The sequence below is a fragment of the Oncorhynchus nerka genome, linkage group LG4 (genome assembly GCF_034236695.1).
Source record: "Oncorhynchus nerka isolate Pitt River linkage group LG4, Oner_Uvic_2.0, whole genome shotgun sequence".
Lineage (NCBI taxonomy): Eukaryota > Metazoa > Chordata > Actinopteri > Salmoniformes > Salmonidae > Oncorhynchus > Oncorhynchus nerka.
Window position 1 is genome coordinate 37,445,328 of NC_088399.1, and position 72,089 is coordinate 37,517,416.

The following is a 72,089-nucleotide window of genomic DNA, read 5'->3' on the forward strand; positions in this document are numbered from 1 at the left end:
ACCAGTCCAAATAAATAAATACTGTGCTTTTGAAGATTTCTCTCTGGTCATGAAACTACAATACAGACTAGATGTCTAAACAAAGTCAATTCTGAATGTCATTAGATTTTTAGATTTATTCTCATCAATGACAACATTCTAGAACTGTTATCACTCAAGTCTGGTATCTGGGGTAATCTGGTTATTGATTATATAATTGATCTCTTGTAGAATGTTGACAGCTGTATAGAACGTTTGTATTGCTAAGATGCTCAAACTTAACTTAATAGCTACACTTACCGACACAGAATAAATGTTATCCCTCACGATGGCCCTGCTCAAACTGGTAAGTTGCCACTAAACTATAGCTGTACTTATCCAGAATCCAAGACTTATAGTGGTCTTCTCCCCTTTTAAAGCTCTTATGCTCCTCCTTAAAAAAAAAAAAATCTGGAAGGTCTGAAATAGACACCAAAGTCGACATACTTTACAAACAATTACCTAGGCTAAGTAATCCCAAATAATTTTTTGATCTGCTGCTCTGCTAACTAGCTAGCTATAGTGTAGTTAGTGACTATCTAAGACAGAGAAAGGAGATGGAAGATGTTCAACACTTTATTCACTTCATTTCAATGCAGCACATGGATTCATTATGTATTCGGCACAGCTCTCTGATCGCACTGGTGAACGGTAGCTGACAGTGCTGGCTAGAGATGACATGCAGGAGCATCCTGCAGAAATGTGTGGTCTTGCAGAGGTCTTCTCTGTTGCTAATTAGCATTTAACATATATTTTTTTGTAAATTGGGGCTAATATATTAATAAAACTCACCTTGTCTGAGAGAGAATAACACGGTTATCATGACATCACACCAAGGTAAGCCTACACCAAACACTATGTGAAAAATGAATGGTGGAAAGATGATTGGAACCATTTCTGTGTTTGACCGCTAGGTTTTATATGTAATGTAAATGTAATGTAATGTATTATGACATGTCCACTGTGGAGCTCTTATAGAGCTGTTCTGATCTCTGAACCTCTTCTAAACATATTTAGTGTCACCAGTGAATTGCGCGATGATGATGTGATATGTTTATTTATATACACTCAAATTTAGGCAAATTGTAAATTATTTTATTCAAACTTTTTAGTTTTGGTTTGGGTAGCAATATGCATCACATGCGGAAGCACATGCCTCCCAGGCAGTAGTTTGGTTAGACCCGATTCAGTGATTAAGATCCCACATAACTATGATTGCATTTAGATCTCATGATATACAGTGGGGCAAAAAAGTATTTAGCCAGCCACCAATTGTGCAAGTTCTCCCACTTAAAAAGATGAGAGAGGCCTGTAATTTTCATCATGGGTACACTTCAACTATGACAGACAAAATGAGAAAAAAAATCCAGAAAATCACATTGTAGGATTTTTTATGAATTTATTTGCAAATTATGGTGGAAAATAAATATTTGGTCACCTACAAACAAGCAAGATTTCTGGTTCTCACAGACCTGTAACTTCTTCTTTAAGAGGCTCCTCTGTCCTCCACTCGTTACCTGTATTAATGGCACCTGTTTGAACTTGTTATCAGTATAAAAGGACCGGTCCACAACCTCAAACAGTCACACTCCAAACTCCACTATGGCCAAGACCAAAGAGCTGTCAAAGGACACCAGAAACAATATTGTAGACCTGCACCAGGCTGGGAAGACTGAATCTGCAAATATAGGTAAGCAGCTTGGTTTGAAGAAATCAACTGTGGGAGCAATTATTAGGAAATGGTACGTATGTCACTCATATTTGGCAATGTTTTTATCATTGGGATAAGTCTTGCAATACTTGTCATAAAAGTTTACTAATACTTTCTTTCTTGTGTTATAGAAACTCTTTAGAAAACAAACTTCTCCTCAGGGAAAACAAAGTTCAGCTCATCTCATCTTTTCATGAATAGTGCCTTCGGAAAGTATTCAGACCCTTTGACTTTTTCCACATTTTGTTACATTACAGTCTTTTTCTAAAATGGGTTAAATGAAATCCTCAACAATCTACACACAATACCCCCTAATGACAAAGCAAAAACAGATTTTTAGAACATTTTAATACTGGTCTGAATACTTATGTAAATGTGATATTTCAGTTTTTTATTTTAATAAATTAGCAACAATTTTTAAAAAAAACTGTTTTTGATTTGTCATTATGGGGTATTGTGTGTAGATTGATGGTTGTTGTCAGTTTTTCAGGTGAAGGTATAGAATAGCAAGGATTTAATCTCTGATTTATCTCAACAATCACATGAAATCACGTGATAAGAACAAGCTTCAATAAGACAGCATAATATTTGAAACGGACTTTGAATTGTGTCTTGAGTCTTTGAACTTTGAATTATCGATTGAGTTTGCTGAGTACATATTTGTAACGGCACTTTAATTTAGCATTTACACTGAACAAAAATATAAACGCAACCTGTAAAGTGTTGGTCCCGTGTTTCATGAGCTTCAATGAGTCGGACGGGAGGGATATAATACAAACTCCCGACCAGGCCCAGATCCCCGTTAGGTGATGAGCTGAAATAAAAAATCCCCAAAATGTTCTATAGACACAGAAAGCTTATTTCTCCCAAATGTTGTGCACACATTTTTTTTTACATCCCTATTAGGGATATTTGTCATTTGACAAGATAATCCATCCACTTTATAGGTGCAGCATATCAAGAAGCTAATTAAACAGCATGATGATTGGGCTCCCGATTGGCGCAGGGGTTATAAGGCACTGTATCTCAGTGCTAGAGGTGTTACTACAGACACAGCCTGGATTCGAACCAGGGTATCCCAACCGGCCGTGACTGGGAGTCCCATAGGGCGGTGCACAATTGGGTTTGGTCGGGGTAGGCCATCATTGTAAATAAGAATTAGTTCTTAACTGAATAAATAAATAATAATATTACACATGTGTGCCTTGTACTGGGGACAATAAAATGCCACTTTAAAATATGCAGTTTTGTCACACAACACAATACCACAGATGTCTAAAAATGCTTCCAGTCCATAACATAGAGAGTAGAGTAGTTGTTCTACATGAATCCATTGAGTTTGCTGTCAAAGTATTAGAAAGGGCCCTTTAATTGCGTATCCAATATAGGATAAATGCCATTATCGCATATGCAATGTAAATAGGTTTGGAGGGGTGCATTTCCAAAATGTTAAAGTAAAAATGCTTCTAGTGCATAACATAGATAGTGGAGTACTTGGAACCCTGACTTGTTCACCGGACCTGCAGTTTCGACCCTCTCTCTCGCTCTCACCCTCTGTTTTTCAGCTGTCTCAGCTTCTGAATGCTCGGCTATGAAAAGCCAACTTACATTTGCATCCCCTTTAACCACTGTGATTATTATTTGACTCTGCAGGTCATCTATGAATGTTTGAACATCTTGAAGAACGATCTGGCCTTAATGACCATGTACTCTTATAATTTCCTCCTGGCACAGTCAGAAGAGGACTGGCCACCCCTCAGAGCCTGGTTCCTCTCTAGGTTTCTTCTTAGGTTCCTTATTTTCTAGGGAGTTTTTCCTAGCCACTGTGCTTCTACATCTGCATTTCTTGCTCTTTGGAGTTTTAGGCTGGGTATGTTTATAAGCACTTAGTGACAACTGCTGATGTAAAAAGGGCTTTATAAAATAAATGTGATTAATTGAGTAGTTGCTGACTAAGTATTTGAAAATGTCCTTTAATTAAGTCTCCAATATGAGATACATCACATGGGTAATAATGGAGTTTGTGTATTTTCAAAATAGTACATATTTGAAAAAGTATGCTAAACGTTCATAGAGTTTTCAATATGTGATACATACGAGATGAAACTAACCCAGTAATTACTTATATTGGTAATATATTTGAATATTGAACTCTTCAATTAAAAGCATAACCATTCAAATAGTATACAGTATCATATTTGACAATAGTTTATAATCACTATAACAATCTAATCATGGCTTTATTAATCAGAATATGATTTGTATCAGATCTGTGCCTTTATAAAGTGCTTAGATATTTATTTGTTGCTAGACTGTTTTTCTGACCTATTTCATGATTTCCAAATGCTGTCATAGTTATGTGCAATCTCAATCACTAAATAGGGACTATCCGAACTACCTCCTGGGAGGCATGTGCTTCCTACCGTTTGGGAGGCATGCAGACCCGGCGTCAGAACGATTCAGTTGGATGGGCCTTTGATTTCCATAGGCGGGCTCATTTTTCCACGCGACCTCCTATGTGTGCACGTGTTTTTGAAATGGGTATAATAGTACTGTCACGCCCTGACCTTAGTTATCTCTGTTTTCGTTATTATTTTGGTTAGGTCAGGGTGTGACGAGGGTGGGTATGCTTGTTTTGTATGTCTAGGGTTTTTAGGGGTTTTGTAAGTCTAGGTAATTGTATGTCTATGGTGGCCTGAATTGGTTCCCAATCAGAGGCAGCTGTTTATCGTTGTCTCTGATTGGGGATCCTATTTAGGTTGCCATTTTTCCTTTTGGTTTTATGGGTTCTTGTCTATGTGTAGTTGCCTGTCAGCACTCCTTTAGATAGTGTCACGGGTCGTTTGGTTTTGTTTGTCCTGTGTTCATTCGTTAAATAAATAGAATGTACGCTTACCACACTTACCTCCTCCATACAATGACTGTGACAAGTACAAGACAATAGGCAGCTCATGAGTTTCAAGTTTGGGGATTTGATTTATCCTACCATTTCTACCATGCATGCCAGGTATGATTATTTTTATATGCACATTTTTGTGGAACAGTTTCATTTCAATAATAGGGCCTAACATTTTTGTTTCTCAAAATCATTGTCACGTGGTTAATCTTACAGATCTGAAGTAAAATCTAAAGTAGAAATGCAACTATGGTGAGAGCACTAGACCCTGCCATATGGATGCATTAATCCTCTGTGATCCATTGGCGGCTAAAGAAATTAAATTTACATTTACATTTAAGTCATTTAGCAGACGCTCTTATCCAGAGCGACTTACAAATTGGTGCTTTCACCTTATGACATCCAGTGGAACAGCCACTTTACAATAGTGCATCTAGGTCTTTTAAGGGGGGTGAGAAGGATTACTTGATCCTATCCTAGGTATTCCTTAAAGAGGTGGGGTTTCAGGTGTCTCCGGAAGGTGGTGATTGACTCCGCTGTCTTGGCGTCGTGAGGGAGTTTGTTCCACCATTGGGGGGCCAGAGCAGCGAACAGTTTTGACTGGGCTGAGCGGGAACTGTACTTCCTCAGTGGTAGGGAGGCGAGCAGGCCAGAGGTGGATGAACGCAGTGCCCTTGTTTGGGTGTAGGGCCTGATCAGAGCCTGGAGGTACTGAGGTGCCGTTCCCTCACAGCTCCGTAGGCAAGCACCATGGTCTTGTAGCGGATGCGAGCTTCAACTGGAAGCCAGTGGAGAGAGCGGAGGAGCGGGGTGACGTGAGAGAACTTGGGAAGGTTGAACACCAGACGGGCTGCGGCGTTCTGGATGAGTTGTAGGGGTTTAATGGCACAGGCAGGGAGCCCAGCCAACAGCGAGTTGCAGTAATCCAGACGGGAGATGACAAGTGCCTGGATTAGGACCTGCGCCGCTTCCTGTGTGAGGCAGGGTCGTACTCTGTGGATGTTGTAGAGCATGAACCTACAGGAACGGGCCACCGCCTTGATGTTAGTTGAGAACGACAGGGTGTTGTCCAGGATCACGCCAAGGTTCTTAGCGCTCTGGGAGGAGGACACAATGGAGTTGTCAACCATGATGGCGAGATCATGGAACGGGCAGTCCTTCCCCGGGAGGAAGAGCAGCTCCGTCTTGCCGAGGTTCAGCTTGAGGTGGTGATCCGTCATCCACACTGATATGTCTGCCAGACATGCAGAGATGCGATTCGCCACCTGGTCATCAGAGGGGGGAAAGGAGAAGATTAATTGTGTGTCGTCTGCATAGCAATGATAGGAGAGACCATGTGAGGTTATGACAGAGCCAAGTGACTTGGTGTATAGCGAGAATAGGAGAGGGCCTAGAACAGAGCCCTGGGGGACACCAGTGGTGAGAGCGCGTGGTGAGGAGACAGATTCTCGCCACGCCACCTGGTAGGAGCGACCTGTCAGGTAGGACGCAATCCAAGCATGGGCCGCGCCGGAGATGCCCAACTCGGAGAGGGTGGAGAGGAGGATCTGATGGTTCACAGTATCGAAGGCAGCCGATAGGTCTAGAAGGATGAGAGCAGAGGAGAGAGAGTTAGCTTTAGCAGTGCGGAGTGTCTCCGTGATACAGAGAAGAGCAGTCTCAGTTGAATGACTAGTCTTGAAACCTGACTGATTTGGATCAAGAAGGTCATTCTGAGAGAGATAGCGGGAGAGCTGGCCAAGGACGGCACGTTCAAGAGTTTTGGAGAGAAAAGAAAGAAGGGATACTGGTCTGTAGTTGTTGACATCGGAGGGATCGAGTGTAGGTTTTTTCAGAAGGGGTGCAACTCTCGCTCTCTTGAAGACGGGAGGGACGTAGCCAGCGGTCAGGGATGAGTTGATGAGCGAGGTGAGGTAAGGGAGAAGGTCACCGGAGATGGTCTGGAGAAGAGAGGAGGGGATAGGGTCAAGCGGGCAGGTTGTTGGGCGGCCGGCCGTCACAAGACGCGAGATGTCATCTGGAGAGAGAGGGGAGAAAGAGGTCAGAGCACAGGGTAGGGCAGTGTGAGCAGAACCAGCGGTGTCGTTTGACTTAGCAAACGAGGATCGGATGTCGTCGACCTTCTTTCAAAATGGTTGACGAAGTCATCTGCAGAGAGGGGGAGGGGAGGAGGATTCAAGAGGGAGGAGAAGGTGGCAAAGAGCTTCCTAGGGTTAGAGGCAGATGCTTGGAATTTAGAGTGGTAGAAAGTGGCTTTAGCAGCAGAGACAGAGGAGGAAAATGTAGAGAGGAGGGAGTGAAAGGATGCCAGGTCCGCAGGGAGGCGAGTTTTCCTCCATTTCCGCTCGGCTGCCCGGAGCCCTGTTCTGTGAGCTCGCAATGAGTCGTCGAGCCAAGGAGCGGGAGGGGAGGACCGAGCCGGCCTGGAGGATAGGGGACATAGAGAGTCAAAGGATGCAGAAAGGGAGGAGAGGAGGGTTGAGGAGGCAGAATCAGGAGATAGGTTGGAGAAGGTTTGAGCAGAGGGAAGAGATGATAGGATGGAAGAGGAGAGAGTAGCGGGGAGAGAGAGCGAAGGTTGGGACGGCGCGATACCATCCGAGTAGGGGCAGTGTGGGAAGTGTTGGATGAGAGCGAGAGGGAAAAGGATACAAGGTAGTGGTCGGAGACTTGGAGGGGAGTTGCAATGAGGTTAGTGGAAGAACAGCATCTAGTAAAGATGAGGTCGAGCGTATTGCCTGCCTTGTGAGTAGGGGGAAGGTGAGAGGGTGAGGTCAAAAGAGGAGAGGAGTGGAAAGAAGGAGGCAGAGAGGAATGAGTCAAAGGTAGACGTGGGGAGGTTAAAGTCGCCCAGAACTGTGAGAGTTGAGCCGTCCTCAGGAAAGGAGCTTATCAAGGCATCAAGCTCATTGATGAACTCTCCGAGGGAACCTGGAGGGCGATAAATGATAAGGATGTTAAGCTTGAAAGGGCTGGTAACTGTGACAGCATGGAATTCAAAGGAGGCGATAGACAGATGGGTAAGGGGAGAAAGAGAGAATGACCACTTGGGAGAGATGAGGATCCCGGTGCCACCACCCCGCTGACCAGAAGCTCTCGGGGTGTGCGAGAGCACATGGGCGGACGAAGAGAGAGCAGTAGGAGTAGCGGTGTTGTCTGTGGTGATCCATGTTTCCGTCAGTGCCAAGAAGTCGAGGGACTGGAGGGAGGCATAGGCTGAGATGAACTCTGCCTTGTTGGCCGCAGATCGGCAGTTCCAGAGGCTACCGGAGACCTGGAACTCCACGTGGGTCGTGCGCGCTGGGACCACCAGATTAGGGTGGCCGCGGCCATGCGGTGTGGAGCGTTTGTATGGTCTGTGCAGAGAGGAGAGAACAGGGATAGACAGACACATAGTTGACAGGCTAGAGAAGAGGCTACGCTAATGCAGAGGAGATTGGAATGACAAGTGGACTACACGTCTCGAATGTTCAGAAAGTTGCTTACGTAGCAAGAATCTAATTGACTAAAATGATTAAAATGATACAGTACTGCTGAGGTAGGCTAGCTGCGTTGTTGACACTACCCTAATCAAGTCGTTCCGTTGAGTGTGAAGTTTCTACAATGCTGCTATTCGGGGCTAGCTGGCTAGCTAGCAGTGTTGGTTACGTTACGTTGCGTTAGGAGAACGACAATAGCTGGCTAGCTAACCTAGAAAATCGCTCTAGACTACACAATTATCTTTGAAACAAAGACGGCTATGTAGCTAGCTATGTAGCTAGCTACGATCAAACAAATCACACCGTTGGGACTGTAATGAAATGAAATGAAAATGTGATACTACCTGTGGAGCGAAGCGGAATGCGACCGGAATGCGAAAGTTCTATTCAGTAGACGTTGGCTGGCTGTTGGCTAGCTAGGAGTGTCTCCTACGTTAAGGACGACAAAATAGCTGGCTAGCTAACCTCGGTAAATTAAGATAATCACTCTAAGACTACACACTCTAAACTACACAATTATCTTGGATACGAAGACAGTAAAGACAACTATGTAGCTAGCTAATACTACACTAATCAAGTCGTTCAGTTGAGTGTGATAGTTACTACAGTGCTACGGTAGACGGTGAACGTATGCTAGCTGGCTAGCTGCTAGGCAGATAGGAGGACGACGAAATACGATAATTACGCAATTATCTTTGATACAACGACGGCTATGTAGCTAGCTAAGAAGAAATTGCTAAGCTTAGACAAATCAGACCGTTGTACTATAATGAAATGTAATGAAATGTAATGAAAAAGTTATACAACCTGCAGACCGAAGGAGACCGAAGCGCGGATGCGACCGGCTCGCTCCAACCCGGAAGCAAATTTGAAATGAGAAATGAAGCATAGAACTCAGAGAGCCTATAGGCCAATGCAGCAGTAGGCTCATAACTTCCATCAACTAACTAAAATACATAGGTCTAAAGCTGACAAATAAAAACAGTAGAAAATATCCTGATGAAAGAACCAAAATTTTCAATGATATGCATCTCTCTTCTCTGCCTCCCTTTCTATCTGTCTTGACTTGAGCTATTGCTAGTGAAGTTCAACATTGCATCAAATCATCACAGGGTCTAGCCAGAAGTTGTTGCTAATGAACTTGCAACATTGTATCGACTAGCCTATTCCAGGCTCTCAAAGTTTCCTGCACCAGTGAGCTCGGGACAGAAAGCTATTTTTGTTTCCAATGAGTGGTGAATGTGGTGAGTTAAGACTATCAGAAATGAGACATTGCCAAATGGGCATCTTCCGTCATATACATTCTGGAGAGAGATGCACCATATCTTTGCCCCTCTTCATTTGTATATAATGAAGAGATGCTCATGTCTCCGCCCTAACAATGGGAGTCGTTGTCCCAAAGGTGGGAAGGCAGGCGACCCGCCTAAGTCTGCATATTAGTCCTATAAAAATGCATTGGGCTTATACTGGACAGATTTTAGCGAGAGCCTCTTTGTCTCTTCCTCTCTGCTGAAACTATATCACCGGAGAAAGCATCCCAGCGACCGAAACAGCGCCCCTCTATATGTAGCCCATGTATCTGATGCTGTCTGGTCAGAAATGGTATGACATGCCATGATTTTTTGGTCCAGACTATCAGATACAAGGTTTACACATACTGAGACAGATGGGCACTGTTTCGCTTGTTCGGATGATTGAACTGAGATTGAGTCTTTCTGTCTGCTCACGTCTCGGTCAAATTATCAACATTTTATTTGGATGGGCAAGGAGGTATGGTAGGGCGGGCCAGGCACCCTAAAGCCCGCTCTTAACTCCCACACTGGAGGCATGTGCCAGGGATGATGCATGATACTACCAAACTGAAACCAAAAAAGTTTGAATTAAGTCAATACAGTATAAACATCACATCATCATCCCACAATTCACTGCTGTCAATTATAAATTACTCCTGTCAAGCTTATTCCCCATGATACCATAATGTGCAGTGCATGCGCACACTAATTCTACAGTGCGGATGGCTTGATCGATCATTTTCGTTTGTAGGATTGGTTGACCGCTGTTGGCTATTGAGTGTAAAAAAAATATATTTGCTTGCAAACATTTGAGTCTGCTTTATTGCTCTGTGTATAGACTATTGAATTGGTTACAGAGCAGTAGGCCTATAAAGTGAACTCATAGGTTTAAGAGGCTTGATGACTAGTAGCCTAGAGTTAGTTGCAGGATTGTTTGACTGACACAATGTTGGAAGGAAGGATTGTGAGATTAGGCCTTCATCAAGAGATATAGGCCCAGCCTACATGATGTCTTATGTGCCTATTTCTATTGCCATGCTCAGTTAAGACATATCCTGAGAGCACCAATTATCCTGGGTGGTTGATTGTAAAGGTGACCAAGTCCCAAGGGGAAGTGTACGCTATCACAGTATACTACTGCTTAATGCAGGGTTCTACTTTTCTAATTGAAGCATAGGGTAATTGTGGATGTGTAACCTTATTTTTAAAATTAAGATTCCATGCTTAAACCAGAATTATTGATTGGTTAATAATGGTATGGTCCTATTGATTGAGTGTTCCAGCTATGCTATTAACCCCAGGTCATTCCCTTTCTGATGAGACAGGGGTAACGTTGCCACACTCAGGGTATGTTTCAGGCATGATTGAAGCCTGTTTTGATTTATTGACTGGTGAACTTGTTTTTTAGTTTATCTTGAGTGTACTTTCATAGTCCTGTTTGTTATTTTTGTTTTAAGTGTGTATTTGTTGCCTATAATTCTTCACTAATAAAAGCCTTCACATTGGGCATTTCACTGGATCCATCCATTTGTATGCCTCCACTGAAACCTCCACCGCCTAGAGCGCCTCTGTCACAGAGTCAATGTTTTTATTGACAATATCTTGATCATCTGGGGATATTTTCTGGTCCCAGAAGAGGGCAGTGCAAGCATATTGAATGGTTTGATTTGGTTTATCAAGGGGCATTTTGGGGCAGTAGCGCCTTCTGTGCAAGCCAATAATGTACTATTGGGTTTTGGTATCTTCTGTATTATTTTAAGCTTCTTTTTAAATATACAAATTCATAAACAATATTAACAACATTATGCTGCCATTGTTTGATCACTAATACATGTAGCCCTTGCCTAATGTGCACTTTTCAAGACAACATTTATTTAATCAAATGTAATGTCCATAGAAAGCTACTAATAGGCTAGAAAGAAGGGAGGTATGGTTTTATAGGGAGGCAACATCTGATGGAACAGTTCAACAATGCCTCCCATAAAACCATGTCTTCCCTCCAGCAAAACCTGGGATCTCCTACATTGGATTTATGGTCACAAATCTGTATCTAAACTAATAGCTGTGGTCAAGGAAATCATATTGATAACTTATTTACCACTCAAAGCAGTTTAAGAGATGCTTGGTTTGTATAATGTAATAACACCATCAGCTAACATTTAGAAAATATTTCTGTGTTGCACATTTCAATTTGTGGGCACAAGAATCGGCTATTATTCATTGATTGGATATGGATATGTTTTAAAAAGAAAGTTTGCCCTGCCTACTATTATGATTATGGTCTTTCCGGCATCCTTGGGATAGCACCATACCCTAACCATAACTTTAACCATTTTACATTTCTACTTCAATGGGAGTCGGAACTAGGAAACTCGTACATTTCGACTTGCTAACTGCTTGTAATTATACACGTGTGGCGTTCAATCAGTTATCAAGTCTGGAATTTCCGAGTTTCGACTAGCTCGTGAACCCGGCATTACTGAGGGGATTCTTTTCATCTAGCCCGGGAGTGTTTTGCAACGGCCTCCCGGGCGTGAACCAGGTGCCCCGTTCAAATCCCATGGCGAAATTGACTCAAACAAAAGTGGCGTAGTTTAAGAACCTGGAGTAGCCTAATTAGTAGGATTCTGTGTTTTCACACGCATGTGATTGCTTTTTAGAAAAACGCGTTATCTGCCTTCCTAACGAAAATTAAGTTGAAAATTCAAAGATGTATTTTATGGAAAAGAGATGTTTCAGGACGATGCGGCACTTAAAGAAAAACACATTTTTCCTACTGATGAGTCAACAGGGTTGCACCTGAGGGAATGGTATCTAAAACAATTGCAAAATCTTTAGGTGTTGCAAGGATCTTATCTCCGCCTTTTTGACGGAGATATGCAGATTAGGCTACGGTTAGATTTGAGATCGGTGCTCCTCCTTCACCGCTTTGCCTGTACACGTCACGGGCCATTGAACGGGGCCACGAAGGATTGGGTTTTGATGTTGTATATGGAATAATGGGGACATATTGTATAAAAATACTTCTTCGTTTTTAGAATATTGGTTCCGAAATAATATCCTATTGGTGAGCCAACTTGTAAATGCAGAGGGTATTTTACTTCATTATAAGGCATTCTTATCACTTTACAAGATCCTTGCAACACCTAAAGATTTTGCAATTGTTTTAGATACCATTCCCTCAGGTGCAACCCTGTTGACTCATCAGTAGGAAAAATGTGTTTTTCTTTAAGTCCATTCAACAACAATGGAGCTATAAGAGCCTTGTTTCAACAGGGTGTTGTATCCATCTATACCATATGTTATTCCTTAGTGGAATGGTTTTATTGATAATATGTTGGGAAAAGGTGTGGATGTTGCCACACACATACCTACTTTTTTAAACAACTGAAGGAGGTTTCCTTTAAAATGATTCATAAATATTATCCTGCCAACCACTAAAAACACATACATTGAAATTGTACCTTTTGTAATGACCACACAGAAACAGTTGCATATTTTTTAGCATTGTATTCATGTAAGGAATCTGTGGCATGACATCAGTAGATTTATAATTTAATACATTTATGAAGATTTTACACTATTATGGAGAGATGTACTGATTGTTTCAATTTATTTATATCATAAGTAGGTGGCAGAGTAGCCTAGTGGTTAGAGCGTTAGACTAGTAACCGGAAGGTTGCAAGTTCACACCCCTGAGCTGACAAGCTACAAATATGTCGGTCTGCTCCTGAACAGGCAGTTAACCCACTGTTCATAGGCAGTCAATGAAAATAAGAATTTGTAATTTACTGACTTGCCTAGTTAAATAAAAAGGTAAAATAAATAGTAAAGAATCTTATGTAATTCATTTCATTATTCTTTTGGCCAAATTTCATATTCACTTATGTACATTTAGAAACAAAACACCACATTTTGTTATCTTGCAAAAATAACTTGAACTATATTTTAAGACTATTAAATACTCTGCCAACAAAAATCTGTTAGAATTATAAATGTGTGTATGTCCCTTAGGGTCCTTGTGTATTGGGATATTGTACCCCCTAGCAGATGTCCTTTGCATATTCTTTATACATACGTGTGTTCCCCATGTACTTTTTGTATTGATTTTTTTGTTAATAAAAAAATAAAAGGATTGGGAACTATTTCAAAATGGGAAGATTGTTAAATGACACTGTGTTTTAGCATAATCGAATCCGGCCATTGTTAGAAAGTTGCCATTATATACAGCGCATGCGCTCACTACCTGACTCATGCCCGTCACGCGAAAACCGCAGTACAGATAAATTCATCCCTCCACCTATGAGAAAAACAATGCCAAGTTTCTCGTGGATTGAGGACATGAGTGCGGTGCACTGAAATATGATTGAAGCAGAATGGAAGTATTTAAATGAGCCTAGCTGTAGCATTATTTAGGTAAATAGACTAGTTAGTGTCAGATTCTGAATGGCTCGCTAATAAGGGATTACTTTGCGTGCGAGTCAGCGGAGGTTGATTAAAGAGGGATGGGCTGTGATGTGTTCAAGATGGCGGCGCCCTGTGGAGTGTAGAGACTCTAACAGGTAAACAGGTCCATTTTATTGATATATAGAAATATATACTGGTGAATTTCAAACGGGAAAAAAATCGTTCGTGTAAGGTGTGTGCATTATTAGGAATGTCTGATGCTCTTTCATGACTGTCAAATATCTATTTTTTTTTCTCTAGGTAGTTGTCGGTAATGACTTGTTTTTCTGAATGACAGCTACCGTTAGCTATTTGACGTATTATATTTCTACAGACACTGACAATGGTTTGAGTCATCGCTACTTTCATGAACATGCATATGTTGAAATCGTTTTCAGCTTACCAATAATAATTCCTGTAAAACAATCGGCTAAAACAACAAAAACCCTGGCCATTGTTCCCCTGAGTTGTTTACGACAGTCAGTGGTCATTCCAGATAGCTGGCGACACAGCCAGCTAGCTAGCATTTGACTGTCATAGTGAGCTTAGTTACAGTGAATGATGTTACTAACCATTTTGTATTCAGCTGCAACTTCTTGAAATGTTGCAGCTGCTTCTGCGTCACCTCCTGAGCAAATATTGAGGCGTAACGTAGCTACATCTCAGCTATCTAGGCTAAAGCTAACCCATTCATAGACGCTAGCTAACTACCTTCAGCGCCCATTGAAGATAACTTCTCCGGCCAGAAGATACTTTAAGAGCCCGATGTTCGTTCTGAACGTCAAAACGCATTGAATTGGTACAGTTTTGGAAACATAAGGAACCTATTTTTCATCATCAGCTATACTTTTTTTTTTTTATCTCGTAACTGTGCTAATTGGCTATCTGCGTCTTCGAACACCTGTGTGTTAACGAGGACGGATGCCGACTTGTCCCTGAAAAATACTGTGATTAAACGGTGTACGGCACGGCACAGTGGTTTGCTGAGGGGGGGATTGCTCATATTAGAGGCTGGAATGGAATTGTATCAACCAAATGGAAACCATGTTAATGTATTGGATACCGTTCCATTATTCCGGCCATTACTATGAGCCCGTATTCCCCAATTAAGGTGTCGCCAACCTTGGCTGTACAGTAAGTGTATATTTTGTATTTGTGAAATTATTTTTATGTGATATGGAAGTAGAGTGCTTCGTTTTTAGGACAGTACCGCAATTGACAGTCGATTCACGTTTAGATGGAGTATTAGCCTGTTTTGGCTGTCAGCCAGTTCACCTCTAAACAGAACATGTAAGGTCCTTGGACTATAAAGAGTAATGTTAGGGTCCTTTAGTCCATTATTAGGCTAAAGCTACTGCAATCCTAATTTTACTAAGCATCTTCTGTTACCATACCAAAATTCTGACTTCGATACCAGGTTTAGCACTAGGATACTTGATACCACAGCAAAAAAAAGAAGGCATATTAGCCGAAGTCACACAATATTAGTTCAATATCATTACATTCTAAAAAAAATTGTCAACATTTCAGAGGCATGTATGCGTTAATGAATCAATTCAACAACCAATTTGACTTTAGTAAAAACAATCTAACTACAGAACACCCAATGGTAATAATTTATTTGAATGGTAAATCTTTCAAGTATTGTGTTCATGTATTGAGTTATTGAGCTTGTTTTGGCTTATTTCATGGGGCTACAGATGACAATCTGTTTCCCTTCCTTTTGGGTCTTTTATTGTACTGATCAACAACCTTTGCATAGATTTATATAAAATTGTATGCTGTCTCTTTAACCAGTAACGACGTCATTCACGAGGTAAGAGGGGGTGGCCCATCTGAGACCTATTCTCTTTTCACTCTCTCTCACACACACATACACACAGTCTTGTACAGCTAAACTTGTGGGGACACACAATTCCGTCATTTAAAATCCTATTTTCCCTAACCATAAACCTAAGCCGTACTCTTACTCTAGCTCCTAACCCTAAAACTAACCCTAGCTCCTAACCCCAAAACATAACCCTAATTCTAACCTTAACCCTTTAGAAATAGCATTTGACCTTGTGGGGACAAACAAAATGTCCCCAGTTGATACAATTTTAGTTTGTTTACTTTTCTTGTTAGGACTTCTGGTCCCCACAAGAATAGTTAAACACGTCCACACACGCAGCAATCATATTGCATACTCCTCTCTTCTCGCCTCCTTAAAACCCATTGGAGGAGGTCAGAGGAGAGGGACCTCTGACTTTCTCAAACAATGGGTTTTGAGGAGGGGAGAGGAGTTGAATGCAATTGAGATTCTCTGTCAATTCGCTGAGACAATAGATCATCTTTGGAAGAGACGTGAGCGAGCAACTGCAAATTAATATGGTTTTGGTGGCATTTTGCGTTATGGTATCACAAAGTACTAGGATAGTGAATAGATTTTTTTTTAGCTTCAGCTGTGAGCTAGCAAGGAAAGTTACCAGTAGCTTCCAGCTTTGTAGGTTGGATTCTTGCATTGTAAAGTGACATTCTAGTACCAAACAGTTTTTTATGTTCTAGTATTGAAAAAGTACTGAAATGTCAGCATACTGTGCAATACTAACTACAGTAGATGACCATACGATAGCTAATTAATTCATTGCATTCAACTGTAAATAAAAAGGCTTAGCTAGCTACCATAACATAATCATTATTTATTTTCTTTGTGTATTTGAGATTGACAGTGCCTTCAGAAAGTATTCATAACCCTTGACTTATTCCACATTTTGTTACAGCCTCAATTTCAAAATGGATAAATACATTTTTTTTCACCCATCTACTCACAAAATACCCTATAATGAAAAAATGAAAACATTTTTATAGAAATTCTAGTGAATTTATTGAAAGAAATCTAATTTACATAAGTATTAACACCACTGAGTCAATACTTTGTAGAAGCACCTTTGGTGCCTGGATTGTGCAATATTTTCCCATTATTCTTGAGAAAATTCTTCTAACTTTGTCAAATCGATTGTTGATCATTGCTAGACGACCATTTTCAGGTCTTGCCATAGATTTAAGTAGATTTAAGTCAAAACTGTAACTCGACCACTCAGGAACATTCACTGCCTTTTTGGTAAGCAACTCCGGTGTCGATTTGACCTTGTTTTAAGTTATTGTTCTGCTGTAAGGGGAATTCATCCCCCAGTGTCTGGTGCAAAGCAGGCTGAACCATTGTTTTTGCTTGTGCTTAGCACCATTACGTGTCCATTTTTTTATCCTGAAAAACTCCTCTGTCCTTAATGATTACAAGCATACCCATAACATGATGCAGCTACTGCTGTGCTTGAAAATATGGAGAGTGGTACGGTAATGTGTGTCATTGGATTTGCCCCAAACATAATACTTTGCATTCAGGACAAAAAGGGAATTGCTTTGCCAGATTTTTTTTACAGTATTAATTTAGTGCCTTGTTGCAAACAGGATGCATGTTTTGGAATAATTTTATTCTATGTAGGCTTTCTTTTCACTGTCAATTAGGTTAGTATTGTGGAGTAACTACAATGTTGATTCATCCTCAGTTTTCTCCAATCAAATTTGTTATTTGTCACATGCGCCAAATACAATGCCAGCTGATGAACAGTGACTCACAGTGCTGGATTTTATGTTTATTTTTTTCCCATTTGTTTATCAGTTGACATCACTGACATCACTGTACTCATGCCTTATGCCACCACAGCCGACCTTTGACACAGACACACACCGTCTCACGACGGTCTAAACCCAGCTCACGTTCCCTATTAGTGGGTGAACCATCCAACGCTTGGTGAATTCTGCTTCACAATGATAGGAAGAGCCGACATCGAAGGATCAAAAACAGACCTTACAGTGAAATGCTTACAAGCCCTTAATCAACAACACTTTTTTTTGTAAAACTGCATTAAGTTAAAAAAAATAACAGTAGCAAAAAAATTAAAGAGCAGCAGTAAATAACAATAGCGAGGCTATATACCAGGGGTACCGGTACAGTGTCAATGTGCGGGGGCACTGGTTAGTTGAGGGGGGATGAGGCAATGCAAATAGTCTGGGTAGCCATTTGATTAGATGTTCAAGAGTCTTATTGCTTGGGGGTAGAAACTGTCTAGAAGCCGCTTGGACCTAGACTTGGTGCTCCGGTACCGTTTGCCATGCGGTAGACGGAGAGAACAGTCTATGACTAGGGTGGCTGGAGTCTTTGACAATTTTTAGGGCCTTCCTCTGAAACTGCCTGGTTTTGAGGTGCTGGATGGCAGGAAGCGTGGCCCCAGTGATGTACAGGGCCGTATGCACTACCCTCTGTAGTGCATTGCGGTCGGAGGCCGAGCAGTTGCCATACCAGGCAGTGATGCAACCAGTTGCTCTTGATGGTGCAACTGTAGAACCTTTTGAGGATCTGAGGACACATGCCAAATCTTTTCAGTCTCCTAAGGGGGAATATGTTTTGTTGTGCCATCTTCACGACTGTCTTGGTGTGCTTGGATCATGTTCGTTTGTTGATGTGGACACCAAGGAACTTGAAGCTCTCAACCTGCTCCACTATAGCCCTGTTGATGAGAATGGGGGTGTGCTAGGACCTCCTTTCCCTGTAGTCCACAATCCACAATCATGTCCTTTGTCTTGATCACGTTGATGGTGGGGTTGTTGTCCTGGCGCCACACAGCCAAGTCTCTGACCTCATCCCTATCGACTGTCTCATCGGTGATCAGGGTTGTCATCTGCAAATTTAATGATGGTGTTGGAGTCGTGCTGACCATTCAGTCATGAGTGAACAGGGAGTACAGGATGGGATTGATCACGCACCCCTGCGGGGCCCCCGTTTGAGGATCAGTGTGGCGGATGTGTTACTATCACAGCCATTATTAAACTAACTGTTTTAAAGTCACCATTGGCGTCATTGAGAAATCCTTGAGCTGTTTTCTTCCTCTCTAGCAACTGAGTTATGAAGGACGCCTGTATCGTTGTAGTGACTAAGTGTATTTATACACCATCCAAAGTGTAATTGGGGATATACCTGAAAGGGATATTCAATGGCTGTTTTTATTGTACCCATCTACCGATAGGTGCCCTTCGTTGCGAGGCATTAGAAAACCTCCCTGGTCTTTGGTTGAATCTGTTTGAAATTCACTGCCTGACCTGAGGGACCTTTACAATTATATGTATGTGTGGGGTACAGAGATGAGGTAGTCGTTAAAAAATCATGTTAAACACTTGCACCGAGTGAGCCCATGCAACTTGTGACATTTTTACTCCTGAACTTATTTAGGCTTGCCATAACATAAGTTGAATACTTATTGACTCAAGACATTTCAGCTTTTTAAATAAAAAAACAACATTATTCCACTTTGACATTATGGGCTATGCAGTGTAGGCCAATGACAACATAACTCAGTTTAAACTATTTTAAATTTAGTCTTTAACAAGAAAATGTGGAAAAAGCCAATTGGGTGTAAATAATTTCGGAAAGCACTGCAGCTAGCTACTCTGAAATAAGTTGATACAAATTGTAGTAGGCTAGATAGGGTCTCCCTTTGCGCAAGTAGTCTATTGCACTAATTAGCCTACCTAACTCATCCTCCCTCCCTTACAACCAGGTCCATTGTCTCAGATTGTGGAGAGCACAACTAGGAAATGACAGAATTATTATAAAATTCTAGTCCAGTTGAGTCCATAGAACTTACCTAATGGCTGCTTCAAATGAATTGAGCTAACTATAATGCTTCAGTGATGCCTCTTGCCTAAGGCACTGCATCTCGGTGCAAGAGACATCAGTACAGTCCCTGATTTGAATCCAGGCTGTATCACATCCGGCCGTGATTGGGAGACCCATAGGGCGGAACTCAATTGGCCCAGCATTGTCCGGGTTTGGCCAGGGTAGGCCGTGATTGTAATAAAAATTAGTTCTTAACTGATTTGCCTAGTTAAATAAAAATTCTAATAGATTTTTTGTTTCTGGTTATTTATGAGGGTGGTGCTTAAATGGTAGGAAGCATGAGTTTTTACCCCACCAATTTAACGACATAGTGTGGTCAAATACTTAGTAACTTAGTTGTCATCACAATCTGGTAGTACAAACAAGTACAAACATAAGTGTGTTTTTGAGATATTACATATTCATGAATGTATTTACGGATATCATCTAAACTACCTACAATGCGCTATTTGTCAACACCATATGGAGGATCTTCTCTACTCAAAAAGCTGGGGTCTTTTAATGTTGACTACTATACTGACTGTTTTACAAATCTTTTGGCTATAGTATTTAATTTTTTTGTATTGTTTGTTTGTTTGGCAATTCCACTGTCAGCCAGGAAAATATGCAAAGAAGTATTCACCACAGCACACAAGGTACTTGGAGTCAAATACATGCTTGGATGAGATTTTTTAGGTTGTAGTTCTGAGTCTTGCCCTCAAGACTAAACAAATATAAAACCTAAGCCACTCCCTGTACAGTGGTTTGTCCTTTTAAAAGTGGCAGCGTACTGTGGCACAGCGTGCATGGTGCCGCAGAATTCTATGGCACATTATTTCAGTGCCAACCACTGGTACCATAAATGTTAATTTGACCACCAGAGGCCTTTTTTGAGAAGCATTTGATAGCCTTCAATAGTGGATGTACTAGAGAATTTAAAACCTTTTTTTGTAAGAACATAGTATATGGAACTGCTTTTAAGAAATTTTGCTTAATATTATGGTGTTCTATTCGATGAAAAAAAACCTGGGTTTCCGTTAGGATGGAATGGAAAATATGGTGCTGTACAACAAGTTGGTCGGGAGTAGGCTACGGTGCTGGGCTATTTAGCTAAAGAATCCCCGTGTCGTGCCGGCTCACGGGTATCTGTAGCAACGCATTTTGCACTGCAATGCAGTGACTTAGACAGCTGCGCCACTGGGGAGGCCCCATCCACAAAGTATCAAATACAGAGAGGTGTTGGTAAAGGTATATTGTCCTGCTAATGGGCTATTTTAATACTGTACATGGTGTCCAGGTCAGGATAACCAAAACATTTCTTTATTAAATACTATCAGAAAGATTGTTGGTACTTATTTATTTTGATCCAAAGCTATGAATGAGTCACTCAGCTTGATGTAATTTCCGGCTATATGACTGTGCCATCAACTTGATAATATATAATGATATTTTGGAGGTTAATTTGTTTTCTTTTTAAATGAAAGTGAGTGATTGTAATTTGAATGAAGGGCTAAATAATATATTTCTGGTTTTAGAGGGAGAAATGCTGGGCCAATTGTGCCCCGCCCTATGGGACTCCCAATCATGGTCGGCTTTGATACGTAATACTTTTTGTTGTATTATTTGTTTAGGCTTTTTAATCTGGTGGATTAAACTGAAATTGCAACAAATCATGGCCGGTTGTGATACAGCCAACCTAAGAAATACATTTGACGATATTATTCTCCCCCTTACCCTCCTCCTAGGCAAGTTTATTGTCCAGCTACCTGCTAAAGTCCCCCCTTATCTCAGCTCGCTGGTCACCATAGCATCTCCCACCTGTAGCACACGCTCCAGCAGGTATATCTCTCTAGTCACCCCCAAAACCAATTCTTTCTTTGGCCGCCTCTCCTTCCAGTTCTCTGCTGCCAATGACTGGAACGAACTACAAAAATCTCAAACTGGAAACACTTATCTCCCTCACTAGCTTTAAGCACCAACTGTCAGAGCAGCTCACAGATTACTGCACCTGTACATAGCCCACCTATAATTTAGCCCAAACAACTATCTCTTTCCCAACTGTATTTAATTTATTTATTTATTTTGCTCCTTTGCACCACATTATTTTTATTTCTACTTTGCACATTCTTCCATTGCAAAACTACCATTCCAGTGTTTTACTTGCTATATTGTATTTACTTTGCCACCATGGCCTTTTTTGCCTTTGCCTCCCTTCTCACCTCATTTGCTCACATTGTATATAGACTTGTTTATACTGTATTATTGACTGTATGTTTGTTTTACTCCATGTGTAACTGCTTTGCTTTATCTTGGCCAGGTCGCAATTGTAAATGAGAACTTGTTCTCAACTTGCCTACCTGGTTAAAGAAAGGTTAAATAAATAAATAATAATAATAATAGCCATAATGGCGCTGTACAATGTGACTGTTTGAAATAGTATTTTTCAGTAAGCAACCATTTGTTTACCTTCAATAGCGCTAGCGTCCCACCTGGCCAAAAGCCAGTGAAAATGCAGAGCACCAAATTCAAATAAATTACTATAAAAATCAAACTTTCTTGAAATCTCACATGCAAGATACCAAATTAAAGCTACACTTGTTGTGAATCCAGCCAACATGTCAGTTTGCAAATAGGCTTTTCGGCGAAAGGAAACGATGCTATTATCTGAGGATAGCACCATAGTAAACAAAGAAGCATATTTAAACTCTGCAGGCGCGACACAACGCAGAAATAAAAATATAATTCACGCCTTACCTTTGACGAGCTTCTTTTGTTGGCACTCCAATATGTCCCATAAACATCACAAATGGTCCTTTTTGTTTGATTTAATTCCGTCGATATATCCAAAATGTCCATTTATTTGGCGCGTTTGATCCAGAAAAACAGTTTCCAACTTGCGCAACTGGACTACAAAATATCTCAAGTTACCTGTAACTTTGCCAAAACATTTCAAACTACTTTTGTAATACAACTTTATGTATTTTTACTGTAAATAATCGATCTAATTGAAGACTGGATGATCTGTGTTAAATATAGGAGGAAAACAAACTGTAGCTAGCTTTCTGGTCACGTGCCTCTATCTAACAGTATACTTCAAGTTACCCTCGTTCTGGATGGCCGTACTTCATTACACAAAGGAAAAACCTCAACCAATTTCTAAAGACTGACATCCAGTGGAAGCGGTAGGAACTGCAAGAAGGTCCCTTAGAAATCTGGATTCCCAATGAAAACCCGTTTGAAAAGTGACGGGTATCTGTGGCAATAGTTTGTCCTCGGGGTTTCGCCTGCTAAATAAGTTCTGTTATTCTCAGACATGATTCAAACAGTTATAGAAACTAAAGAGTGTTTTCTATCCAAATCTACTAATAATATGCATATCTTATCTTCTGGGGATGAGTAGCAGGCAGTTTAATTTGGGCATGCTTTTCACCCAAAATTCTGAATGCTGCCCCCTACCCTAGAGAAGTTAACGAAAGCATGAAGATGCTATTATTAGTTACATTGTTTAAGTTTGAACGTGCAGACTGGCACTAAGAGCGGGAACGTTTCCCTAGTCAGCGCCATTATCAGTGCAATGCCCCTTAAAGTGTTGCCATTGTGGCGGGGTGGGGGTCGACCTCCTCCCTTCCCCACGGGCTAGGTCTGTCTTCTGTGCGCTGCTCATCGGCACATCCCATGTCCCCTGTCCTCATGCCTTGAACCTTGCTCTCTTTCAGTGGATACAGCTGGAGAACTGCAAGGCAATCCTGCTGTGCGCCGCTCAGGAGCCATGACCAATATACAGTTGAAGTCAGAAGTTTACATACACCTTAGCCAAGTACATTTAAACTCAGTTTTTCACAATTCCTGACATTTAATCCTAGTAAAAAAATCCCTGTTTTAGGTCAGTTACGATCACCACTTATTTTAAGAATGTGAAATGTCAGAATAATAGTAGTGATTTATTTCAGCTTTTATTTCTTTCAACATATTCCCAGCGGGTCAGAAGTTTACATACACTCAACTAGTATTTGGTAGCATTGCCTTTAAATTGTTTAACTTGGGTTAAAAGTTTCGGGTAGCCTTCCACAAGCTTCCCACAATAAGTTGGGTGAATGTTGGCCCATTCCTCGTGACAGAGCTGGTGTAACTGAGTCAGGTTTGTATGCCTCCTTGCTCGCACACGGTTTTTCTGTTCTGCCAACACATTTTCTATGGGCTTGAGGTCAGGGCTTTGTGATGGCCGCTTCAATAGCTTGACTTTTGTTGTCCTTAAGCCATTTTGCCACAACTTAGGAAGTACGCTTGGGGTCATTGTCCATTTGGAAGACCCATTTGCGACCAAGCTTTAACTTCCTGACTGATGTCTTGAGATGTTGCTTCAATGTATCCACCTAATTTTCCTTTCCTACAATGCTATCTATTTTGTGAAGTGCACCAGTCCCTCCTGCAGCAAAGCACTCCCACAACATGATGCTGCCAGCCCCGTGCTTCATGGTTGGGATGGTGTTCTTCGGCTTGCACGCCTCCCCCTTTTTCCTCCAAGCATAACGATGGTCATTATGGCACTTTTTGCAGTTTGCACTTTTTGCAGTTTGGTGTGAAACAACAACAGCAAAGAACCGCTTAGAACGCACCCTTGTAGGGCCCCAGTGTTGAGAATAAGCGGGGTGGAGAGATTTCCTACCTTTAGGACCCAGTTGCACAGGGCAGGGTCGAGACCCAGGGTCTCGAGCTTAATGATGCGTTTGGAGGATACTATGGTGTTAAATGCTGAGCTGTAGTCAATTAACTGCATTCTTACATGGGTATTCCTCTTGTCCAGTTGGGATAGGGCAGTGTGATGGCAATTGCGTCGTCTGTGGACCTAATGTAGTGGGTCTAGGGTATCGGATATGGTGGAGGTGATATGATCTTTGACTAGTCTCTCAAAGCACTTCATGATGACAGAAGTGAGTGCTACGGGATGATAGTCATTTAGTTCAGTTACCTTAGCTTTCTTGGACAGGAAGCATGTTGGCACAGCAGATAGGGATTGATTGAATATGTCCGTAAACACACCAGCCAGCTGGTATGCGCATGCTCTGATGATGTGGCTAGGGATGCCGCCTGGGCCAGCAGCCTTGCGAGTGTTTTACTCACGTTGGCCACGGAGGAGGAGAGCCCACAGGCTTTGGTAATGACCGTGTCAGTGGTACTGTATTGTCCTCAAAGCGAACAAAGAATTTGTTTAATTTGTCTGGGAGCAAGGTGTCGATGTCCGACGGGGCTGGTTTTCTTTTTGTAATGTGATTGACTGTAGACCCTGCCACATACGTCTCGTGTTTGAGCAGCTGAATTGTGACTCTTACTTTGTGACACTGCTTGTTTGATTGCCTTACGGAGGGAATAGCTACACTTTGTATTCGGTCATGTTTCCAGTCGCCATGATTAAAAGCGGTGGTTGCGTTTTGCGTGAATGCTGCCATCAATCTACGGTTTCTGGTTAGGGCAGGTTTTAATAGTCACAGTTGGTACAACACCGATGCACTTGCTAATAAACTCCCTTACCGAGTCAGCGTATACGTCAATGTTATTGTCTGAGGCTACCCGGAACATATCCCAGTCCACGTGATCGAAGCAATCTTGAAGCGTGGAATCCGATTGGTCAGACCAGCGTTGGATAGACCTGAGCACGGGTGTTTCCTGTTTTAGTTTCTGTCTATAGGCTGGTAGCAACAAAATGTAGTTATGGTCAGATTTGCCGAAGGGAGGCCTTTGTGTGCATCGCGGAAGTTCGAGTAGCAATGGTCCACAAGTCTTCCAGCTCATGTCACGATATGCTGATAGAATTTAGGAAGCCTTGTTCTCAGATTAGCTTTGTTAAAATCCCCAGCTACAATAAATGCAGCCTCAGGATATATGGTTTCCAGTTTACATAGAGTCCAGTGAAGTTCTTTCAGGGCCGTCAAGGTGTCTGCTTGGGGGTGGATATACATGGCTGTGACGAATCAAAGAGAATTCTCTTGGTAGATAATGCGGTCGGCATTTGATTGTAAGGAATTCTAGGTCAGGTGAACAAAAGGACTTGAGTTCCTGTATGTTATGATTACACCATGAGTCGTTAATCACAAGGCATTCAACCCCGCCCTTCCTTTTACCAGAGAGATGTTTCTTTCTGTTGGCGCATGAATGAAGAAACCGGGTGGCTGTACTGACTCTGACAACATATCCCTAGTGAGCCATGTTTCTGTGAAACAGAGAATGTTACAATCTCTGTCTCTCTGGAAGGCAACTTGTGCCCTAATTTCGTCCACCTTTTTGTCTAGAGATTGGACATTGGCGAGTAATATGTTCGGAAACGGTGGATGGTGTGCTCACCTAAGTCTGACCAGTAGGCCGCTCCGTCTGCCTCTCCTGCGGCGACCGCGCTGTTTTGGGTCGGCCTCAGGGATAAGGTCCTATGTCCAGGGTGGAGGTCCGAACAAAGGATCTGCTTCGGGGGAAAGTCGTATTCCTGGTCGTAATGTTGGTAAAATTATGTCACTTTTATATCCAATGGTTCTTCCCGGCTGTATGTAATAGCACTTGAGATTTTCTGGGCTAACAATGTAAGAAATAATACATAAACTATGCATTAATTTGTTTTTTTAAGGACCTGAAGCGAGGTGACCATCTCTGTCGCCGCCATCAGATATTTTTTTATGTAGCTATTTTGTATTGTCAATTATTTATTTGTTTACTCTATTTAAACGGCACTTTAAATGTGTACATGATACTGCAACATTTCCCCACGGTGACAGTGAACTACTACAGAGTTCAGACGCTAGCTCGGTAGCTAGCTCAAGCTGGCAAATGTTAGCCACTAGCCATGCTAGCATGTAATTGCATTTCAGACCAAGTGTTTGTGGTGAGTTACAATCCACCAATCACGAGGAAGTGTGATGTGCCCCATCTGCTCCTTGTGTACGTGCGGCCATGCAGCATGCTCTTCACAGACCTTATGGTTGTGTTGTCTAGTGGGGACCCGTTAGGTCAGGCTATGATGGTTTTTGCCGTGGGCTCTCAACGGAGAAAATCATACCTGCTTGCTTTAAATGTGTAGTACCTAGTCTGTTCTCTGTGAAGTAGGCTATGGGAGTTTTGTAACTTTTTCCACCTTGGACATCTGGAATCTATCTATTTTGGATTTCCCTTACTCTTTCAGCCCGGTGTGGTGCCCACCCACCTGCAGTGGTAGCTAAATCAACCTGCGCTCCTTTAACCTCTCTGGGATATGTGGGAAGCCAACTGCCAGTGAAAGTGAAGGGCGCCAAATTCAAAACAACAAACATCTCATAATTAAAATAAAACAAGTATTTTACACCATTTTAAAGATAAAATTCTCGTTAATCCAGCCACAGTGTCTGATTTCAAAAAGGCTTTACAGCGAAAGCACCACAAACGATTGTTAGGTCACCACCAAGTCACAGAAAAACACAACAATTTTTCCAGCCAAAGAGAGGAGTCAAAATAAAGCACAAATAGAGAAAATGAATCACTAACCTTTGATCTTCATCAGATGACACTCGTAGGACTTCATGTTACACAATACATGTATGTTTTGTTTGCTAAAGTGCATATTTATATCAAATCTCATTTTACATTGGCGCATTACGTTCAGTAGTTATAAAACATGCAGTGACTGTGCAGAGAGCCACATCAATTTACAGAAATACTCATAAATGTTGCTGAAAATACAAGTGTTATACATGGAATTAGAGATACTTCTCCTTAATGCAACCGCTGTGTTAGATTTCACGTTAAGGAAAAAGCAAACCATGCAATCTGAGTACAGCGTTCAGACAACAAAGCAGCCAAAAAGATATCCGCCATATTGTGTAGTCCACATTAGTCAGAAATAGCATTATAAATATTCACTTACCTTTGATCTTCATCAGAATGCACTCCCAGGAATACCCAGTTCCACAATAAATGTTTGATTTGTTCGATAAAGTTAATTGTTTATGTCCAAATAGCTTCTTTTGTTAGGGCGTTTGTTAAACAAATCCAAATGCGCGTTCAGGTCCAGCCGAACGTTGGACAAAAAGTTATTACAGGTCGTAGAAACTTGTCAAACTAAGTATAGAATCAATCTTTAGGATGTTTATATCATAAATCTTCAATAATGTTCCAACTGGAGAATTCCATTGTCTGTAGAAAAGCAATGGAATGAGAGCTAACTCTCTCGTGACCACGCCTCACGAGCCTGTGGCACTCTGTCAGACACCTGGCGCATTCCCCCCTCATTCGCCCCCACTTCATAGTAGAAGCCTGAAACAAAGTTCTAAAGACTGTTGACATCTAGTGGAAGCCGTAGGAAGTGCATTATGACCCAATTTACACTGTATATTGCAATGGCAAAGAGTTGAGAAACTACAAACCTCAGATTTCCCACTTCCTGGTTGGATTTTTCTCAGGTTTTACCTGCCATATGAGTTCTGTTCTACTCAGACATCATTCAAACAGTTTTAGAAACTTCAGTGTTTTCGATCCAATACTACTAATAATATGCATGTATTCGCATCTGGGACAGAGTAGCAGGCAGTTTACTCTGGGCACCTTATTCATCCAAGCTACTCAATACTGTCCCCCTGTCACCAAGAAGTTAAACATTTTGCCATGGGATAGGCCCCAGCCATTAATCTGTAACTCTCTGTTCTCTCTTTGCTTTTAATCTGCGGTTATGTTTTTGTTGTGTTCTAGCTGGTCTCCTGTAGTTGGGCTCTAGATTGCTGACCATAACTGTGGTGGTTGGCTAGGCTAAGATGCTGGCTAAGATAACTGCATATAGATAACGCTCTTTGATAACTGGTATGATGGAGTTATGCATTTCCAAAACATTGGTTTACTTTAATGTAGCTCTAAGCTAGGGGTTGATAGCAACTGTCTGACTCATGCACTGCTAACATATCGTTAGTAGGCTAGTTGGCTAGCAACTTTGCAAGTTGTAACAATAAATTCAGAATTTAATTTATTGAAACCAGTAGTCATGAGTGAAGTTACATATTTGAAGTTATTTCTATTGGAGTTTATATTATAGGGAATAAGCTTCTGACATTTTCCGACATGACTTTGGCGTTCAGATCAGTAAGACCTAGGCTTAATGTAATAATGTCACTGGAGTGGGAATACGAGTTAATAATAATGCTTGCCGTTTTGTCCAAAATATTGAGACCAGGGGTGTGGCCCGATTTTGAGAATAAAGCTTCAATGAATGTAGTATGCACTACTGATTTTTAGGTTCTTTCTGCTCTGGTTGGTTGTGTTGTGGCTTGCCTTCATTAGACTGTGTAGGCTAGATGTTGAGGGGAGAGCGGTGTTAAGACCTCCCCTGGGGATAATGACCTGTCTATTATGATTATTTATGGCCTCTTTTCCTTTGAAAGGTTGAGTCACTGAGAGGAGAAGTTCTGTGAAAACACTCACAGAATATTATGGCAAACCGTTGTGGGAGATGGTGGGTGCAGATATCATAGAGATTATTAATATTATGTTTTTCTGTTCCAGTGGGCCAAATGTGGTCAGAGCAAATTTATTCGAATTTGTCACTGCTTTAGAACTAGTGTGGTAGATTTCACATGGCGTTATCAAAACTACCATTGGTACCTACCGGTTTCCTTATTTATACCCTTTGCACAGGAACTGCATTGTAAACAAGCCTAATAATACCAATATGTATTTAGCTAGTCTAAAGGCCATTTAGAACATTGCTCATGTCCTACATTTTGTCAATACACTATGACTTTTTAGATTAGGCTATGTGAGGGTCATAATCATGTGGTATTGGGCTGCAATTGATGCTTTTCTAGAATGTTTTATCTAATAGCCTACATACACTACATGGCCAAGAGGATGTGGACACCCCTTCAAATAAGTGGATTTGGCTATTTCAGCCATACCCGTTGCTGACAGGTGTATAAAATTGAGCACACAGCCATGCAATCTCCATAGTTAGACATTGGCAGTACAATGGCCTAACTGAAGAGCTCAGTGACTTTCAACGCAGCACTGTCATAGGATGCCACCCAACAAGTCAGTCAAATATCTGGCCCGCTAGAGCTGCCCCAGTCAACTGTAAGTGCTGTTATTATGAAATGGAAATGTCTATGAGCAATAGTGGCTCAACCGCGAATTGTAGGCCACACAAGCTCACAGAACGGGACGCTGAAGCGCATATCGATGTACAAATCTTCAGTCCTCGGTTGCAACACATACTAATGAGTTCCATACTGCCTCTGGAAGCAACGTCTGCACAAGGACTGTTCGTTGGATGCTACATGAAATGGGTTTCCATGGCTGAGCAGCCGCACACAAACTTAAGATCTCCATGTGCAATGCCAAGTGTCGGCTGGAGTGGCGTAAAGCTTGACGCTATTGGAAATGCATTCTCTGGAGTGATGAATCACACTTCACCAACTGGCAGTCCAACAGACAAATCTGGGTTTGGTGGATGCCAGGAGAACGCTACCTGCCAGAATTCATAGTGCCAATTAAAGTTTGGTGGAGGTGGAATAATGGTCTGGGGCTGTTTTTCATAGTACGGTGTAGGCCCCTTAGTTCCAGTGAAGGTACTAGAGGTGGACCGTTTCTGATTTTTCAACGCCGATACCGATTATTGGAGATTTAAATCGTAATTGTCAGTATTACAAATAATTTTAACAATACTGACTGAACACTTATTTTAACTTAATGTAATACATCAAGAAAATCAATTTAACCTCAAATAAATAATGAAACATGTTCAATTTGGTTTAAATAATGCAAAAACAAAGTGTTGGAGAAGAAAGTAAAAGTGCAATATGTGCCATGTAAGAAAGCTAATGTTTCAGTTCCTTGCTCAGAACATGAGAACATATGAAAGCTGGTGGTTCCTTTTAACATAAGTCTTCAATATTCCCAGCTAAGAAGTTTTAGGTTGTAGTTATTATAGGACTATTTCCCTCTACCATTTGTATTTCATTAACCTTTGACTATTGGATGTTCTTATAGGCACTTCAGTATTGCCAGTGTAACAGTATAGCTTCCATCCCTCTTCTCGCTCGAACCAGGAACACATCGACAACAGCCACTCTCGAAGCAGCGTTACCCATGCAGAGCAAGGGAAACAACCACTCCAAGGTTTAGAGCGAGTGACGTTTGAAACGCTATTAGCGCGCGCTAACTAGCTAGCCATTTCACTTCGGTGACACCAGCCTCATCTCGGGAGTTGATAGGCTTGAAGTCATAAACAGCGCAATGCTTGACGAACAACGACGAGCTGATGGTAAAACGCAAAGAAAGTGCTGTTTGAATGAATGTTTACGCGCCTGCTTTTGCCTAACACAACTCAGTCAGATGCTTGTATGCTCAGTCAGATTATATGCAATGCAGGACACGCTAGATAATATCTAGTAATATCATCAACCATGTGTAGTTAACTAGTGATTATGATTGATTTTTATAAGAAGTTTAATGCTAGCTAGCAACTTACCTTGGCTTACTGCAATCGCGTAACAGGCAGTCTCCTTGTGGAGTGCAACGAGAGAGGCAGGTCGTTAATAGCGTTGGACTAGTTAACTGTAAGGTTGCAAGATTGGATCCTCCGAGCTGACAAGGTGAAAATATGTCGTTCTGCCTCTAAACCAGACAGTTAACCCACCGTTCCTAGGCCGTCATTGAAAATAAGAATGTGTTCTTAATTGACTTGCGTAGTTAAATAAAGATTAAATAAAGGTGTAAAAATATATAACATTTTAAAATGGTGCCCTAAAATACTGATTTCCGATAGGTATGAAAACTTGAAATCGGCCCTAAATAATCGGCCATTCCAGTTAATCGGTCGACCTCTAGAAGGGACATCTTAACGCTACAGCATACAATGACGTGCTAGAAAATTCTGTGCTTCTAACTTTGTGGCAACAGTTTGGGGAAGGCCCTTTCCTCTTAACCTCATCAAACACCTTTGGGATGAGTTGGAATGTCGACTACGAGCCAGGCCTAATCGCTCAACATCAGTGCCGATCTTGCTAATGTGCTTGTGGCTGAATAGAAGCAAGTCCCCGCAGCAATGTTCCAACATCTAGTGGAAAGCCTTCCCAGAAGAGTGGAGGATGTTTTAGCAGCAAAGGGAGGACCAACTCCATAGTAATGCCCATGATTTTGGAATGAGATGTTAGACTAGCAGCTGTCCACATACACTACATGACCAAAAGTATCACTGAAGTTCTCTAACTTGTGCTGAGTCAGGTTTGACCCTTTACTGTCCTGTTGCTTGCCCTGTCCTGTAGTGGTGCCTGGAGACTGTATTGGCCGGAGGCCCAGGGAGCCCTCCAGGCAGGACGCTGTGAGAGAGACGACTGGGACACCCCCTGCGCTCCAGGCCTTGACGGAGACTGTCTGCCACCACCTCACCCTCCGCTGTCAACATGGCCAGAGAGCAGCCCAACGTTGGGGACCTACTCCCTCTCCTGGAGTCCTCTGACATACGCCAACTGGAGGAGATCAAAGGCCTTATAAATGAGCACCTCAGCACCGGTGAGAACTCTGCTTTTAATATGGCGTTTTTGGACTTTAACAGTCATCCTTTTATCCTGTACTCTGTAATAGAGGGCTATGGCAAATGCTATTTTGCAGCCATATTGTGGGCCTTAATGTGGATGTTGGAACTATGTTCATTCTCCTCTCTGTGCAGAGCGAGGGTCAATGCTGCTGAATGGACTGGTGGACTACTTCTTGGAGACTAACTCGGCCCAGGCCATGCATATCCTCTCGTCAGTCAGAGAGCCACATGATAAGGTGAGACCTGCCTTACACCCCCATCCCCTTAATGTACTCCCATTTTCCATCTGTTGTTAATTAAATAACTTTAACTCTCCATAATTGATCAAAACAAATCATAAAACATTAAGTAACAATGAATAGAATGAGTCTTAAAGCCCAATGCTGTTTCTAATTTGCCCACCACAGCACCTGCTGGACAAGATGAACGAGTGTATGACCAAACAGGCCTGCCGGCTGCCCACCCTCACTCTGCTTGGCCACGTAGTCCGCAAGCAGCCGTCCTGGATCCATAAGATCGTCCGCTACCCGCTGCTGCTCTCGCTGCTCAAATGCCTCAAGGTATAAAAATAAATAAAAACTACCGAATGTTTTATTCTAGGTATTTGGGAAAGATAGCCACAGAGGTCTCTTTTAATAGATGTTTTTTGTTCCAGGAATACAAAGAAGCACCGGTGTATTATATCAAGTGTCTTGGACCTCTTTAATTTGTATCATGTTAAATGTTTCTCTTTCCTTGGTGTCCAGACGGATTCAGACGTTGTGGTCCTCATAACTGGAGTCCTGGTGTTGATCACTCTGCTACCCATGATCCCCCAGGCTGGCAAACAACACCTGTATGAGTTCTTTGACATCTTTGGACGCCTGGCTTCCTGGAACCTGAAGAACCCAGGTAATAAAAAAAGACTGAGGAGCTGTTTTATGAAGTCTTAGCCAGGGGCAGTACTAAGCTATATGGAATTGTTTTAAGAAGATCATACCAAGGATAATTTTGCTATTTGATTTTAAAGTTATTTGATAAATAGTTTTTGACCTTACTGCTATTGGACAATACAAACTCATTGAATAACAGATTCACTATATGGACAACAGTCCCCCCCCCCAAAAAAAAGATCTAAAGGAAGTTTGTTCTGAAGTGTCTATCCTATATCTGAGCGATATAAGACAGATCGGGGAACATTTTTTGTATTTAACCCCTTATATTTTTCACTAAACGGTCACCATATATACTGTACTTCCATAAATGTTTTCAACTGGTTCCGGGGGACCTTCAGACAAGTCATATTTCCATAAAGGGGTCATAATAGTTTGTAGGTCAAACTGTTCGGAGGCTACCGACGATTTTGTGAGAAGACTGATTTTCGGGATTTCTCGGAGCGGTGTATGTCAGACGATCTCTGACACCTTTCACCGCAGATGCAGAAATGTTACATTGACAGATGTAGTGGTTTGAGACTCCTCCAATGCCAAAAAAAACAACACCTCTAGCTTAAAGCGGCAGATTTTTGTATTATGTGAATTAATTCTCTCACTATGAGAATATTGGAAATGGTAGAGTGTTGGGGTTTCATTCCTTACGTCTTTCCTTGTCAATCATTGGTGAAATTAGCATTATGACATTATCTTTAATTAAATCGTTCAAAACCTTTATTAATGCAATTGCAGACAGAAGTTGACAAACAGGAACAAAGCACAAATGTTGCCGAGTAAGTTCTGCATCCAACAAAAGGTCTCCAGTGGTTTTATTAAGTCACACCCTGAGTCACACCCTGGTGATGTTACTGCCTATATCATCATCCTCTACTCCTGGGACCAAAACCATGCCTAGAAAGCTGTATAAACAGGGCCTTTACTGTTAGCTAAACACTTAGCAGTAAATGTCCCCTTCCCCCAAAGTTAATTTATTGTGGAATGTTTACCTAGTCTTATCTCCTTCACTCCCTGAAGAGTTCTAAGGGCCTCTTTATAATGAGGCAGAAAAAGAAAGAGAGAGAACTAAAATATAAATGTAGAACAATACTAAACTTCTACAATGAATATATCTATTGTTAATCAGTAGTCTAAAACCCTATAAATGTAAGGAGGGAGGGGTCTTAACCCCTCCCCTTCTATTAATAAAACATAAGCATAATACATTTTTTCTAATACATCAAACATTTTGGTACAACTCTTTTCATGACCCCTAGGTGAACCTGACAAGAGCCAGGTGTGGTTTTGGATGGACTGTTTTTGTTCACGTTGCTGACCCTGACCTGACATCATGTTCTCTCCTGTTCTTCTTGCCTACACCAGGCCACGTCTCCGAGGTATACCTCATCCACCTGCACGCCAGCGTCTACTCGCTCTTCCACCGCCTCTACGGCATGTACCCCTGCAACTTTGTGTCCTACCTGCGCTCCCACTACAGCATGAAGGAGAACATGGACACATTTGAGGAAGTGGTGAAGGTGACAGATCACAGCTGTTTCAATTGATCAATCTTCAATTTATTATGTTGATTTGTCTACAGGAAGAGATTCTACCCATAGAAATATAATACAAATGTGTATCTAAATAGTTCTGTAATTATTTTTTGTTCTTTCCCATTTTCTTTGCAGCCAATGCTGGAACACGTCCGTATACACCCGGAACTAGTGACTGGAACTAAGGACCATGAGCTTGATCCCACCAGGTCAGTCAATCACAGCTCTCAAGCTTCACTCTTGTTTATATACACAATCAAGAGATGATCTGCTGTATGAACAAATGAGAAATTATTATTACATTGTTTTCTCAATTGGATTGACGGTTTTGTCCCTCTGCAGATGGAAGAGATTTGAGATCCATGACATCGTCATTGAATGCGCCAAAGTGTCTCTGGATCCCAAGGAAGCGTCGTGTGAGGAGGGCTATGCGACCATGCCCGAGAACCTCTACCCCCAGATGCAGCTTTGTCCACAAGACTCAGCCTCTAGCCCCTACACAGACTTCCACAGCAGCTTCGGTGAGATCACCCGCCCCCCCACCTCTCACCTCCCTTTGGTGGATAGGAATGACATACATTTGTTTGGTGATTGTGAGGAGATTATGGTCTTGTTGATAAGTGGAGAATGAATGGAGATTTATTTAACACATCAATGTAAGAGTGAGTCCGACTGTTCCTCTTCTTCTGCCCACAGGAAGCTCCTCTTTGACCCCCTTCTCTACCCCACGCCAGCCCCTACCACCACCCCTGTCCCTGCCCCCTCTGTCAGGGACTCAGTCCTCCTATCGTAGCCCCCAGACCTCCAGACGTCAGGTAACACACACAGCATTTCTGTTGCACATATTTTCACGGCACTGACCCATAGCAAATGTGTCCAGATTAGTTCCTAGATAGAAAGTGTTTGTTGGAGGCCAGTGTCAGCCAGAGTGAGCAGTCGCTGATTGCTGCTTCTTCTCTATGCATTTCTTGTTGTTTTGCAGAGGGTGTTAACACTTGATATATTGGCTGTGTCAGATGTTCTTAGTCAATCGCTTGTCCCTGAACCCACTGGCCTCCCCCTCTCCCCTCCGAGCCTATGAATCGCCCCCTTGTTTTTGGAGAGGGAGTGCTTTAGCAAGGAGAGCTGAGGGAGGAGAGGCTTTGAGTCATCAGAGTGGGCAAGACTGGCGGGCGGTGGTGTCAGGCCTTAGAAAACAGAAAACATGCCCTTACGCCCCCGTCCTGCCATCCCAATATGGTCTGTCACATGGGCTGGTTGCCCTGGCGACGCTGTCTGTCCCTCTCTATTTGTGTGCGGCCCACGCAGGGGGTCCTGGTGTTATTCAGCACTCTGAGTCTGTCTGTCTGGCTGAGGATTTGTCTGTAGAAACCTGAAATCCTGTAAAAAATAATGTAGCCTAATTTCCAGTTACAATTAATAGTATACCACATCATCAACAGTTTGTGGAATTAATTCTTAAAGCACTGTGCAGTCAAAAAAATTATTTTCTTGCGTTTTCATGAGGTTGGAATAATACTGTGAAATAACATTTTGATAATGCCATTTTAGTGTAAGAACTGTTTGAAAAGACCGCCTGTTTTGGTGGGATGGAGTTTTGGCCTGCCTGGTGGCATTACCAAATTAGTTAAACAGACCAATAGAAAGAGTTCCAAACCTCTATGCCAATAACAGCTAGTTTTCAGTTTTCACTCAGACCACTTTGACAGTCCTAGTACAATTCTTGCATGAGAAAATGCTCTTTGCTAAGAAGCCATTGGGACTGTTATTTTTTACAATTTTAATTGAAAGCAATCCCAGTAAGGTGCTTAATTGTTACCCAGACATGATTTGATATTGGGATAAAAATGGCTGCATTGGAACTTTAACTGGTAACATTGTGAATGTCTTCCTTCAGAACTCTAGCTGTGAATTCAACTCTACCTGTGGGGGAAAAGAACTGTGGAGTCCCTCCTCCCAGTGTGGAATGGCCACACCCCCTTCCTCCAGGGGCATGTCACCTAACCCAGAGCTCTCCCATAGTGCCTCTTACCTCTCAGGCCACCGTGTCCACAGCACATCAGGTGAAAAGGGATAATTAATCTATACAACATACTGAACAAAAATATAAACGCAACATGCAATAATTTCAACTATTTTAGAGTTACAGTTCATATAAGGAAATCAGTCAATTGAAATAAATTCATTAGGCTCTAATCTAATGGGTTTTTGACTGGGCAAGGGCACAGCCGTGGGTGGGCTTGGGAGGGAATAGGCCCAGCCAATAAAAATGAGTTTTTCCTCACAAAAGGGTTTTATTACAGACAGAAATACTAGGTTTCATCTGCTGTCCGAGTGACTGGTCTGACGATCCCACAGGTGAAGAAGCTGGTTGTGGAGGTCCTGAGCTGGCGTGGTTACATGTGGTCTGCAGTTGTGGGGCTTGTCTAAAATTACATTGGAGGCAGCTTATGGAAGAGAAATGAACCTTCAATTCTCTGGCAACAGCTCTGGTGTACATTCCTACAGTCAGCATGCCAATTGGACATCTGTGGCATTGTCTTGTGACAAAACTTCACATTTTAAAGTAGCCTTTTATTGCCCCCAGTGTAATGATCATACTGTTTAATCAGCTTCTTGATATGCCACACCTTTCAGGTGGATGGATTACCTTGGCAAAGGAGAAATCCTCACTAACAAGAATGTAACCGAATTTGTGCACAACATTTGAGAGAAATAAGCTTTTTGTGCGTTTGGAAAATTTCTGGGATCTTTAATTTCAGCTCAGGAAACATGGGACCAACATGTTACGTTTTTGTTCAGTATAGATTCCATAAACAATATTGACTTTTATGATATAACCAACATGCTTTAGTGCTTAACATATTTTAAAGGTTTCTATTTGTCTTCAACATCAGATTTTAAACAGAACTTTTTGCACTCCTTACATAGCTTCATGTGTTTCTGCACCATAGAAATAGAATGGTGTTGGAAAGCCATTGTCTTTACACTATACCACTCAGAGGGGGTTATGTGGTGTAGAAGTGTGTACCCCAAACTACGTCCAGATGTGGCTTGGGGAAGTCAGATTGGAAACCAGATCTTTACACTGTAAAAATATGGCGGTGTTTAACTGTGGGTTGTCTGTCATCTTTTTTAACAAATTGGTCTTTTGACAAATCAGATCAGCTCTTTTGCCAATAATTGGGCATAAGTCAGAATTGGACTGCCTGTGTATATGTAGCATATGTGTCATGAAACCGGTTTCAAACCGGTGTAGTGTAAAAAGGCCTATTACAATATCTTGTGTTTTTAATATGGATTTGATAAACAATATTTATTCATAACGATCATGCTTTAGAAACTGATCCGTACATGTATTGGTGAGGTTTTGCCATGTGATTAATCCTACATGACATTTCCGTTGGTATTTGTTCCTAATTGCTGTTTTCTGTAAGCAGGAGGGAAAGGAACACCTGCCTCAAGTACACCTGCCACCACCTCCCCGCCCCCCACCCTCTCTGAGTTCCCCACCATCCCCCTGACATCCAACACCGCTAGTCCACCACGGAAGGTAGAGTATGACATCCATGCCCACGATGAGCATTATTGGCCTTTGTAGTGTAGTAAGAAGAGAACTTGGTTAAATAAAGGTTTAATACAAATGACAATAAACTGTTCACTTTCAGCATGGCTGCCCTGTAGAAGCATCCAAACCTAGCCTGGTGAGGCAAGAACCAATCCCAGATCCTGAGAAAGGTGGAGAGGTTATCAACAACAGAGGTCAGTCATCATCAAAAATATGGAGTTGGATATTACATTTGTATGCTTTGTATCAAGTCGTTGGTTCTTAACCTTTGTCGGTCCATGTTCTCTGGTGGAAGATTGTTTTATGTAAAACTGTGTGTTTATTGGCTGTCTTCTGTTTACTAGATGCAAGTGGTGGTGGGACCATTTCCATGACGCTGACAGAACTTTCAGTCTTTATGCAGGAGCAGGAGCTGGAGCTTCAGCTGAGGACAGAGAAAGAGAGGGAAGAGGGTGAGTACACTGTCTGAGAATAGGAGTGTGCTGGTCTAAATGAGACTGACATAAAATGTCAGTTGAATGAGAGGGAACCATATACATTTCATAGCAATAGTCTTAATGCACCAATGACTCAAGCCTGTTTCACTACAAGCGTCCTTATGTCCCCTGTTTTACCTCTCCAAAAACACACCAGCTGCCATCACAGAGGAGCTCCTGGAGATCACGGAGGACAAGCGAGACTTTGCTGCCCTGAGGGGCTTTGACACCCCTTTCTACCGCACCACTGAGACCCTGACAGGTACCCAGGAGAAGGCCCTGCCCAACCACCCACTGGGTGGCCTCATGCTGCCCCGGGACCCCCACCATGCGGTGTCCACCCCAGACAAGGCACTGGAGAATGCCCAGTGCGCTAATGGTGGTGGGGACAATAGTAGGGGCTCGGCCCTAGAGCAGTCCTGGTCTTTCCAACCCATGTGTCCCTTCAGCCCCATCGAACACCCACTCCACCGGAGCCCCTCTGCCCCGGAGTACGAGATGGCCAAGTTCGGTGGCCTGTTCTCCCCCAGCCCCTTCATCAAGAACCACTCCCTGCCCTATGAGGCCCTGTTTGATCTGGCTCTGCCCCGGGCCGCATCCCTCTTCGTGGGGAGGAGGACATCAGAGGCCCTGGGCAGGGCTGCTCTCGAGAGGCTGTGCCAGCGGCAGGAGGGGCTGGAGGACAGGGAGGAGGAGGGTCAGGGGAGGGTGTCTGCTTCCCCCCTGGAGGTGCTGGATCGTCTCGTTCAGCAGGGAAGCGACGCCCACGACAAGGTGCTCAACAGGTGAGGGGTCCAGCTTTTAGCATCTGTGTGAGATCACAACTGTCTGACCAACTTTATGCTTATCAGTCTCCATCAAAACCATCTGATTATGGGTCGTCTTAGTACCTAGTCCAAGAACATGGCTGTCTGTGTGCCGTAAGTGTTGAAGGCAAAGGAAAGCCAGAGTATGTGATGTGAGCTCACTGTGTAGAACTGGGCTGGGTCCTTTCCACTCCATTTCCCTGGCCCACGGGTAAAACTCAGTTGAACAACTACAGGCACTGTCTGCCCCCCCCCCCCCCCCCCCCCACACACACACACACGCACTGTCCTCACTCCTAAGCCAATAATACAACAACAGAAGGGACCAGTGTCAGCAGAGTTGGAGCTCTGCACAGAACAATCTGGCTCTGCTCATTTCATCTCCGCCGCCCCCACCTCTTTAGTATCTTCTCCAAAGCTCAATAGCAGGCCATACCCTGCTTGAGGGATATAATTGACTGGGACAGAGGTCCCGTACACAGAAAGGTGTGTCTCCAAGCCCAGATGGGTCCAGAAGACTGGGATCAACCATTCAGATTTTTCTATGGGGGTGTCTGAGTCTGATATACTGTCCCAATGCTGACTCTGTTGAACTGACCCAGTTTTTTAAATAGTCATGACTCTCCCTCTCTCTCTTACAGATTACCTTTGCCAAGCAAGTCAGCTGACTGGACGCATTTTGGAGGTAAACAACCACCACCAGAGTACAGCAGCAGCACTGTACTTTCAGCTAGTGCAACAGTGGAACACTGATAAAACTTTCAGGACATTTAGGCCTTTAGTTTACCCTACAATGACTATAAAGTAGTTTTCCTACATCAGGCATAAACTGAGGCTATTTGACAGTGTTCTCCCACTCATAAGTGCCTTTTGGAGGTAGAATTAGTGATGCACCGATATGACATTTTTGGTCGATACTGATTTAATATTTTCCTAATCAAAAAAACGATACCGATATTTTACATTTTAGCAGCATTTTAAGCATTCTAGTACAGTTAAATAGTTAACACACACATGGATGCAGCGGTCTAAGGCACTGCATCTCAGTGTAAGAGGTGTCACTACAGTCCCTGGTTCGAATCCAGGCTGTATCACATCGGGCCGTGATTTGGAGTCCCATAGGGTGGTGTACAATTGGCCCAGCGTCGCCCGGGCTAGGCAGTCATTGTAAATAAAAATGTATTCTTAACTGACTTGCCTAGTTAAATTAAAGGTTACACACACACCACACTGACCAAAAAGTTATTTTGTTGGCATTTACGTATTACCAGTAAAACATAATCAAAACCTTTTTCTTTCACTTACTTGCTGTGCTGTTTCGTTGTTCAGTCGTTTCATTCTCAACCAGGATTTCTCTTACTATGGAACGCCGTTTGGGTCTTTTGAGTGTCAATAACACTATTTGACGTGTCAAATAAGCTTGTTGACCAATCAGGATCTGAATGTGACTGCACGTCACATAATTTAACTCGTTCATTAATTTGATGTAGTTATTACACATTGATTACACTATCACTCGTATGTCACAACGATTCATTGATACGTATGCTGTGATGCTGGTAAAGTTGTCTCGCGAACCTAAAAAAAAAAGAAAGCTAGCTAGCTCATGGATGCAAACAATGTTCTTCCCCAAAAACATGGCAAAAAGACATCTTTCAGTAGCTATAGTTAGCTAGCTAACTATATAGCTCGGTGTCATCTAAAATAAACCCTAATTTATAAGACAGTTCTTATTTGATTAATGGTGGGCAAACTCATCTATGTGACGCTAGCCACAATAGTGGACTTTGCAGTTAGCCTTAAATAAAAGTGTGACAGTGATGCAAATTAATACAAATAGTAGAATTATGATATAATTGAATAGATAATGCTAAACGAGGTTGGAATGTTATATAAAATCAACAAAAGACAATAATTTGTTGAAATCATACTTAAGTATGCCCCCAATGCAATTCTAATTTTACTGTACAGCCTTACCTATGGATTGTGGATCAATAACATTGGGTATCAGTCTACTCAGTGACACCCAGAGAACATTAGCGTTGTAGGTCTTATTGTGGGACTCTGAAACAATTGTGAATTGAGCCACATTTATTGTCAACCAATGTGTGCTGAACACTGATAACTCTGAGGAGGACATTGGGAAAAAATATCTTGGGTGTTGAGTAGACTGATACCCCATTTGATCCCAATCCTTAGGTAAAGCTGTACAGTGCAATATGAATGTCACTACACACAATAGGCTGACTGGAGACGTGATTTCACAGTCACAGTCCCGCGACAAGAGCTACAACGCAAATTTTTTACGTTTTTCACAGTTGTGTTCTGTGGGTGTCACCGAGTAGACTTATACCCATTTCATTGCTACACATTCCAATCTTGTTTAACATTATCTAGTCTAAATATGGCATGTTTCCACCAATTGTAACCTTCTGCAGCACTTTCAAAGAGGTACTTTTATTTTTAAGGCAAACCCCAAATTCCACTAGTGCCTAATCCATATTGTGGCTAGCTGCACAACACAACTTGTTCCGGTCAAGCCTCACTAGCCAGATGAAGCTAGCTGGCTGCTTATAACGTTACCTTTGGAAACTGGGTTAAGTAGCTGGCTAGCTATTTTCATGAACTGAAGTTCAATTTCAATAGGCGAACAGCAAGTGACAACCTAGCTAACACTTACTCACAAGGATTCCTAAATCGTTGCTAATAATCAAAATGACTGCAGTTTCTAATGGGCATACCTAGCATAGCTAGGTACCAAGCTAAAGATGGCTACCCCAGAAGTGGCGGTCAAACAAATAATGCTTTATTACCAACACTATTGTAAACACATAGTTTGTGGCCGGTGTTTGCAGACTTTTTGTGCAGCTTTGACAGTGCTACTTATAGTAGTGGTGGCACCTGGCTTGCACGTACAAATTCAGCCCACACAACATTCTATGATAAAACTGTAATTTGACATGTCAAATTAAAAGCTTACTTAATGCCTCAAATAGTGTTATTTGACCAATCTTTTTTTGAGACTCAAAGACCCAACCGGCGTTCCATAGTGTGTATGTCGTGAAGCTAATAGCAGTGATGCTATTACTGTATAACTCCAGTAGGGCAACATGTGTACTGGTGCCCAACCAGTCGGCAAAAGCCAACATCACCCACGACAGAGAACGGTTGCTTGTCAAGGGCCACGAATTCCTTTATCTTGGCTTTAATGGATTTAGCCTTTTGAGTTGTCTTGCTGAAATGTCCTTACTCTTTCAAATGACTGCTCGACTTGTTGACTGCTCAATCCACACAGCAGACATTGTGGGCTAGGTTAGGAATGCTGTGTTACACGTGTAGCTTTGACATCGGCTTTGCACATCGGTGTTTAAACTAGACATCGGGCCGATACCAATGTTGGCATTTTTAGCTAATATCGTCTGATTCCGATATATCATGTATTCCTAGGTAGAATAGTATTAAAACGGTACAGAAGCAGTTGAGAGAATCCTAGCTGCTATGTGACGTCTTCCCTGGACGGGAACAAAACTCTCTGTCTTAACCATCTCCTGCTGCTGATCACTGTATAACAGCCTTGTGTTTGGGCCAAACCTCCCTCTGCCTGCCAAGTTGGAGCATTGGAATTGAATAAGTTTATATAAGTCATGTATTTTTGATTGTGTGTGTGAAACCAACTCCACAAAGAGCTTGTGGTTAACTTATGTAAGTTCCCTCATGACTCTGAGAGGCCTTTGTGTAAAGTTCTCAGATTTTATCTGCCGGCTTTATTTTCTATACACCTACTCAGTTCCCTTTTTTCTGTGTTAGTGTGACTACATACAGTGAACTAGTCATACCACTTTTATACATAACTAAAGGATTATGAATAATCAATGTTCAAGATATTACTTTATGTAGGTGTTATGTACTGTGCATGTGGGCCTGATGAAATAGAGCTAATGAACCATAGAAACAAAGCTATATCTACGTATTGAACACTACTACTGTTTGAGCCCAGAATAGCATTAGGAGAGGGTCAGAAATACAATCAATCCATCATAAACTTCACATCTACCCAGTGAAAAAACCCACAACTTGTACAATGTGGAGTTAACAGTTAACTCCCGCAAACAATGTGCTCAAAGTTCCTTGTGCTCAAAGTTCCTTGACATTGCATGAGAAGAACCAAATGAATTCAGTATTATCATTTTATGACTGTCATCATTTTCCTGGATGTTGTTAATCTGCTTTGTGCCTGTGCCTGTCCCCCCCCCCAGGCTCGGCTCCGCTGGACGAGCTGCACACGTTGCGTAGCCAGCTGCTCCTGCTGCATAGCCAGCTGCTGTACGAACGCTACAAGCGAGAGCAGCACGCCGTCCGCAACCGACGCCTACTGCGACGCGTCATCAACGCCACCGCACTGGAGGAACAGAACAACGCCATGGTAATAAATGCACCAGAGCCTCCCCTCCTGAATTTGTCCTGTAGCTTCTCAGAACTAGTGTGAAATGGTTTGGAGGTAGTGGTGTTGGAATCGTGGTTTTCTAAGACGGTTATCTTTGAAAGTATCACGAAGTAGATGTTTTGATAAGTATCACAAAACAGGAGCCTGCTCTTGATCCATTTCACTCACCGACTTTGTTGCTTGTATTGGCTCAGTAGAGTAGGTTTTCCTCTGTTGCATATGGTGAAAAAAAGTTTCCCAAATGAACTGTTTTATTAAATCCTATGCCGTTGTAGATTTCGTCAAACGATGAGCGGTCTGTCATCCTCTCTCACTGTATCTGCCTGCAGAAGGACCAGCTGAACCTCCAGAGTGTGGACATTGTCTCTCTGAAGGAGAGTCTGCAGGTGGAGCAGCAGCGCTGCAGACAGCTGTGGGACGACCGAGAGACCGTGGTCACCAGACTACACAGCCAGGTCCGCCAGCTACAACAGGGCCGGGACGACTACTACACCAAGAACCAGGAACTACAGGTAGACGCATGACTACATTTACACACATGCATGCATGCACGCACGCGCGCGCGCACACACAAATGCATAGAATAATGTATATCAAATCTTCCATACACTGTATTGTACCCTCTCTGATGATCCTTTCCAGAGTCAGTTGAATGAGTATCAGAAGAAGATGAATGAGCTGGAGGCAGATCTGCAGAGGTCCAACAACAAGGTGTGTCACACGGGGCACCTTCTCAACCAGATGATTACCAAGGTGAGGCACCTCATCTAGTTCTACTTGCTCTGCTGCTGTAAAATCAATCAACATGGATAAACTGCTCTTGTAGTAAATCAGTTTTTTATTTTATTATTATTTTTTACCTTTATTTAACCAGGCAAGTCAGTTAAGAACAAATTCTTATTTTCAATGACGGCCTAGGAACAGTGGGTTAACTGCCTGTTCAGGGGCAGAACGACAGATACCTTGTCAGCTCGGGGGTTTGAACTTGCAACCTTCCGGTTCCTAGTCCAACTCTCTAACCACTAGGCTACCCTGCCGCCCCATCAGAATGGGGTGCTGTATGTGCAAAGATAAAAGGACTAAGAACATAGTGTATCCATAAATAAACCAAACCGAGGGCTTTGTGGGGTTTGTCTCCATTGTCTCCATTCTGATTGGTTGTCCCATGTGTCCTACAGCTGAGCAGCAGTGAGCGCACCCAGCAGCAAATGAGCTTCCTGAACAAGCAGCTGCTGCTCCTGGGGGAGGCCCACAAGCTGACTGAACAGCGGCAGCAGCACACAGGCTCGGACAATGCCATGGTAAGGGACCAAGGGCCACTGAGAACATATAGGAGGAACTTAGGGTGAAAAGAGGAACAGAATCAGTACTACTGCATGGGTAAAAGCTAAGACAAGATGACTTGTGTGTATGTATATATATATATATGGCTGTATTTACTCTCGGGTTTGAAAATGCTCATTAGCATCAAAGTAGACATCATGCAAGACTACAAATCCCTACTAACTCCTGCATGTCATCTATAGCTGACACCTTTGCTAAACAGGTATTGTGTAATTTTAAAACCTATCCAAGACAGTTCACAGAATTGTACAGTTTATAGAAATGTTGCCAATTTATTCATTACTCCATTTAGTTAACATTAGATAGTTAACAGAGATTCTTACCTTTGCCTCGATTTGGCAGTCTCATCCAGACATGGAATTTGTAGTTCTGTATGATGGCCACATTAGCAGCTAAGTAGCATTAAAACATTTTTTGGGGGGGTGTAAATGCAGGCAAATATATTGACATAAGTCACCTTGTCGGAGAGAGATTTACACGGTTATCTAAACGCCACGCCAGGGTAAGCCTACACGAAACACAGCCCTTATTTTAAGTGTTTATAAAATCCGCTACGGAAAAATGAATGGTGGACAATTGGAACTATTTCCCTGTTTGACCGCTGGCTTTTATGGGTACTATGACTCTATGCATACCAGATTATACCTCTCATGGAGGCCACTGGCCAAACCCTGGCCAGACTAGTTTAACAGTTCCCACACCAACACCCTCTCTTTCTCACTGTAGGAGGCCCAGATGGTGCAGGTGTCCTGGGGGAAGGAGGTGGAGAGGCTGAGGCAGAGCCTGCTGCAGCAGGGCCAGAAGCTGGAGGCAGCGCAGCAGAGGGTGGGCGAGCTGGAGACACAGCTCACCAAGAAGGAACACCTCATCGTGGAGCAGAAGAAGTTTCTGGAGGACGTCAAGGGCCGGGCCAAGTATGAGAATTCCGGGTTTAGAGGTGGAAAAGGCCTCTAGACTTATTTAGGTTCATTGTGTTGTTTTAAGGTGTCGACCTTTGGATCAACGCAGTTGGTTTGTGGGTTTTTATGCACAACTGTGTGTTTGCACAGCAGCTAGCTCTGTTTTTGTCTCTTAAGTGTGTAATATGATAATGTCCATCTGTCTCTGTGCAGGGGCGAGCTGCAGGCGTCAGACAGCAGGTACCAGGCCCAGAGGAGAGTGACCCAGCTCCTGCAGACGGAGCTGCTGCAGCTCTACAGTAGACTGGAAATGGAGGGTCATGCCGCCCTGACCACACCCTCCGCAGGGGGCAGCAGTACCGATCCTGGCCCTCCTATAGACTCTAGGTGAGATGGCAGTCGAACTGTTGACGTTTATGGAATGCACATGCAGAATGGTGTATGTGCCATTAGAAGCTAAATGTATATTTAGGAGGTATGGTATGTGGCCAATATACCACGACTAAGGGCTGTTTTGCATGCCGCAAGTGCCTGGATACAGCCCTTAGCCTTGGTATATTGGTCATATACCTCAAACCCTGAGGTGTCTTATTGCTATTATAAACTGGTTACCAATGTAATTAGAGCAGTATACATTTCTGATATGCCACCAGTATTCAGGGCTTGAACCACCTAGTTTATAATTGAAAGTAATCCCCTTCCATGTTTTCCTCCCTTGTCTCCATGGTAATGGCAGTATCATGGAGCCAGATGGACCCGTCACATCAGGAACCAATGAGTGGTCAGGTAACGGCAGACCACCTCAGTCCCCACGACGCAACGGCAGCACTTTATCTCCAGGGCAACCTATGGCGAACAACCCCCTAAGAAGCCTCCTGTCAACTCGGTCAACGGCACCCAGGAAGTCCCCAAGCCTCTCCTTGTGGAGCCTTCCTGTACCCATACCCCCCTGGCCCCCCCACTGCCCCCTGACGCCACCCCCCTCACTGTTGGCTCCTACCCCAGCGCCAAGAGCTTCCTGGGCATGCGGGCGCGAGAGCTGTTCCGGAACAAGAGCGAGAGCCAGTGTGACGAGGAGCCGCCACCCCCCCGCCTGGCCGGCCTTTCACAGGGCCTGAAGACTGAGCTGTGTGTGGAGCCCTCATTTCCCCCACTGGGGAATTCTCTGACGTGTCCTGTCTCTAACCCTGTCCTTAACCTTACCTTTTCCCCTGCCCTTGCCTCTATACTAGGTGCCCCTCTCACTGTGCCCGTGAAGGAGCACCTGCCTGAAACCAAGCAGAGAGCTACCAAGCAGGAGAGTACCAGACGGAAGATGGGAGGAGCAAGGGGAGGGGGAGTGGTGGTGGCCAGTTCAGCACGACCTAGACAGCAACTAAGGATCATGGACTACAACGAAACGCATCACAAGCACAGTTAAAATACAAGAACTGAGAGAGGATGGAGAGGAGAGTAGAACGAGTGGTTGGCCGGAGCAAGAGCTCCTAACAGTAAGAGGTTTGAGACGAAGGTCTTTTTTAAATTCAGTGTTATTTATCCCATTTCCTCAAGTGGACAACAGGATTTGAACCAATGATTTGATTTACTCCCTTATCAAATGTAAAGATGGGAAGGAAGGTTTAAATAAGGACGTAATGTTACAATATACCAGCAGAGACCACTATCTTTATCTGCTTAGATTTCACTTATACATTTGGGAGTTTTTCAAACTATTTCATATAGAGACACCATATTTCCAAATCCGTTACTTGACGTTATAAAAAACCACATCAAAACAAATTAGTCTTGTAGGGTGTGTCAGAAAGGATGTTTCTGAAAGCCCGGTTTTGGTTAACTAATGTCCCTCTTGAGCACCTGTACTGATGTTGTGTGAGGAGGGGGGTGGGGTGATCCTCAAGGCTTGGAGAGTAGATGTACCAAGCATGGGATTGTTGTCTGTAATTCCAACTCCTCTGCTGTTCTTGGGGAGGAATCAGGGATTTTGACTGTTGCTAGAGTATAGTTTATATACAATGCAAGAGGATTGCTTTTCCATGCTAATTTCATTAGGCCTGCATTCCTGACAGAAATGTCCTTTAGTATGTGGGTCGTTCCACCATGCCAAAAAAACTTTGGATTTCACCTCATTTTAACATTATGTCATAAAGAGCACATGTTAAATTAAAGAGATAAAATAATTACTATAGTAAGTGCCAAATAAAGTAAAAGGGTTGACTATTTCATCTTAAATCAGCCATAAATCCCCTTGTGACAGGAGGAATGGAAGCTTGTTGTGTGCAACAGAGTAGTAATTGAATACAAGCTTCACATTTGTACTTTTTGTTAACATTTCTAGCCTGTCTATCTAAGGGTGACAGGGTTGATGTGTTATGCTTGACCCACTCAATTTTCCACCACAAAAAAACCTGAAAATGACAGAAAAGAGAATTCAACTGCTTTTACACTGTTGACTTAAATGTTCAATGCTTCTATTGAAGAAAAAAAAAAGTTTCATATTAAAACGAGAGTTCAGTTCACGTAACAGGGTTGACCTTAAAATGCGGGACAGACGTAAATTAATCACCAATCACATTAAATACACTGCTCAAAAAAATAAAGGGAACACTAACATAACACATCCTAGATCTGAATGAATGAAATATTCTTATTAAATACTTTTTTTCTTTACATAGTTGAATGTGCTGACAACAAAATCACACACAAATTATCAATGGAAATCAAATTTATCAACCCATGGAGGTCTGGATTTGGAGTCACACTCAAAATTAAAGTGGAAAACCACACTACAGGCTGATCCAACTTTGATGTAATGTCCTTAAAACAAGTCAAAATGAGGCTCAGTAGTGTGTGTGGCCTCCACGTGCCTGTATGACCTCCCTACAACGCCTGGGCATGCTCCTGATGAGGTGGCGGATGGTCTCCTGAGGGATCTCCTCCCAGACCTGGACAGTCTGGTGCAATGTGGCGTTGGTGGATGGAGCGAGACATGATGTCCCAGATGTGCTCAATTGGATTCAGGTCTGGGGAACGGGCGGGCCAGTCCATAGCATCAATGCCTTCCTCTTGCAGGAACTGCTGACACACTCCAGCCACATGAGGTCTAGCATTGGGAGGAACCCAGGGCCAACCGCACCAGCATATGGTCTCACAAGGGGTCTGAGGATCTCATCTCGGTACCTAATGGCAGTCAGGCTACCTCTGGCGAGCACATGGAGGTCTGTGCGGCCCCCCAAAGAAATGCCACCCCACACCATGACTGACCCACCGCCAAACCTGTCATGCTGGAGGATGTTGCAGGCAGCAGAACGTTCTCCATGGCGTCTCCAGACTGTCACGTCTGTCACATGTGCTCAGTGTGAACCTGCTTTCATCTGTGAAGAGCACAGGGTGCCAGTGGCGAATTCGCCAATCTTGGTGTTCTCTGGCAAATGAAAAAACGTCCTGCATGGTGTTGGGCTGTAAGCACAACCCCCACCTGTGGACGTCGGGCCCTCATACCACCCTCATGGAGTCTGTTTCCATTTGAGCAGACACATGCACATTTGTGGCCTGCTGGAGGTCATTTTGCAGGGCTCTGGCAGTGCTCCTCCTGCTCCTCCTTGCACAAAGGCGGAGGTAGCGGTCCTGCTGCTGGGTTGTTGCCCTCCTACGGCCTCCTCCACGTCTTCTGATGTACTGGCCTGTCTCCTGGTAGCGCCTCCATGCACTGGACACTACACTGACAGACACAGCAAACCTTCTTGCAACAGCTCGCATTGATGTTCAAACCTGGATGAGCTGCACTACCTGAGCCACTTGTGTGGGTTGTAGACTCCGTCTCATGCTACCACTAGAGTGATAGCACCGCCAGCATTCAAAAGTGACCAAAACATCAGCCAGGAAGCATAGGAACTGAGAAGTGGTCTGTGGTCACCACCTGCAGAACCACTCCTTTATTGGGGGTGTCTTGCTAATTGCCTATCATTTCCACCTGTTGTCTATTCCATTTGCACAACAGCATGTGAAATGTATTGTCAATCAGTGTTGCTTCCTAAGTGGACAGTTTGATTTCACAGAAGTGTGATTGACTTGGAGTTACATTGTGTTAAGTGTTCCCTTTATTTTTTTGAGCAGTGTAAATAATGATCTTCAGAAATGACTTTGTCAAAGCAACAATAACTACGGCTTTACAATGATGGTGAAAATTTTGAGAAATGTTGGGATTTAGTGGATTAAAATCTTCCTAGAAGTCACAAGGTGCACGGAGGGACATGTCAAAATGCTGAAAAGACTTGATTCATATAAAAAATGGGATTTATTGAATTCTCCATTTGGTCTATAATAAAGGGCACTTCATTTAATATAACAGGCTTTTGAAATTCAATATCGGTGCAAAAGAATGTCTACTTAAAATATCAAAGGGCACCCTTTGCAGAACAACCCATGTGTTGAAGACAGACAGACTGAGTTTGTTTGTGCCGAGTTTGTATGTATGCAAGTATATGCTGTTTAAGTCCAGTTGCAATAAGAAAAATGTGCAACATTTAGAAATGCTTTTTTATAAGTCGTTTTTTTTTTTTTACGGTTTATTATTTCATGATCACTCCCATCCCCAAGTTGTCCTAGCCTTGCAAGGGGCTTTGCAACCTGTAAGGAGAAGGATTTAGGGGATATATTCCATTTACATTCCTGTTAGTGTTGATGAACGTTACTGAAACTTTCAAACATTAATTATCAAACTGGATTATTGATATTACAACAGCATTTTGTTAACAGAGTTCAAAAATACCTGCAAGGTTCTGCAACTTATGTTGCTCACGATAGCCACATCTTGAATTTAGGTCACACTCATGCTATGTTCGTTTCAGCAAATTATTTGCAAAACATCTCACTGTATAAAGCAGTGTATTCTGTTCAAGTTCACTTACAGAAAGACACTTTGAACGTGCCAAACATTTTAATCAGATACTAAATACATCCATTTCAGAATGACGCATTCACCTCAAGTGTTTCTATTCTAGTTGATACATTATGTATCTGGGCAGGGCTGGGTAGGTTCCTTTCTAAATGTAAGCCGCTACTCGTCACCTGTTCAAAATTGTAATCAGTAATGTAATTTTTGGATAACCCAAACTCCGTAATCTGATTACTTTCCCCATAAGAGGCATAAGAAGAATACAAAAAGGATCCATTGAACGCATTTGTGTCATAGTGGTCTCTGACTTGTGGTCAGATTTGCTCCAGAGGAACAAACTTTAAATTGCGCCTTTTTTCAATGCTGAATTGAATGTCGTTGAGAAACAGAAAGATGTTAATGTTTTACACAACATCCTTTTTAAGGTAATCCACGAAGTAATCAAGTTTTTTTTTAAGTATCTGTAATCTGATTACAACATTTTTGCCGGTAACGTAACTGATTACAGTTCATTTTAAAAAGTCACTCCCCAACCCTGTGTCTCGGTATCCCTCGAATGCTGCATAAAAGGTTTACATGTGTCATCTGTTTTCTGAGAACAAAACAAAAACAGAAGTCTCTGCCAATTGATTCTTATTGGTCCTACTGACTTTTGGCAGTCAGATTTGCCTCTATTATAATAATTTTTTTTTTTCAGTAAAAAGTGGAAGAATTTTACTTTGATGTGGACATTGAAAGTTGGGTCCTTCCATATTTTGAAATGGTCATAAATCCTGTTGTCCACTGAACTTCAGCTGTCATTCCCTCTGCCTTGCTATCTAAAGCATGTTCAACAATCCACTTTAATGCCAACAGTACAGTATAGTAGTAGGAACTACAACAAACCAAGATGGATGGTACAATCAAGCGTGAACTGAATGGAAAGCTTGAGTTGGGACTCCTTTTGGAGTTGGAGATTTTGAAAAAAGGCAAAAAACAAAGTTATTTAAAGCAGTTGCTTGTGTTTTAACTGTGAATAATAAAATAAAATCATCTTCAATGTTTTGCACTACAGATCCTCTTAATGTTTTTCTTTTTCATTAAATGTTCTATAATCATAAAACTAAGGGACAGATTGCAATTTACTGGGGGGAGGGTCGTTTTTTATTTGTTTTATGTATTGGGCACAGGGGAGGTTTTTTTTTTATTTTTTTCTTCTTCCCTTGTTTACATTCGCTCTTTTGCAGGGTTTACCATATTTCTCCCATCCTAGCCACATTTTTGAATCTGCTTACATGCGCCTCCCCTATATCAAGGTGTTTTGGTACTTCCCTTATGCACTATGCTTTACCATGTGCTAACTTTTTACCACAGTAAAGGTCAATATAGTCTAATAGTCCATCCTGCCCTCTTTACACCATTCATAGTGGCAATTGTGGTTGGTGGATTGTTTGGCCATATCTGCAATAGGCTGCCTAGCAGTCATATTACACAACATTCAAAGCTGCATAATTTTTTTATATTAATCGACAAGAACCAATAGGAATAGCTGATAGGCAGCGGAGAGGCCAGGTGCACCATTGCGCATGAAAGAACATTGAAGACATGAGACGCACAGCTCAAAAATCTAGACTAGCCTACAATACCACAATGCAATGAAGAATTGCATTATTGCTTTCAAGTGAGTACAACATTCTATCCTACTCTAGGCTCCAGTGAAAATGTCATTTGAATAACGGCGCAAAGGCCCTGTGATTTGAATATTTCATTCAATTTGGAACAGTCGTTGGTCTACTCACAACATTTTTACAAGGACTAGAAAGGCACAGTAGCAGGCCAGTGACTATTTTTACTTCTGATACCGAATGTTCTGTCTTGCAGATCATTCTCCCAAGTCGTCCAAAAATAATGTGGCCACATATGCTCCCGGCAGGCCCAGTTAATCAGGAAAGCTTAACACCTGCTCTGCCTCCTCTCCAATCAAAGCGGCTATTCGTAACGCTTCATCATCAGCCTACATATTTAACATTTTACTTTAATGTATTCCCTTTTTTTATGTGGCAAAAACTCAACCAGTCACAATGTTTGAATCTGATAAGACTACTTCAAAAGTCTCCTGTAGCCATGAACCTGTTCATCCAAAATGTAATTCCGGCATCCTCAAGATGGCTTGACATTAACCAGGTTTCAATCAAACCTTTATGTAACCTACATGTCTGATAAATGTCACATCTTGGGAAAGTATGCAGTTTATTAGGCTACAGATGAAACAAGTTATGAACGTCACAGGGTGGCGAAAGTGCACAGTGATAATGTTGATTCTCCTTTCAATAAATATCAAGGGTCTTATTCTGGTGACATGATGATCAATGCTTGGCTGCCAATTGACAATCTCGCACTTTTGTCTCATTTTGTAAATAATTTAATGTAGTAGGCTATACATGTACTACAGTGCATTCGGAAAGTATTCAGACCCTTTGACTTTATAGCATACGTTACATACTTATTCTAAAATGTATTCAATAGTATTTCTCAATCTACACACACTAGCCCATAATGACAAAGCAAAAAAGTTGTAGACATTTTGGCAAATGTATTTTAAAAAATTATTACATTTACATAAGTATTCAGACCCTTTACTCAGTGCTTTGTTGAAGCACCTTTTGGCAGCAATTACAGCCTCAAGTCTTGGCACACCTGTATTTTGGGAGTTTCTCCCATTCTCCGCAGATCCTCTTAAGCTCTGTAAGGTTGAATGGGGAGCGTCGCTGCACAGCTATTTTCAGGTCTCTCCAGAGATGTTTGATCGGATTCAAGTCCGGGCTCTGGCTGGGCCGTTTCAAGGACATTCAAAGACTTGTCCCGAAGCCACTCCTGCATTGTCTTGGTTGTGTGTTTAGGGTCTTTGTCCTGTTGGAAGGTGAACCTTCACCCCAGTCTGAGGTCCTGAGCGCTCTGGAGCAGGTTTTCATCAAGAATATCTCCTGTACTCCGTTCATCTCTGCCTCAATCCTGACTAGTCTCCCAGTCCCTGCTGCTGAAAAAACATCCCCACAGCATGATGTTGCCACCACCATGCTTCACCATAGGGATGGTGCCAGATTTCCTCCAGACGTGATACTTGGCATTCAGGCCAAAGAGTTCAATCTTGGTTTCATCAGACCAGAGAATCTGGTTTCTCATGGTCTGAGAGTCTTTAGGTGCCTTTTTGCAAACTCCAAGCGGGCTGTCATGTGCCTTTTACTGAGAAGTAGCTAACTTCTGGCCACTACCATAAAGGCCTGATTGGTGGAGTGCTGCAGAGATGGTTGTCCGTCTTGAAGGTTCTCCCATCTCCACAGAGGAACTCTAGAGCTCTTTCAGAGTGACCATCGGGTTCTTGGTCACCTCCCTGACCAAGGCCCCTCTCCCCCGACTGCTCTGTTTGGGCCGGCGGCCAGCTCTAGGAAGAGTCTTGGTGGTTCCACACTTCTTCCATTTTAAGAATGATATAGGCCACTGTGTTCTTGGGGACCTTCAATGCTGCAGACATTTTTGGTACCCTTCCCCAGATCTGTGCCTTGACACAATCCTGTCACGGACCTCTACGGCCAATTTCTTGGCTTGATTTTTGCTCTGACATGCACTGTCAACTGTGGGACCTTATATAGACAGATGTGCCTTTTCAAATCATGTCCAATAAATTGAATTTACCACAAGTTTTAGAAGCATCTCACCTGTTTTTGCTTTGTCATTATGGGGTATTGTGTGTTTGCTAAGGATGATTTAAAAAAAATAGCATTTTAGAATAAGGCTGTAATGTAATAAAGTGGAGAAAGTCAAGGGGTCTGAATACTTTATGAAGGCACTATCTTTAAAAAAATATTTATCATGCAGTGGACAGCTAAGCCTATGCATGCAATGCCCTGATACATTTAGAGCTCAAATCTCTGACAGCCGAACCGGACAACTACTGTTTTAGGAACGTAGACTAAAAACAATTTAAAAAATGTCTTGTCAATTTTAAATCTTCCCAGACATGTTGTCCGGCACTAAATGTTCCTAAAGGAAACCCTGAAATGTGCATATTGTTTTAATGCAGATTTTAGAATATTCCCATTAAAATATTTTGCCCATTGGTTGGAAACCTATAGACACCCTAAAGATTCTGGCAAGTGTGCTAGTCCAGTGTCACCTTGATTATGCCTGCACATCATTGTTCACCGGCAGCCCCACACATCCAAAGAATAAGCTACAGACTAGGGTTGAATATTTTCCTGGTATTTTACAAATGTTCCATCCCAAGAATAATCACTTTTCTCCCGGGTATCCCGGTATTTCCTACTCGACCAACAAACCTACCTTTGTTTTTGCCTTCAGTAACCATCTATTTTATGTAACTTTACCAAACGTAACATATCATACTAAATGGAGTGTCTCTCGGATTTACGAAATGCTCTGAGACCAGGTTGGGCTACCGCACATTATTCATGACAGAAAAACATAATAGCCCATAGATTTAGCTCTGATAAAAAAGGTGAAAGCCAGATGGAGATGTGTAAATTAGATGCATTCAGTCCTGGAAATGGAAATACTTTTGTATATTTACTGTATGTGGACACCCCTTCAAATTAATGGATTTGGATATTTCAGCCACACCCATTGCTGACAGGTGTATAAAATCGAGCACACAGCCATGCAATCTCCATAGACAAACATTGGCAGTAGAATTGCCTTACTGAAGAGTAGAGTGACTTTCGATGTGGCACCGTAATAGAATGCTACCTTTTCAACAAGCTAGTAAGTCACATTTCTGCCCTGCAAGAGCTGCCCCCAGTCAACTGTATCTTCTGTTATTGCCAAGTGGAAACATCTAGGAGCAACAACGGCTCAGCTGCAAAGTGGTAGGCCACATAAGCTCACAGAACGGGACCGCCGAGTGCTGATGCGCATAAACATTGTCTGTCCTTGGTTGCAAGACTCACTACCTAGTTCCCAATGTCAGCACAAGAACTGTTAATCGGGAGCTTCATGAAATGTGTTTCTATGGCCGAGTAGCCGCACACAAGCCTGAGATCTCCATGCACAATGCGAAGCGTCAGCTGGAGTGGTGTAAAGCTTGCCACCATTGGACTATGGAGCAGTGGAAATGCATTTTCTGGAGTGATAAATCACACTTCACTATCTGGCAGTCCGATGGACGAATCTGGGTTGGCGGATGCCAGGAGAATGCCTGCCCAGATGCATAGTGCCAACTGTAAATTTTGCTGGAGGAGGAATAATGGTCTGGGGCTGTTTTTCATGGTTTGGGCTAGGCCCCTTAGTTCCAGTGAAGGGAAATCTTAACACTACAGCATACAATGACATTCTAGACTCTTCTGTGCTTCCAACTTTGTTGCAACAGTTTGGGGAAGGCCCTTTCCTGTTTCAGCATGACAATGCCCCTGTGCACAAAGTGAGGTCCATACAGAAATGTATTTTTTTAGATCAGTGTGGAAGAATGTGACTGGCCTGCACAGAGCCCTGACCTCAACCTCATCGAACGTCTTTGGGATGAATTGGGCCTAGTCGACCTAGTCGTCCAACATCAGTGGCCGACCTCACTAATGCTCTTGTGGCTAAATGGAAGCAAGTCCCCGCAGCAATGTTCCAACATCTAATGGAAAGCCTTCTCAGAAGATTTGAGGATGTTATAGCAGTAAAGGGGGGACCAACACCATATTAATAACCATGATTTTGGAATGAGATGTTCGACCAGCGCGTGTCCACATACTTTTGGTCATATAGTGTAAGTTTCCGACTTTATTGTGCAATCCCAGTTATTTCTGTATGTATTTATTTTTACTGACAAATACAATTAATAATTCCAGACTTTGCAGAGGCATTTTGATGAATGGAAAGAGACATCTGTTACAAAACATCAAAAGTTCAATGACATCCTGAGATTTCAAGCCAAGCCTTCAATACTGAGTTAGCCTACAAGGTAGGGAGGGATGTGTTTTCTGTTTGTCAAGATTAACATATTTTGGTGTTGAAAACGCAAACCATGTCGGTATGTTTTGTTTATTGGTGGTGTGATGCATTGGAACAGAAACCTGTTGGTGGAAAATGTGTTGTATATATTTTATATAATTATAAATGTAGCATCAAAATGTTGAAAATCAGATTTCCCCTTAGCTGATCATTGTTTGCATCCGGCTATAATCATCAATTAATGAAACGGGCAGGGAGAGTGAGCTCCTCTGTGGTGGCTGGCAACCCTCAACCGTCTGGCCTGTTCCCCTACGTGGCATCAACTGTTCCACAAAAGCAAAGTGGATATCCATGTTTATAAACACAGGGTCGCTATAGTTGTTATTTGTGGTCATAAACATTATTTGGAGTTAAGTCTATGAATGGGGAGAGTGTTCAATTTATTTTACAGTACAAGGGGAGGGTCATGTGAAAATATTTATGTTGGACCAGCCCCCCACCCCCAGTAAATATAGATATGTCCCTAACTTCAACCAAGGGTAAAAGTGACCACTAAACATCATTCTCTATCTTATTCCCCACTAGAGAGCACTGTTGTTCCAAACACTTAGCCTTTTCCTGCAGTGGCTCAATCAACAGGTAAGCCAGGCTGGTAGATGTGATGTATAGTTGATGATTGGAGCTAACAAGTCCTTAGACAATTATTGCCAAGTTCAAAATACTGTCAGTGGTAGCTACAGGATATATTTAAAATGTTCGATTCTGTTATTTAGCTGTTGCATTATTCCTGGTCTAATCTATGGTGATGGTTAGTGGTACAAAATGACAGCAAAGAATGTAATAGCCATGTATCAAACTAGCTCAATTGTATAACACTTCAACCTAAATAGTTTGTCTGCCTATTTTCAGCCTATTACCTATTTCTACATTTTTCTCCTTCCTATTACCCAAAACGTGTTTTTTATTTTGTACATTTCTAGTCCATATTTTAACATATTGGGCAAAGAGATGAACTGAATAGTGACAGTTGTTGTATGCAGATATTCAGTGTGTGTGTGTGTCGTCGACAAAGCTCCGTTTTATGGGTTAATGCTACGGTCCTATGTGTATATCGTTTCGGGAAAGGAAAGGAATCATTGTGGGTATAACTGAGCAAGTACAATTCATTTATCAAACGTGTGCCTATGTATTTCATGAGTGAATATAAAAAAAAATGTTATGATTAATTTACCAGTACTCGGCAGGGTCAGGCAAATTGATGCAGGATAATTGGGCACAGAGGGAATCCTTGGCAATTTGTGATTTCAGACTGTACTCAAGAAATTAGATGTCAGTGCAAATGTGAAATTGCTCCTCAATGTTCTCAAAGATTTCATGAAAATTTAAATATAAATCTTAAGTATTTCCAGCAAAGGGATTTTTCTCTTTTTGCCAACTTGAAATGAGCCCTGTACAAATGATCTGAATGAGGAAAAGGGTTGCAGAGAAATAAACAGCAGGCTATGCAAAGTAAAGATTGGGCTCCAAGGAGAATGTCTATCTCTTGGCAACAGTAAAGTCCTGTGGTTTCATTCCTTTTAAGAGAATTATTTGGAAATGATTTCATAATTTTCAGAAATATACACCTGTAATGCAGTGTACTGTATTTCTGTGACTTTGCTACATTTCCTATAACACACAGTTGATTTTCAAACCTTAATTTTACACAAAATTGCAGATCTTTCTTAAAAGGTACAAACACAGGTGCTTGAGCAACAGAAAACATTGATGTATAAAATTGCAGGCAGACAATGAATCTTTAAATACGGGACGACATCTCTCTTTTTACAGCAACTATCTCATGCATTATATCCACATTTTCAAACTGGTGAGTCTATTAGATTCGTGTGGCCAGTGAAGATTACAACTTAGCAATACTTAAATTCCTCCTTTCCCTAATGATATCATAATGGCATATTTAATGACCAGGAAAGCAGATTTGAAGCAGTCCAGAAAAAGGGTTTCCTTAAGTAAGACTGTTTGAAAAGTCTACAGGCACTTGACAAAGTCCTATCTTATTATAGTCATGAGTTTGAGATGGTTCATTCCCTCAATTGCACTGGACATCAAACTCCGTTGTACTAATTTGAGCTTTTTTCTTAAATGATAGAAATAATCTACATTCATAGAATGTAATTGAAAGACAGAACATACAGTGAGTATCATGATTAGAGCCGGATCAGAATTTCTAGGGACATTTTGAAGATAAGGAATTTATGCAGGATCAAGTTAAAATCATGAATGTTTTAAGTCTCCCTCCAAAAGTCTAGTTATATTTAAATGTTTGTGTTTATTCCACATGGACACACACGGGAAGAGAAATGCTAAACAAGACCATTTTTGGTAAGCATACTACATTCTGACACTGTGGAAAACGGCTTCATTTGTCCTCATTAAAAGCTTAAAAGGCCATGAATAAATCATCTTTAAAGAGGATACTTTTTTATTTTTTAAGCGAGGCCTTATGCAAAACACACTACAATAGACTAAATAAATATGCACTATAAAGTATTTTTTTTATTACACATGCCTTTCCTCCACTATCACATTTAGACAGCTGACATGCACCTCTGCATCAGACTCTACATTGGTTGCTGTTTTTGGTGGAAAAAATTGGACCTCTGAGAGGAGAGTTAATGCAATTAAATGAGGGTGGTGAGGCTCTCCCACTTTCTCTCTCTCTCTCGAATCAGTAAGCAAAGCAGATTCAAAACTTTAAAAAGGAGAGAAGAAAAGAGAAGAGGCGCATGCACAGGCCAATCCCTATGGTTTAATTATTTTAATTATCTTTCTTCTTTCAGCTTTCCTAAAAAAAAAAAGAGGCCATTAAAGGATGCCCGTTTGGGTTAATGTGATTAAAAAAACAAGATGGAGGGGAAGATGAAAGGCTGCAGATGTCAGAGCTAATCAGGGGAGTTAAAACTGCTATTTGTGAACTGGGACGGTTGTTAAAGTGGGTAGAAAGTGTTTTTTTCCTTCACTTCAAAACACCTATTTCCTCATTCTCTGTTAAAACTTCAGTCAAACAGAGAAGCTCTCTTCACTCTTCCCACAGCACACTGCCAGTGTATTGACTGACACAGTGCTTGATATTCTGGTGTGCTCTAGAACACTGAGTCTTGGCAGGAGGGACATGGGAAGATTGCTGAAAGATTGAGTTTTTCCCATAATGATACTGAGTTTTCATTTAAAAAAACAATTATATGGGCAAGTGAGTAATATTAGCTTAGTAATTAGCATCACTGAAATATATTACGTTTATGACAGCAGCATTATCAAATGGAGTGTACACCCCTTCATTCAAGTTCTCTCCAACTAATGAGTAAGTTTTCCAGGCTGTAATGTTGCCTCTGCAGCCAAGTTACATGTTTGGTTCAAGCCCACTACCAAGTTTTGTAGACATACTGTTCATCTAGTAATCAGAACATAAACATTGCTGTTATGCTGCATAATATTAGGTCTTACTAAAGATATTCTGTTTTGAGAGTTTGACATTTGTTATTGCCAGACTGAACACAAAACCAGCACAGGTGTTGAGCCACAGCACGGAGAGGAAAAAAACCCAAAGATCTACTTTCAAACTAAATCAAGCATAAGGAATGTCCTGTGTGTGTGTGTAGAGAGATGGATGGGAGCCCATGTAATATTAAAACGCCGTGTCTGGCAATGCCAACAGTGCCACTCCTTTCCACGGCTCCCGCCCTCCCTGCTTCCCGGCCATCGGCTCTTCCCTCAAGGTGACACTTCAAAGCAGGCACACAGACGTGGCAGGCCTTGCTGCCGGCATGGAGCCAGCCCCCACCCTTTGCCTTACTCCCTCCTGCCCCCCTCTATCCCCTCCTCTCCTCAAAGACGCAGCGCGTACACCCGCTGGGCCAGGTCAGCGCCAAGATCCACACCGATTGCCACTCGGGAGCCGCTGTCAAAAACTACCCACAACCTTAATTAATAACAGTCCATTCCTATTGCAAACACTTGGAATCTAGCTGCATTTTATGGGGGATGGTTTGTGGGATGGATACAAACCATAAGAATTTTGATGATTGGATTCTATAGAGAATGCATTATTCTCAGTGTTTCCATGGCCTACAGTATTTTACATGACTGTGCCTTTAGTTGTTCTCTTTGGGGTGTCCTCTGGATGATTGGAACATATTGGGTAGCAGCATCTAAGATTGAATAAAAGAATAAGGACTGCCCTCCTAGGCTTCTCTGTCTGACACAAGGAACTTCAGATTGTCATTGCATGCACACACACACACGCACACATACGCACACACACACTCACTCACCACTTTCTGCATCAGCTGGGCTTGGGCCTATAATCACCTCTCAAACCTGGAGGGAGAATTTTATGGAGCACACCATGATCGATATTTGACGATCCGTCCTCCCACATCAACCCCAAATAAAAGGAGAGAGCAGGAGACAAGGCAGTGGAGGGAGGTCGCGGGGAGGTCTGCCGCGGCCTGTTTGATGTTTGTGGAAGTGCTCATCAGTGTGTAGAGTGGGCCTCACCTCTGCTGTGAAGGAAACAGCAGGTCACTCCTGTCTCACCCCGCGCAGTGCACGGCTGATTGTCTCACTGTTGGGGCGTGTGGATTGGTTTTTCCACGACGAGAAGACATGCATCCTTACGGCAAGCTGGGCTCCAGTTTTAATAGGGCCTGGGCTCCAGCACCTTGGTTCTTGCTCAGACCTGCAGGTTGATGAGGGGGAGCTCGTACAGTTTTGGCTGCCTCCCTCCTCGTTGCCTGGAATCTGTATTTTCATTCACTGCATGTGGCGCAGCTACCTAGAAATTCTTATTTCATTTTACCTTTTTTAGGCTCCATTGAAAGGCTCAATGGAAATGGCGCTCATGTGAATCAATAGTCATAGTTAATAGTGTTATGACCTATAGAGGCTACCTTTTCACATGACAACCAAAAGGTTGGCCATGAGAACATTTACGGTAGTTAGGGCAGGATGTTGGACATTTAGACACCTTATGTTTAATTGGGTTGTAATATGTGTGGCAATATCAGCTCAGCTAATGGAGAACCTCCACCTGATAAGGACTCGATGTCCCAATTCCACAGCCATTCAGCCTATCAGGCTGCATTCTCGGCTCGTCCACTAGCTAGTGCACTGCAAACAAACTGGGGAGACTGTAGTAGGCCCAAATCATTGCAATTAGTACACTTACTGCACAGTTAGGGCTGGCATGACAGAGACAGATGCACCCCTGCGCTGCAGTGTCTTTTATACTAGGTCCATTTTAGCCAGCATGAACACTAAGGAAACTATTGACTTAATTAGCTTTTGGCATGGTCTGTTTGGAATGTATGCTGTGTTATAAGAAATAGTATACAGTATTTACAGCATCATTTCACACATGTTCTCTGTCATTATCTCACGTTAGGCGGCCTAACAAATCAGCCATGGCTTTTTAATAAACAGAGCATTACCCACAGACATCCATCCATCATTGGCACCCATGTTGAAGAAGAGACCTAAAGCACAGCCATTGATTCAATGGGCTCAGCCCATATCCGAGGGAATGAGGGGAGGCCATAGACTTATGATCAAGTGTGGTGACAAAGGGAGGAAGAGAGCATGCATATGTTAATCCTCTGGCTGAACGTTGATCAAAGGCTGGAACAAGCCTGGCCCTGCTGATTGCCTCGGGGCAAATGATGCTCCTCTCCTGCATTGGGATGGAGTGGAGGCAGACGAGGAGTAAACAGAATCAATACATGACGTTGGGGCCGCAGCACGGGTGAAGGTCAAAGGGGGAGGACGGCGGAGGCATGTGGCGAGGGCTGGAGACCCAGGGTAAGTTGACGGCCAATTTAAGGGAAGCTTCAACTTATGGAAGAGTTGGAGCTTTATTGGTCAGTTCATTGAGAAAAAATATATACAGTACCAGTCAAAAGTTTGGACAAACCTACTCATTCAAGGGATTTTCTATTTACTATTTTCTACATAGTAGAATAATAGTGAAGACATCAAAACTATGAAATAACACATATGGAATGATGTAGTAACCATAAGTGTTAAACTAAATCAAAATGATTTTTCAAAGTAGCCACCCTTTGTCTTGATGACAGCTTTGCACACTCTTGGCATTCTCTCAACCAGCTTCACCTGGAATGCTTTTCCAACAGTCTTGAAGGAGTTCCCTCATGTGCTGAGCACTTGCTGGCTGATTTTTCTTCACTCTGCGGTCCAGCTCATCCCAAATCATCTAAACTGGGTTGAGGTCGGGTGATGGTGGAGGCCAGGTGATGGAGGCCACTCCATCACTCTCCTTCTTGATCAAATAGCCTTTTCACAGCCTGAAGGTGTGTTTTGGATCATTGTACTGTTGAAAAACAAATGATAGTGGGACTAAGTACAAACCAGATATGATGACGTATTGCTGCAGAATGCTGTGGTAGCCATGCTGGTTAAGTCTGCCTTGAATTATAAATAAATCACAGACAATGTCACCAGCAAAGCACCCCCACACCCTCACACTTCCTCCTCCATGCTTCACAGTGGGAACCACACATGCGGAGATCATCCATTCACCTACTCTGCGTCTCACAAAGATATGTCGGTTGGAACCAAATATCAAACATTTGGACTCATCAGACCAAAGGACATATTTCCACCGGTCTAATGTCCATTGGTCCTGTTTCTTGGCCCAAGCAAACCTCTTCTTATTGGTGTCCTTTAGTAGTGGCTTCTTTGCAGCAATTCGACCACAAAGGCCTGATTCATGCAGTCTCCTCTGAACAGTTCATGTTGAGATGTGTCTGTTACTTGAACTCTGAAGCATTTGGGCAGCAATTTCTGAGGCTAACTCTAACAAACTTATCCTCTGCATCAGAGGTAACTCTGGGTCTTCCTTTCCTGTGGCGGTCCTCATGAGAGCCAGTGTCATCATATCGCTTGGTGGTTTTTGCGACTGCACTTGAACATAAAGTTCGTGAAATTTTCCGTATTGACTGACCATGTCTTAAAGTAATGATGGACTGTCATTTGTCTTTGCCTTTTTGAGCTTTTCTTGCCATAATATGGACTTGGTCTTTTACCAAGTAGGGCTATATTCTGTATACCACCCCTACCTGGTCACAACACAACTGATTGGCTCAAATGCAATAAGAAGGAAAGAAATTCCACAAATTAACTTAACAAGGCACGCCTGTTAATTGAAATGCATTCCAGGTGACTACCTCATGAAGCTGGTTGAGAGAATTCCAAGAGTGTGCAATGCTGTCATCAAGGCACGAGGTGGCTACTTTGAAGAATCTCAAATGTATTTTCATTTGTTTAACATTTTTTAGGTTACTACATGATTCCATATGTGATATTTCATAGTTTGATGTCTTCACTATTATTCTACAATGTAGTAAATAGTAAAAATATAGAAAAACCCTTGAATGAGTAGGTGTGTCCAAACTTTTGACTGGTACTGTAGCTATAACGACACAGGATGAGACCCAGATGCAGATGGTTCGAGTCTCAGAGATGTATTATATACAAGGGGTAGACAAATGGCAGGTCCAGGACAGGGAGAGATCAGTAATCCTAATAAGAGTCAGGCAGGCATAGAATGGCAGGCAGGCTCGGGGTCAGGGCAGGCAAAAACAGGTCAGACACAAACTAGAGAGAAGGAAAACCACGCTGGGACTACTTGACAAGACAAGAGACAAAGGGCCGTGAGAGAGGTTTAATTTTAGACACATGAAAAGTGGGATGTATATGCAGGGTGCAGGGAAACAAAAGGCAAATAGCAATGTGGCTAAGGATTTAGAGATAGGGAACAGGGCTGATAAAGCTGGGGGACAGTTTATGGGGCTCCACCCTGATGGGCAGATCCCGAGTGGAGAGCCATATCCTCTGCCCGAGAAAATCGCGGGGAGCCAGGGTCCGGTGGCGGTCCGCCTGTCACCGATACCTGTAGGTGGTCTTAAGAAGAGCGGACCGGGCTCTCTTCCACCTACACCGACAGCAGCGGACAAACTTCTGGGACGAGGGTGTGCTGACTTATTCATCTTGCTCGGGGAAGAGCGGAGGCTGGTAACTCAAGGAACACTTGAAGGGCGAGAGACCAGTGGCCGAGCAGGGAAGGGTGTTGCGGGCATACTTCACCTACACGAGTTGCTGGCTCCAGGTGGTGGGGTTGGCAGAGACGAGGCAATGACGAGTCGTCTCCAGGTTTTGATTGGCTCACTCCGACTAGACATTAGATTGGGGATGAAACCCAGAGGACGGAGACCATGTCAATCGGAATATCATGGATCCGGAAGATGTGCTCCATCATAAACTGGGCCATCTCCTTGGCTGAGGGCAACTTTGGAAGGGGAATGAAATGTGCGGCTTTGTAAAACCTATCCTTAACCGTAAGGATGGTGCTGTTGCCGTCTGATGTGGGGAGACAGTGACAAAGTCCAGGGATATACAGTGCCTTGCGAAAGTATTCGGCCCCCTTGAACTTTGTGACCTTTTGCCACATTTCAGGCTTCAAACATAAAGATATAAAACTGTATTTTTTTGTGAAGAATCAACAACAAGTGGGACACAATCATGAAGTGGAACGACATTTATTCGATATTTAAGTTAATAAGTTAATACTTTGTAGCGCCACCTTTTGCTGCGATTACAGCTGTAAGTCGCTTGGGGTATGTCTCTATCAGTTTTGCACATCGAGAGACTGAATTTTTTTCCCATTCCTCCTTGCAAAACAGCTCGAGCTCAGTGAGGTTGGATGGAGAGCATTTGTGAACAGAAGTTTTCAGTTCTTCCCACAGATTCTCGATTGGATTCAGGGCTGGACTTTGACTTGGCCATTCTAACACCTGGATATGTTTATTTTTGAACCATTCCATTGTAGATTTTGCTTTATGTTTTGGATCATTGTCTTGCTGGAAGACAAATCTCCGTCCCAGTCTCAGGTCTTTTGCAGACTCCATCAGGTTCTTCCAGAATGGTCCTGTATTTGGCTCCATCCATCTTCCCATCAATTTTAACCATCTTCCCTGTCCCTGCTGAAGAAAAGCAGGCCCAAACCATGATGCTGCCACCACCATGTTTGACAGTGGTGTTCAGGGTGATGAGCTGTGTTGCTTTTACGCCAAACATAACGTTTTGCATTGTTGCCAAAAAGTTCAATTTTGGTTTCATCTGACTAGAGCACCTTCTTCCACATGTTTGGTGTGTCTCCCAGGTGGCTTGTGGCAAACAAACTTTAAACGACGCTTGTTATGGATATCTTTAGGAAATGGCTTTCTTCTTGCCACTCTTCCATAAAGGCCAGATTTGTGCAATATACAACTGATTGTTGTCCTATGGACAGAGTCTCCCACCTCAGCTGTAGATCTCTGCAGTTCATCCAGAGTGATCATGGGCCTCTTGGCTGCATCTCTGATCAGTCTTCTCCTTGTATGGCCTGAAAGTTTAGAGGGACGGCCAGGTCTTGGTAGATTTGCAGTGGTCTGATACTCCTTCCATTTCAATATTATCGCTTGCACAGTGCTCCTTGGGATGTTCACAACAGTATCTCGGACCTGCCTGGTGCGTTCCTTGTTCTTCATGATGCTCTCTGCGCTTTTAACGGACCTCTGAGACTATCACAGTGCAGGTGCATTTATACAGAGACTTGATTACACACAGGTGGATTGTATTTATCATCATTAGTCATTTAGGTCAACATTGGATCATTCAGAGATCCTAACTGAACTTCTGGAGAGAGTTTGCTGCACTGAAAGTAAAGGGGCTTAATAATTTTGCATGCCCAATTTTTCAGTTTTTGATTTGTTAAAAAAGTTTGAAATATCCAATAAATGTCGTTCCACTTCATGATTGTGTCCCACTTGTTGTTGATTCTTCACAAAAAAATACAGTTTTATATCTTTATGTTTGAAGCCTGAAATGTGGCAAAAGGTCACAAAGTTCAAGGGGGCCGAATACTTTCGCAAGGCACTGTATGGGACTGGGGCGGTGAGAAGCAGGGAGTGGTTGAGGCCAGCTGGAGCTTGCCGCTGAGTCTTATTCTGTGTGCACACACTGCAGGTGGCGACAAATTCAGAGACATCAGGAACCATGGTGGGCCACCAAAAGCGTTGTCGGATGAAAGTCAGGGTAGGATGGGAGCTGGGATGACAGGTAAGTTTAGTGGACTGATCCCATTGATCCTTATGGTCAGGGCTATGAGGGGGTTGAGGTCCATAGGTAACTCCCGAGCTGCGAGCTCGCCTTTAATTCTCTCTGATAATCCATGAAGGAAGGTGTCTATCAGGAACTCCATGTTCCAGGCACACGTGCGAAAGTCTACTGCGCAGCCTGCCACACTATGGAATTCTTGACATAGTTGAAGTAGCTTCCGAGCCACACCTCTCCCAGACACCGGAGAATCGAACACCTTTCTCACCTCCGATACGAATTCATCCAGATGAATGCAAATGGTGGATTGTTGCTCCCACTTCACCATAGCCCAAGCGAGAGCCCTTCCAGACATTAAATCAAATGTATTTATATAGCCCTTCGTACATCAGCTGATATCTCAAAGTGCTGTACAGAAACCCAGCCTAAAACCCCAAACAGCAAGCAATGCAGGTGTAGAAGCACGGTGGCTAGGAAAAACTCCCTAGAAAGGCCAAAACCTAGGAAGAAACCTAGAGAGGAACCAGGCTATGTGGGGTGGCCAGTCCTCTTCTGACTGAGCCGGGTGGAGATTATAACAGAACATGGCCAAGATGTTCATAAATGACCAGCATGGTCCAATAATAATCACAGGCAGAACAGTTGAAAATGGAGCAGCAGCACGGCCAGGTGGACTGGGGACAGCAAGGAGTCATCATGTCAGGTAGTCCTGAGGCATGGTCCTATGGCTCAGGTCCTCCGAGAGAGAGAAAGAAAGAGAGAATTAGAGAGAGCATACTTAAATTCACACAGGACACCGGATAGGACAGAAGAAGTACTCCAGATATAACAAACTGACCCTAGCCTCCCGACACATAAACTACTGCAGCATAAATACTGGAGGCTGAGACTGGAGGAGTCAGGAGACACTGTGGCCCCATCCGATGACACCCCCGGACAGGGCCAAACAGAACATCATCGTTATGAGATAAGCTGTCTACGAACGATCTGAAGGAAACGGAGAGGGCTGCAGCTCAAAGATGAGGGAGAACTGGGAGAGAAACGCCAAGGCAGGTTCCAGGATCCCCAACGTAGTGCTCTGGAGGAGGTAAGCGGGGTTCTCGGGAAGCTAAGGAAAAGCACCGCTGATTGCGGGGTTACTGAGCATCCGGGAGGTTTCCGTTGTGGCTTGCTGCCCGATAGATAGTCCGTGGAACTGCTCCAGTAATAAGTTGAAACCCTGGTCATGGCATTCCACCAGTGTATAGAGTCCTTCCATCAGGTTCTGAAGTAGCGCTTTGTGTCTTCCAATGGTGGCTCCTTGCAGGCAGACTGCATTGCAGAGATGGTCCTAGTCTGATGGGCCAGTTGGTACTATAAAGACACAGGATGAGACCCAGATGCAGATGGTTTGAGTCTCAGAGATGTATTATATACAAGGGGCAGGCAAATGACAGGTCCAGGACAGGGAGAGAACAGTGATCTTTAAAAAAGTCAGGCAGGCGTAGAATGGCAGGCAGGCTCGGGGTCAGGGCAGGCAAAAACAGGTCAGAACCGGAAAGACTAGAACACAAACTAGAGAGAAGGAAAAACACGCTGGGACGACTTGACAAGACAAACTGGCAACAGACAGATATAAATACACAGGTATAATGGGGAAATAGGAGACACCTGGTGGTGGGTGGAGACAAGCACAAGACAGGTGACAGATCAAGTTGTGACAATAACCTCATGATTGTTATTTTATTGTTGCTCTTAAATTTGTTTTACTTTAGTTTATTTTTCTTAAAACTGCATTGTTGGTTAAGGGCTTGTAAGTAAGCATTTCACTGTTGTATTCAGCGCATATGACAAATAACATTTGATTTGGCAAACACTGTACGGGGCCCATTTATTCATTGTCTGTTTTTTGTTGCATTCTTCTGTGGACTGACCTTAAGTATTCCCTCCAGACTAATACCTCTGGTCTCTTCAATGGCAGACTGCTCAGGGAGTAAGGAAGGTTTTGTAGTCCACCCCCCAATGTTGTACCTGAAACCACAGTAAAGGCGTGATGGATATAAGTTCTGTCAGTAGCACTCGTCTGTCGTCAAGAATAATCATCATCCGTCTGGCGTCTAACGCTCACTGTTTAGAGAATTAGCTGTCATTTAATTTTACCCATGTTGCTTTTTGTGGTTACATAATGAAATCAGGGCATCGTTCTCACAGAGTTAAATAATTAAGACAAAGACGATTTACCCCTAAGCTTGGCATCTTTTGACTTTTTCTACTTTTGAAGAAGATTGCTTTGTTTTTACTTATTTTGTTTAGTCTGGTAATGATGCTATCGCCTCAGGATATGAACTTGATAGGAGGTATCCTTTTATTTAATTTTAAATTGTTTATCTACATAATGACATGGAGCTCCCACAGAATGATTCTCTGATGTCTCTTTGTACCTGGCAATCACAACAGGCAACTCTCAGCGCAATGGCTACATTTTCCCTGTTCTCACCCTATCAGAGCAGAGGTCAGTCTGTCAGACCCCACCTCTCCTCCCTTTCTTATCACACACCGAGGGAGAGACACATTGAAGGAGAGATGGACACACCATTGATTGTCTAGCTTTTTGTCATTATCACATTAAATCAACCTTACAGTACTTACGGAATCTAAGAGATGTTCAGCTCAGAGAATTGACTGATTGAGTAAAGGCATGAAACTTCAGACAGACATGAGTAGTGAGGAGAATTTACAATAGCCTACATTGCGTTAAATGTAACTGACTAACCCTCCTTTCTGACAAGCAGCCTAGTCATTAGTTAATCCCCAAGATGTTGTCAGAAACCTGCTATTTATTGTGGCGCTGCTTGCCGCTAGCCCCTACAGCTGGCCTCTGGTTATTTCATGTACATTTTTCCAAATGAAGTGAATGGGAAATAGAAACAGCCTCGGACTAATTGTGACTGATAAAAAATGCATGGGGTGATGGATTGACTTGCTTTGCGCTTGCTACCTCCGTGGTGCGAAAGTTATCTCTCATTACCCACACTGTGATAATGTGCTGTAGCCCCTTCCCCAGCTACTGTATACTGTATGTTGCTGTATCTAATAAAGGTTGCTGCCCACAATACACACACACTGGCACTTGTGCACCATTTGTGCTGGTTTGTTATTGAGGAGAAAGAAAGTAAGGGACTAATTCTCTCTCTCTCTCTGGGGTTTGATGCTTGTCTTGATAGTTAAGAATCACTGCATATGAAGTATGAATGTTTTATTCATGGTTCATGGTGAAATGTAATATATATACAAATGTGTACGCATATAGCCTCCTACTGTATGTCAAGCTTTCCTAATTATACCACCTCTGAAACAATGTTTTTTGACAGACAACCACCATGCTTTCCACCATGACTTTACTAATGAGCATTGTGCTCTGTCCTCTTGTTGGTATGTTACCTCATCTGTGCAAATGCTAGACCTCTGTCCTCCTCCTATCCCTCTCCTCTGTGTCAGAAGAACAAGCCCTTATTTATTCTGTCATGGAAAACAGCTGTTCGGAGTCAGGGCTCCATTGTGTGGCAAAATAAATGGTAATGAGGACAACACAACGGCTGTCTCTGCGTGCACCGCGGAGGGCCACAACTCCACCAGACAAGTACCGAAAACAAAACGTACGGAAACAGGCGAGGAGGATGAAGGACGGTGTTGTGGCATAGCTGTATGTGCTATGTCATTTCATCCAGCTCTCTGCTGCAGTAGGAGTCTGTGGAGGAGCGATGGAGGGATGGAGGGATGGAGGGAAGAGAAGGGAAGGGGGGATATTTGGCTGGTCTCTCTGGCTCGGACCTTTGGGGAAAGGTCAGTCAAGCAGGTTTGCCCTTCATGCCCATTGAGCAGCCTGACCAGGCCTTCCCAAACTTTCAGGATTAGATACAGTAGCCTACTTTCCTCTGTAAACAAGTGAGTTCAGAGCCTAAGTACTCCCATCATGAGTCCAGAAATGGTAGCCACAAAATATAAACTGAATCACGTAGCATGATTTAGTTCGGATTTAGGCTACAAAAGTGGTGTACATGTTGGGAACTCTGTAGAAGAAACAAAACCTCACTCCAGACCAGTCTTGTGGTTATTTTTGAGCAGCGTTGGGTAGGTTACTTTCTAAATGTGATTGGTTACAGTTACTAGTTACCTGTCCACAATTGTAATCAGTAACGTAACTTTGGTATCCCAAACTCATTAATGTAATTTGATTACTTTCCGTTACTTTTGGATTACTTTCCCCTTAAGAAGACGACAAAAAGGATCCATCAATCTCATTTGTTTTTTTTTAACATACTGGTCTCTGACTCATGGTCAGACTCGCTCTGGTAGAGTAAACTTAGACTTGTCCCTTTTTTAATGCTGAATTTAATGTCATTGAGAAAACAGAAATGTATGTGTGTCATAATGTATTTTTTACTGCAAACATCCTTTTTGAATTTAAAAGTAAACCAATAAGTGATCATCTAGTTTTTCAAAAGTATCTGTAATCTGACTACAATATTTTTGCTGATAACATAATTGATTATCAGTTACTCCCAACCCTGCTGTTGAGAATAAATACCCCCCTACGAGGGGTCGGCTCCTGCTCATCCCAGTAAGAGCTTTTCTCTGTCCTGGCCCCCAAATAGTGAAACAACTTTTCCCCTAACGTCCGACTGCGGCTTTATTGAGAAAAATGTTTTACTTAGGTGAGAGTGGGGAAAGTCGTGCCGAAGGGTTAGTTGAGCCACCCCTTGTTTCTAGGAAACCATACTTTTTTTCTAGGAAATCATGAGCTCCCAAGTGGCACAGCAGTCTAAGGCACTGTATCTCAGTGCTAGAGGTGTCACTACAGACCCTGGTTTGATTCCAGGCTGTATCACAACCAGCTGTGATTGGGAGTCCCATAGGGCGGCGCTCAATTGGCCCATTGTCGTCCGGGTTAGGGTTTGACCAGGGTAAGCCTTCATTGTAAATAAGAATTTGTTCTTAACTGACTTGCCAAGTAAAATAAAATAAAATAAATATCATAGGAAGAG

The 72,089-nt window shown here is 42.6% G+C and overlaps 1 protein-coding gene and 1 long non-coding RNA gene across 2 annotated transcripts; one reads left to right on the plus strand and one right to left on the minus strand.

Moving 5' to 3' along the window:
• The first annotated feature begins 13,853 nt into the window (after positions 1–13,853).
• On the plus strand, positions 13,854–52,017 carry LOC115123533 (hamartin-like). The gene is given in 23 exon segments (XM_029652882.2): positions 13,854–13,958; positions 31,801–32,047; positions 32,205–32,308; positions 32,480–32,632; positions 32,819–32,963; positions 34,364–34,518; positions 34,669–34,742; positions 34,876–35,054; positions 35,230–35,348; positions 36,431–36,596; positions 37,974–38,086; positions 38,202–38,295; positions 38,446–38,553; positions 38,735–39,362; positions 40,025–40,068; positions 43,640–43,806; positions 44,157–44,339; positions 44,470–44,580; positions 45,006–45,128; positions 45,898–46,085; positions 46,284–46,457; positions 46,807–46,930; positions 46,933–52,017. Coding segments are annotated over 22 exon segments (3,819 nt in total). The 5' UTR covers positions 13,854–13,958; positions 31,801–31,938; the 3' UTR covers positions 47,491–52,017.
• Positions 38,152–38,465, minus strand: LOC115123544 (uncharacterized). The gene is made up of 2 exons (XR_003862624.2): positions 38,368–38,465; positions 38,152–38,262 (listed from the first exon to the last, which is right to left on the minus strand). It is a non-coding gene; the product is annotated as an uncharacterized LOC115123544 (long non-coding RNA).
• Positions 52,018–72,089: the final 20,072 nt, after the last annotated feature.